The 72,089-nt window shown below is 34.6% G+C and overlaps 1 protein-coding gene and 2 non-coding genes across 4 annotated transcripts; 2 read left to right on the plus strand and 1 right to left on the minus strand.

Annotated features, from left to right (window-relative positions):
- The first annotated feature begins 6,769 nt into the window (after nt 1–6,769).
- LOC130963844 (small nucleolar RNA R71) lies at nt 6,770–6,877 on the plus strand. Its single transcript, XR_009079962.1, has one exon. It is a non-coding gene; the product is annotated as a small nucleolar RNA R71 (small nucleolar RNA).
- Nucleotides 6,878–20,307: 13,430 nt separating this feature from the next.
- Nucleotides 20,308–46,480, plus strand: LOC130960597 (phosphate transporter PHO1-like). Of its 2 annotated transcripts, XM_057886039.1 has the most exons (14): nt 20,308–20,712; nt 24,874–25,183; nt 26,764–27,118; nt 28,822–28,870; nt 29,932–30,003; nt 30,636–30,765; nt 31,549–31,669; nt 33,121–33,370; nt 34,198–34,302; nt 42,496–42,540; nt 42,694–42,846; nt 43,850–44,128; nt 45,003–45,139; nt 46,179–46,480. In XM_057886039.1, exons 1-14 carry the CDS (start codon nt 20,461–20,463, stop codon nt 46,267–46,269), a joined length of 2,349 nt encoding a protein of 782 aa, XP_057742022.1. In that variant the 5' UTR covers nt 20,308–20,460; the 3' UTR covers nt 46,270–46,480. The 2 variants fall into 2 exon arrangements, with proteins under 2 accessions (XP_057742022.1, XP_057742023.1); XM_057886040.1 differs by lacking the exons at nt 42,496–42,540; nt 42,694–42,846; nt 43,850–44,128; nt 45,003–45,139; nt 46,179–46,480 and adding exons at nt 39,510–39,741; nt 39,985–40,257.
- A 13,848-nt stretch (nt 46,481–60,328) lies between these two features.
- On the minus strand, nt 60,329–60,432 carry LOC130964205 (small nucleolar RNA R71). The gene has a single exon (XR_009080308.1). It is a non-coding gene; the product is annotated as a small nucleolar RNA R71 (small nucleolar RNA).
- Nucleotides 60,433–72,089: the final 11,657 nt, after the last annotated feature.

Here is a 72,089-nt window from a genome sequence, read left to right on the forward strand (position 1 = left end):
TTTCTCTTTGGCTTGTCTGTTTTTCTGAGCCTTTTTGTTTAAGGGCTTTTTTGACAGCCTTTAATCTCTTTTTTGTTATCCCTTATACTCAACTTGTTTTATTGAGTTCTTATGACTTAGGTTATTTTTGCGATTCGTTTTCTTTTGTACTCGGTTTTTTCCTTTCGACTTATGAGTCGGGATGTTTCCGAGTTTTTACGATCAACTTCTATAACCTCATTACACCGACTTGTACCACGTCGTTTTATCCTGATGACCATCTTAGGTCGGTTCATGGGATTTTCACGTTTTGTCGAGCTTAAGTCGGCGCGTTTCGTAGAAAGACTTAAAATAGAAAGGAGTTTATAAGAGATATGAAAAAAAGATCTTTATTGATTGGGGAGGTACCTTCTTGCTACTAAGGGTTTTTAATAGCCTTTTTTCCCTTGGCCTCTACTATGATGCCTCGTTAAAAACTGGTGCACGAAATTGTGATCAATACTTTTCACAACTCAAATAATCCCCGGTAATGAATCCAAAAACTTGGTGTTCAATACCATGGCATAAACACAACTTCGCACAACTAACCAGCAAGTGCACTGGGTCGTCCAAGTAATAAACCTTACGCGAGTAAGGGTCGATCCCACGGAGATTGTTGGTATGAAGCAAGCTATGGTCACCTTGTAAATCTTAGTCAGGCAGACTCAAATGGGTATAGTGATATACGAATAAAACATAAAGATAAAGATAGAGGTACTTATGTAATTCATTGGTAGGAATTTCAGATAAGCGTATGAAGATGCTTGGTCCCTTCCGTCTCTCTGCTTTCCTACTGTCTTCATCCAATCCTTCTTCCTCCTTTCCATGGCAAGCTTATGCAAGGGTTTCACCGTTGTTAGTGGCTACCTCCCATCCTCTCAGTGGAAATGTTCAACGCACCCTGTCACGGCACGGCTATCCATCTGTCGGTTCTCGATCAGGCCGGAATAGAATCCAGTGATTCTTTTGCGTCTGTCACTAACGCCCCGCCCTCAGGAGTTTGAAGCACGTCACAGTCATTCAATCATTGAATCCTACTCAGAATACCACAGACAAGGTTAGACCTTCCGGATTCTCTTGAATGCCGCCATCAGTTCTTGCCTATACCACGAAGACTCTGATCTCACGGAATGGCTGGCTCGTTTGTCAGGCGAGCACTCGGTTGTCAGGCGATCAACCATGCATCGTGTATCAGGAATCCAAGAGATATTCACCCAATCTAAGGTAGAACGGAGGTGGTTGTCAGTCACACGTTCATAGGTGAGAATGATGATGAGTGTCACGAATCATCACATTCATCAAGTTGAAAAACAAGTGATATCTTGGACAAAGAACAAGCGGAATTGAATAGAAGAACAATAGTAATTGCATTAATACTCGAGGTACAGCAGAGCTCCACACCTTAATCTATGGTGTGTAGAAACTCCACCGTTGAAAATACATAAGAACAAGGTCTAGGCATGGCCGAATGGCCAGCCTCCCAAAGTGATCAAAAGATCTAAAGAACAAAAGATTCCAAAGATCAGAAGATGAAAATACAATAGTAAAAGGTCCTACTTATAGAAAACTAGTAGCCTAAGGGTTACAAAGATGAGTAAATGACATAAAAATCCACTTCCAGGACCACTTGGTGTGTGCTTGGGCTGAGCAATGAAGCATTTTTGTGTAGAGACTCTTCTTGGAGTTAAACGCCAGCTTTTATGCCAGTTTGGGCGTTTAACTCCCATTTTGGTGCCAGTTCCGGCGTTTAACGCTGGGAAATCTGAAGGTGACTTTGAAGGCCGGTTTGGGCCATCAAATCTTGGGCAAAGTATGGACTATCATATATTGCTGAAAAGCCCAGGATGTCTACTTTCCAACGCTGTTGAGAGCGCGCCAATTGGGCTTCTGTAGCTCCAGAAAATCCACTTTGAGTGCAGGGAGGTCAGAATCCAACAGCATCTGCAGTCCTTTTCAGTCTCTGAATCAGATTTTTGCTCAGGTCCCTCAATTTCAGCCAGAAAATACCTGAAATCACAGAAAAATACACAAACTCATAGTAAAGTCCAGAAAAGTGAATTTTAACTAAAAACTAATAAAAATATACTAAAAACTAAACCAAGTATACTAAAAACATACTAAAAACAATGCCAAAAAGCGTACAAATTATCCGCTCATCACAACACCAAACTTAAATTGTTGCTTGTCCCCAAGCAACTGAAAATCAAATAAGATAAAAAGAAGAGAATATGCAATGAACTCCAAAAACATCTATGAAGATCAGTATTAATTAGATGAGCGGGGCTTTTAGCTTTTTGCCTCTGAACAGTTTTGGCATCTCACTTTATCCTTTGAAATTCAGAATGATTGGCTTCTTTAGGAACTCAGAATCCAGATAGTGTTATTGATTCTCCAAGTTAAGTATGATGATTCTTGAACACAGCTACTTATTGAGTCTTGGCCGTAGCCCAAAGCACTCTGTCTTCCAGTATTACCACCGGATACATACATGCCACAGACATATAATTGGGTGAACCTTTTCAGATTGTGACTCAGCTTTGCTAGAGTCCCCAATTAGAGGTGTCCAGGGTTCTTAAGCACACTCTTTTTGCCTTGGATCACAACTTTATTTCTCTTTTTTTTCGTTTTCTCTTTCTCTTTTTTTCGTTTTTTTTTTTTTTTGTATTCACTGCTTTTTCTTGCTTCAAGAATCATTTTTAATGATTTTTTAGATCCTCAGTAACATGTCTCCTTTTTCATCATTCTTTCAAGAGCCAACATTCATGCACCACAAATTCAAAAGACATATGCACTGTTTAAGCATACATTCAGAAAACAAAAATATTGCCACCACATCAAAATAATCAAACTGTTATAAAATTCAAAATTCATGCAATTCTTTCTTTTTTCCAATTAAGAACATTTTTTATTCAAGAGAGGTGATGGATTCATAGGACATTCATAACTTTAAGGCATAGACACTAAGACACTAATGATCATAAGACACAAACATGGATAAACATAAGCATGAAAATTCGAAAAACAAGAAAATAAAGAACAAGGAGATTAAAAAACGGGTCCACCTTAGTGATGGCGGCTTGTTCTTCCTCTTGAAGATCTTATGGAGTGCTTGAGCTCCTCAATGTCTCTCCCTTGTCTTTGTTGCTCCTCTCTCATGATTCTTTGATCTTCTCTAATTTCATGGAGGAGGATGGAATGTTCTTGGTGCTCCACCCTTAGTTGTCCCATGTTGGAACTCAATTCTCCTAGGGAGGTGTTCAGTTGCTCCCAATAGTCTTGTGGAGGAAAGTGCATCCCTTGAGGCATCTCAGGGATCTCATGATGAGAGGGGTCTCTTGTTTTCTCCATCCTTTTCTTAGTGATGGGCTTATCCTCATCAATGGGGGTGTCTCCCTCTATGTCAACTCCAACTGAATAACAGAGGTGACAAATGAGATGAGGAAAGGCTAACCTTGCCAAGGTAGAGGACTTGTCCGCCACCTTATAGAGTTCTTGGGCTATAACCTCATGAACTTCCACTTCTTCTCCAATCATGATGCTATGAATCATGATGGCCCGGTCTAGAGTAACTTCGGACCGGTTGCTAGTGGGAATGATTGAGCGTTGGATAAACTCCAACCATCCTCTAGCCACGGGCTTGAGGTCATGCCTTCTTAGTTGAACCGGCTTCCCTCTTGAATCTCTCTTTCATTGGGCGCCCTCTTCACAAATGTCAGTGAGGACTTGGTCCAACCTTTGATCAAAGTTGACCCTTCTTGTGTAAGGATGTTCATCTCCTTGCATCATGGGCAAGTTGAATGATAACCTCACATTTTCCGGACTAAAATCCAAGTATTTCCCCCGAACCATTGTAAGCCAATTCTTTGGATCCGGGTTCACACTTTGATCATGGTTCTTGGTGATCCATGCATTGGCATAGAACTCTTGAACCATTAAGATTCCGACTTGTTGAATGGGGTTGGTAAGAACTTCCCAACCTCTTCTTCGGATCTCATGTCGGATCTCCGGATATTCACCCTTTTTGAGTGAAAAAGGGACCTCGGGGATCACCTTCTTCAAGGCCACAACTTCATAGAAGTGGTCTTGATGCACCCTTGAGATGAATCTCTCCATCTCCCATGACTCGGAGATGGAAGATTTTGTCTTCCCTTTCCACTTTCTAGAGGTTTCTCCGGCCTTGGATGCCATAAATGGTTATGGAAAAACGAAAATGCAACGCTTTTACCACACTAAACTTAAAAGGTTTGCTCGTCCTCGAGCAAAAGAAGAAAGAAAAGAGTAGAAGAAGAAGAAATGAGGAAGAAGGGAATGGCTTTGTGTTCGGCCAAAGAGGGGGAGAAGTGGTGTTTAGGTTGTGTGAAAATGAAGGGGTGAAGAAGGGTTTATATAGGACAGGAGGGCTCATGGTTCGGTCATGTATGGGTGGGTTTGGGAGGGAAAGTGGTTTGAATTTGTAGGGTGAGGTAGGTGGGGTTTTGTGAAGGATGGATGTGAGTGGTGAAGAGAATATGGGATTTGATAGGTGAAGGGTTTTTGGGGAAGAGGTATTGAGGTGATTGGTGAATGGGGAAGAAGAGAGAGAGTGGTGGGGTTGGTGGGGATCCTGTGGGGTCCACAGATCCTGAGGTGTCAAGGAAAAGTCATCCCTGCACCAAATGGCATGCAAAATCACGTTTTGAGCCAATTCTGGCGTTAAACGCCGGGCTGGTGCCCATTTCTGGCGTTTAACGCCAGGTTCTTGCCCTTTCCTGGCGTTTAACGCCAGTCTGGTGCCCCTTTCTGGCGTTAAACGCCCAGAATGGTGCCAGACTGGGCGTTAAACGCCCATCTGCTAACCTTACTGGCGTTTAAACGCCAGTGGGTTCTTCCTCCAGGGTGTGCTGTTTTTCTTCCTGTTTTTCATTCTGTTTTTGCTTCTTCAATTAATTTTGTGACTTCTCATGATCATCAACCTACAAAATAAAATAGAATAACAAAGAAAAATATAAAATATAACATTGGGTTGCCTCCCAACAAGCGCTTCTTTAATGTCATTAGCTTGACAGATGGCTCTCATGGAGCCTCACATTTTCTCAGAGCAATGTTGGAACCTCCCAACACCAAACTTAGAGTTTGAATGTGGGGGTTCAACACCAAACTTAGAGTTTGGTTGTGGCCTCCCAACACCAAACTTAGAGTTTGACTGTGGGGGCTCTGCTTGACTCTGATTTGAGAGAAGCTCTTCATGCTTCCTCTCCATGGTGACAGAGGGATATCCTTGAGCCTTAAACACAAAGGATTCTTCATTCACTTGAATGATCAGTTCACCTCTATCAACATCAATCACAGCCTTTGCTGTGGCTAGGAAGGGTCTGCCAAGGATGATGGATTCATCCATGCACTTCCCAGTCTCTAGGACTATGAAATCAGCAGGGATGTAGTGGTCTTCAATCTTCACCAAAACATCCTCTACAAGTCCATGAGCTTGTTTTCTTGAGTTGTCTGCCATCTCTAGTGAGATTCTTGCAGCTTGCACCTCAAAGATCCCTAGTTTCTCCATTACAAAGAGAGGCATGAGGTTTACACTTGATCCTAAGTCACACAGAGCCTTGTTGAAGGTCATGGTGCCTATGGTACAAGGTATGGAAAACTTCCCAGGGTCCTGCCTCTTTTGAGGTAATTTCTGCCTAGACAAGTCATCCAATTCTTTGGTGAGCAAAGGAGGTTCATCCTCCCAAGTCTCATTTCCAAATAACTTGTCATTTAGCTTCATGATTGCTCTAAGGTATTTAGCAACTTGCTCTTCAGTGACATACTCGTCCTCTTCAGAGGAAGAATACTCATCAGAGCTCATGAAAGGCAGAAGTAAGTCCAATGGAATCTCTATGGTCTCATTTTGAGCCTCAGATTCCCATGGTTCCTTATTGGGGAACTCAGTGGAGGCTAGTGCACGCCCATTGAGGTCTCCCACAGTGGCGTTCACTTCCTCTTCCTCCTCTCCAAATTCGGCCATATTGATGGCCTTGCACTCTCCTTTTGGATTTTCTTCTGTATTGCTTGGAAGAGTACTAGGAGGGAGTTCAGTAACTTTCTTGCTCAGCTGTCCCACTTGTGCCTCCAAATTCCTAATGGAGGACCTTGTTTCAGTTATGAAACTTTGAGTGGTTTTGATTAGATCAGAGACCATAGTTGCTAAGTCAGAGGGGTTCTGCTTAGAATTCTCTGTCTGTTGCTGAGAAGATGATGGAAAAGGCTTGCCATTGCTAAACCTGTTTCTTCCACCATTATTGTTGTTGAAACCTTGTTGAGGTCTCTGTTGATCTTTCCATGAGAAATTTGGATGATTCCTCCATGAAGAATTATAGGTGTTTCCATAGGGTTCTCCTAGGTAATTCACCTCTTCCATTGAAGGGTTCTCAGGATCATACGCTTCTTCTTCAGATGAAGCATCCTTAGTACTGCTTGGTACATTTTGCATTCCAGACAGACTTTGAGAAATCATATTGACTTGTTGAGTCAATATTTTATTCTGAGCCAATATGGCATTCAGAGTATCAATCTCAAGAACTCCTTTCTTCTGATTTGTCCCATTGTTCACAGGATTCCTTTCAGAAGTGTACATGAATTGGTTATTTGCAACCATTTCAATCAGCTCTTGAGCTTCTGTAGGCGTCTTCTTCAGATGAAGAGATTCTCCAGCAGAGCTATCCAAAGACATCTTGGATAGTTCAGAGAGACCATCATAGAAAATACCTATGATGCTCCATTCAGAAAGCATGTCAGAAGGACATTTTCTGATCAATTGTTTGTATCTTTCCCAAGCTTCATAGAGGGATTCTCCATCCTTCTATCTGAAGGTTTGGACCTCCACTCTAAGCTTACTCAATTTTTGAGGTGGAAAGAACTTTGCCAAGAAGGCATTGACTAGCTTTTCCCATGAGTCCAGGCTTTCTTTAGGTTGTGAGTCCAACCATGTCCTAGCTCTGTCTCTTACAGCAAAAGGGAATAGCATAAGTCTGTAGACCTCAGGGTCAACCCCATTAGTCTTGACAGTGTCACAGATTTGCAAGAACTCAGCCAAAAACTGATGAGGATCTTCCAATGGAAGTCCATGGAACTTGCAATTCTGTTGCATTAGAGAAACTAATTGAGGCTTAAGCTCAAAGTTGTTTGCTCCAATGGCAGGGATAGAGATGCTTCTCCCATAGAAATCGGGAGTAGGTGCAGTAAAGTCACCCAGCACCTTCCTTGCATTGTTTGCATTGTTGTTGTTTTCGGCTGCCATGTCTTCTTCTTTGAAGATTTCTGTTAGGTCCTCTACAGAGAGTTGTGCCTTAGCTTCTCTTAGCTTTCGCTTCAAGGTCCTTTCAGGTTCAGGGTCAGCTTCAACAAGAATGCCTTTGTCTTTGTTCCTGCTCATATGAAAGAGAAGAGAACAAGAAAATGTGGAATCCTCTATGTCACAGTATAGAGATTCCTTGAGGTGTCAGAGGAACAGAATAATAGAAGAAAGAGGTAGAAGAATTCGAACTTAGTGAGGTAGAGTTCGAATTGTGCATTGAGAAGGAGTGGTACTCCATAAATAGAAGGATGTGAGAAGAGAGGAAGAAATTTTCAAAAATTAATTAAAAAGATTTTAAAAACATTTTGAAAAACTTTAATTTGATTTTCGAAAACCAAGAGTGGGAAAGAAATCAAGTAATTTTTGAAAAAAAGATTTTGAAATTAGAGTTTAAAAAGATATGATTGAAAACTTCTTTGAAAAAGATGTGATTAAAAAGATATGATTGAAAAGTTATGGTTTTAAAAAAAGATATGATTGAAATGATATGATTTGAAAACAATTTTAAAAAGATTTGATTTTAAAAATTAATGACTTGCCTAACAAGAAAAGATATGATTCAAACATTAAACCTTTCTCAACAGAAAAGGCAACATACTTGAGATGTTCAATCAAATCATTAATTGATAGCAAGTATCTTTGAAAAAGGAAAGAAATTGATTTTGAAAACATTTGATTGAAAAGATTTGATTTGAAAAAGATTTGATTTTGAAAAACTTTGAAAACTTGAAAAAAAATTGATTTGAAAACAAAATTCTTCCCTCTTGTGCCATCCTGGCGTTAAACGCCCAGAATGGTGCACATTCTGGCGTTTAACGCCCAATGCACTACCCTTTTGGGCGTTAAACGCCCAGCCAGGCACCCTGGCTGGCGTTTAAACGCCAGTCTGTCCTTCTTCACTGGGCGTTTTGAACGCCCAGCTTTTTCTGTATAATTCCTCTGCTGCATGTACTGAATCTTCAATTCTCTGTATTATTGACTTGAAAAGACACAAATTAAAAATATTTTTGGATTTTTTAATAATGAGGAATAATCAAAATGCAACTAAAATCAAATAACAATGCATGCAAGACACCAAACTTAGCAGTTTGTATACTACTGACAGTAACAAAATGAGAATGCATATGAGAAACAACAAAACACTCAAGTCAAGAGAATTTAAAGATCAGAGCAAGGAAATAATCAAGAACAACTTGAAGATTAATGAATAAACATGAATGAATGCAAGAAGAATAGAAACATGCAATTGACACCAAACTTAACATGAGACACTAGACTCAAACATACAATATTTTTGGTTTTTATGATTTTGTAATTTTTTTGGATTTTTTCGAAAATTATATGGAAATAGAAAGATAAAGGTTTCAGAATTCTCAATTTGGATTCCAGGAATCATTGCAATGCTAGTCTAAGACTCCGGTCCAGGAATTAGACATGGCTTCACAGCCAGCCAAGCCTTTAAAGAAAGCTTCGGTCCAAAACACTAGACATGGCCAATGGCCAGCTAAGCCTTAGCAGATCATTGCTCCAATAGCAAGATTGATAGAGATCAACAAGCTCTTGTGATGATCAGTTGAAACCTCGGTCCAATGAGATTAGACATGGCTTCTCAGCCAGCCAGATTTCAACAGATCATCATGAAACTCTAGAACTCATTCTTAAGAATTCTGAAAAATACCTAATCTAAGCAACAAGATGAACCGTCAGTTGTCCATACATGAAACAATCCCCGGCAACGGCGCCAAAAACTTGGTGCACGAAATTGTGATCAATACTTTTCACAACTCAAATAATCCCCGGTAATGAATCCAAAAACTTGGTGTTCAATACCATGGCATAAACACAACTTCGCACAACTAACCAGCAAGTGCACTGGGTCGTCCAAGTAATAAACCTTACGCGAGTAAGGGTCGATCCCACGGAGATTGTTGGTATGAAGCAAGCTATGGTCACCTTGTAAATCTTAGTCAGGCAGACTCAAATGGGTATAGTGATATACGAATAAAACATAAAGATAAAGATAGAGGTACTTATGTAATTCATTGGTAGGAATTTCAGATAAGCGTATGAAGATGCTTGGTCCCTTCTGTCTCTCTGCTTTCCTACTGTCTTCATCCAATCCTTCTTCCTCCTTTCCATGGCAAGCTTATGCAAGGGTTTCACCGTTGTCAGTGGCTACCTCCCATCCTCTCAGTGGAAATGTTCAACGCACCCTGTCACGGCACGGCTATCCATCTGTCGGTTCTCGATCAGGCCGGAATAGAATCCAGTGATTCTTTTGCGTCTATCACTAACGCCCCGCCCTTAGGAGTTTGAAGCACGTCACAGTCATTCAATCATTGAATCCTACTCAGAATACCACAGACAAGGTTAGACCTTCCGGATTCTCTTGAATGCCGCCATCAGTTCTTGCCTATACCACGAAGACTCTGATCTCACGGAATGGCTGGCTCGTTTGTCAGGCGAGCACTCGGTTGTCAGGCGATCAACCATGCATCGTGTATCAGAAATCCAAGAGATATTCACCCAATCTAAGGTAGAACGGAGGTGGTTGTCAGTCACACGTTCATAGGTGAGAATGATGATGAGTGTCACGGATCATCACATTCATCAAGTTGAAGAACAAGTGATATCTTGGACAAAGAACAAGCGGAATTGAATAGAAGAACAATAGTAATTGCATTAATACTCGAGGTACAGCAGAGCTCCACACCTTAATCTATGGTGTGTAGAAACTCCACCGTTGAAAATACATAAGAACAAGGTCTAGGCATGGCCGAATGGCCAGCCTCCCAAAGTGATCAAAAGATCTAAAGAACAAAAGATTCCAAAGATCAGAAGATGAAAATACAATAGTAAAAGGTCCTACTTATAGAAAACTAGTAGCCTAAGGGTTACAAAGATGAGTAAATGACATAAAAATTCACTTCCGGGCCCACTTGGTGTGTGCTTGGGCTGAGCAATGAAGCATTTTCGTGTAGAGACTCTTCTTGGAGTTAAACGCCAGTTTTTATGCCAGTTTGGGCGTTTAACTCCCATTTTGGTGCCAGTTCCGGCGTTTAACGCTGGGAAATCTGAAGGTGACTTTGAACGCCGGTTTGGGCCATCAAATCTTGGGCAAAGTATGGACTATCATATATTGCTGGAAAGCCCAGGATGTCTACTTTCCAACGCCGTTGAGAACGCGCCAATTGGGCTTCTGTAGCTCCAGAAAATCCACTTTGAGTGCAGGGAGGTCAGAATCCAACAGCATCTGCAGTCCTTTTCAGTCTCTGAATCAGATTTTTGCTCAGGTCCCTCAATTTCAGCCAGAAAATACCTGAAATCACAGAAAAATACACAAACTCATAGTAAAGTCTAGAAAAGTGAATTTTAACTAAAAACTAATAAAAATATACTAAAAACTAAACCAAGTATACTAAAAACATACTAAAAACAATGCCAAAAAGCGTACAAATTATCCGCTCATCAAAAACCCTTCTCCAGAAAAAACCCTTTGATTTTGGGAAAAATCATGAAGTTGGGAAAAGAGTACACCAGGGAGTAGAGTTTGCTTTTAACTGTAGTACCTTTTCATATTACAAGCATGCCACGACCTTGGGAACTCAGTGTCGTTCAGGTCGGTTACTTTATAATAACCTTTTCTTAAAACTTCATTGACTTTGTATGGTCCCTTCCAATTAGCAGCAAGTTTTCCTTCCCCTGATTTGTTGACTCCAATGTCGTTTCTGATTAAGACCAAGTCATTCGGGGCAAATGTTCTTCGAATGACTTTTTTGTTGTACCTTGTAGTCATCCTTTGCTTCAATGTTGCTTCTCTTATCGGGCATCTTCTCGGACTTCGGGGAGCAAGTCGAGCTCCTCTTTGTGCCCCTGTATGTTTCCGATCTCGTCATGGAGAATTACCCTTGGGCTTTGTTCATTGATTTCTATTGGTATTATTGCTTCTACGCCACAGACTAGTCGGAAGGGCGTTTCTCCAGTGGCAGATTGGGGCGTTGTCCTGTAAGCCCATAGCACTTGGGGGAGCTCTTCAGCCCAAGCTCCTTTTGCTTCTTGTAATCTTTTCTTTAGCCCTGCCAGTATGACTTTGTTGGCTGCCTCGGCTTGCCCATTGGCTTGCGGGTGCTCCACCGATGTGAACTGGTGTTTGATTTTCATACTGGCTACTAAGCTTCTGAAGGTAGAATCGGTGAATTGGGTTCCATTATCTGTAGTAATGGAATAGGGTATCCCATATCTTGTGATGATATTTTTGTAGAGGAACCTCCGACTTCTTTGAGCGGTGATGGTGGCCAATAGTTCTGCTTCTATCCACTTTGTGAAGTAATCTATTCCCACGATCAGGTATTTGACTTGTCCTGGCGCTTGGGGAAAAGGACCTAACAAATCCATTCCCCATTTTGCAAAGGGCCATGGAGAAGTGATACTGATGAGTTCTTCTGGTGGAAGTTTGCATGCATCTGACATGGCTGACACTTTTTCACAAATTCTGTGGCATCTTTCTGCAAGGTCGGCCAGTAAAATCCAGCTCGGATTATTTTCCTGGCTAGTGACCTTGCTCCGAGATGGTTTTCGCAGATCCCACTATGCACTTCCTCCAATACCTCGGCAGTTCTTGAGGTCGGTACACACTTTAATAATGGTGTTGATATCCCCCTTCTGTAGAGAATATTTCTTACCAAGGTGTAGTGTTGTGCTTCCCTTCGGATCTTTTTAGCCTCTTTCTCTTCTTTAGGGAGGATGTCGAATTTCATGTATTCGACCAAGGGGTTCATCCATCCGAGGTTTAAACTGATTACCTCAAGTACTTCTTGTTTGTCTTCTGTTTTTACTACCGAGGGTTCTTGGAGGGTTTCTTGGATCAGGCTTCTGTTGTTCCCTCCTGGCTTGGTACTTGCTAACTTGGATAGGGCGTCCGCTCTGCTGTTCAGATCCCGAGTTATATGTTTAATCTCGGTTTCTGCAAAGCGCCCAAGGTGCTCCAGAGTTTTCTCCAAGTACCTCTTCATATTTGGGTCTTTTGCCTAATACTCTCCGCTTATCTGGGAGGTCACTACTTGTGAGTCGTTGTATATCATCACCTTTGTTGCACCGACTTCTTCTGCCAGCTTTAATCCAGCGATCAAGGCTTCATATTCTGCCTGGTTGTTTGAAGCTGGAAATTCAAATTTCAGGGAAACCTCTATCTGGGTTCCTCTTTCATCTACCAATATTATGCCTGCGCCGCTTCCTGTTTTGTTGGAGGATCCGTCTACATAGAGTTCCCATGTAGTTGGTTTTTCCTCCTGATCCCCTGCGTACTCTGCAACGAAGTCGGCGAGGCATTGGGCTTTGATCGCCGTCCGAGTTTCATATCTTAAGTCGAACTCGGAGAGCTCTATTGCCCATTGAACCATTTTCCCTGCAACATCCGTCTTTTGGAGGATTTGCTTCATGGGTTGGTTCGTACGGACTCTTATTGCGTGAGCCTGAAAGTAAGGTCGTAGCCTTCGTGAGGCTATTACTAAGGAGTAGGCAAACTTCTCTAGTTTGTGGTATCTTAGCTCAGGGCCTTGTAGAACTTTACTAATGAAATAAACTGGATGTTGTCCGACCTCATCTTCTTTTATCAGGGCTGATGAGACAGCCTTGTCTGCTACGGATAAGTACAGGACGAGGTCTTTCCCAGGTACTGGTCGGGTCAGAATAGGAGGTTGGCTTAAAAACTTTTTGAACTCCTGGAACGCCTCCTCGCATTCAGGAGTCCATTCGAACTGGCATCCCTTTCTTAATGAGGAGAACAGTGGAAGGGATTTTAGTGCCGATCCTGCCAAAAATCTGGATAGGGCTGCAAGTTGGCCATTCAGCTGCTGGACTTCTCTCAAACAAGTTGGGCTTTTCATTTCTAGGATGGCTCTACACTTATCGGGATTGGCTTCGATCCCTCTTTGTGTTAGCATAAATCCTAGAAATTTCCCTGCCTCCACCACAAAGGCGCACTTTGCAGGATTTAGTCTCATCCCGTGCAGCCTTATGGTGTCAAAGACTTGTGAGAGGTCTGACAGGAGGTCGACTTCTTTCTTGGTCTTTACTAGCATGTCGTCGACGTATACTTCCATTAGACTCCCCAGGTGAGGGGAAAACACTTTATTCATCAACCTTTGATATGTGGCTCCTGCATTCTTCAATCCGAATGGCATGACCACGTAGCAGAAATTAGCTCTGGGTGTGATGAATGATGTTTTCTCCTGGTCTGGCTCATACATTGGGATTTGATTATATCCCGAGTAGACGTCCATAAATGATAAGTATTGGTACCCCGAGCTGGAGTCCACTAGGGTATCAATACTTGGCAGTGGATAAGGGTCCTTGGGACATGCCTTATTTAAGTCGGTATAGTCGACACACATTCTCCATTTGCCATTCTGTTTTTTGACTAGCACTACATTGGCTAGCCATGTTGGGTACTTGACTTCTCTGATGAAGCCAGCTTCCAGGAGCGCCTGCACTTGTTCTTCTACTATTAGGGCTCATTCTGGGCCGAGCTTGCGTCTTCTTTGTTGTACAGGTCGGGATCCCGGATAAACCGAGAGCTTGTGGGACATGAGCTCGGGGTCTATCCCAGGCATGTCAGAGGCCTTCCAGGCGAAGAGGTCGGAGTTATCTCTTAGGAGCTTAGTCAATTCTTGTTTTAGGGTTTCCCCTAGGTTGGCTCCTATATGAGTATTTTTCCCTTCCTCTTTGCCGACCTGTATCTCCTCGGTTTTTCCTCCCGGTTGTGGTCGCAGCTCTTCTCTGGCCCTTGCACCGCCGAGCTCTATTGTGTGAACTTCTCTGCCCTTTTCTCTCAGATTTAGGCTTTCATTGTAGCATTTCCTTGCCAACTTTTGATCCCCTCTTACCGTTGCTATCCCCGTTGAAGTCGGAAATTTCATGCAAAGGTGGGGAGTGGATACCACTGCTCCGAGTCGATTAAGGGTAGCTCTGCCGATTAAGGCGTTATATGCTGACCCCACATCAATGACTATGAAATCTATACTCAGAGTCTTTGATTTTTCCCCTTTTCCAAAGGTGGTGTGGAGGGGCAAAAATCTCAGTGGTTTTATTGGCGTGTCACCTAATCCATACAAGGTGTCGGGGTAGGCTCTTAATTCTTTCTCATCCAACCCTAGTTTGTCAAAAGCGGGCTTAAAAAGGATGTCCGCTGAGCTTCCTTGGTCTACTAGGGTTCTGTGGAGATGGGCATTCGCCAGGATCATAGTTATTACTGTTGGATCATTGTGTCCAGGGATTATTCCTTGCCCATCTTCTTTCGTGAATGAAATGGTAGGGAGGTCGGATGACTCTTCTCCGACCTGGTAGACTCTTTTAAGATGTCTTTTGCGAGAGGATTTGGTGAGTCCCCCTCCTGCGAACCCTCCTGAGATCATATGGATATGTCTCTCTGGAGTCTGCGGCGGTGGGTCTCTTCTATCCATATCGTCTCGCTTTCTCTTTCCATGACCGTCCGACCTTTCTATGAGATATCTATCAAGCCGACCTTCTTTAGCCAGCTTTTCTATCACATTTTTAAGGTCGTAACAGTCGTTTGTGGAGTGACCATATATTTTATGGTACTCACAGTAATCGCTGCGGCTCCCCCCTTTTTTATTTTTAATGGGTCTAGGGGGTGGCAGTCTTTCAGTGTTACAAATCTCTCTGTATACATCCACTATAGAAACTTTCAGGGGAGTATAAGAGTGATATTTTCTTGGTCTCTCGAGACCGAGTTCTTCCTTTTTCTTGGTTTCCCTTTCCCTCTCTTTTGTTGAGGGAGGGGGCCCAGGTCGCCAACTCAGGTCTCTCAACTTAGCGTTTTCCTCCATATTGATGTACTTTTCAGCTCTTTCCTGTACATCACTTAGAGAAACGGGGTGTCTTTTAGATATGGATTGTGAGAAGGGACCTTCTCTGAGTCCATTGACTAACCCCATTATGACTGCCTCTGTGGGCAGGTCTTGAATCTCTAAACATGCTTTATTGAACCTTTCCATATAGGCTCGTAAAGATTCTCCGACCTCCTGTTTTATTCCCAGGAGGCTCGGTGCATGTTTCACTTTGTCTTTCTGGATAGAGAACCTCATCAAAAACTTCCTTGAGAGGTCTTCAAAGCTAGTAACCGACCTCGGGGGGAGGCTGTCGAACCACTTCATCGCTGCTTTCGATACAGTGGTCGGGAAGGCTTTGCATTGCATAGCGTCGGAAGCATCAACTAGGTACATCCGACTTTTGAAGTTGCTCAGGTGATGCTTTAGATCCGTGGTTCCGTCATAGAGGTCCATATCAGGGCTTTTGAAGTTCCTCAGAACTTTTGCCCTCATTATGTCCTCGCTGAAAGGATCCTCCCCACCTAAGGGCGGCTCTTCTTGTTCGTCACGGGAGTTACGACCTTTGAGGGAGGATTCTAACTTTAAGAGTTTTCTTTCTAACTCTTTTCGTCGTTCCATCTCCTCTTTTAGGTTCTTTTCAGTTTCCTTTTGTCGCTCCCGTTCTTGTTCTAACTGTTCCAGGCGACTGTGGACTAATCCCATGAGTTCAGTTACATGGGATGGTCCCTCTTTCTCTGATTCGTGCCCTTCTGAAGAATTTACCTTCGGGTTTTTTACTCCGGAGGTACCTTCCCTGTGTTGATTATCAATTTCCTGGTGGAGTGCGAAGTCCGCATCGTTATTGCCTGTGTCCAGATTCTCTTGCTCAGAATCTGTCTCCACATGACCCTCTTCATGGGATCTGTCTGCCATCAGTGGTTGATCTCTCGGGTCCCCGGCAACGGCGCCAATGTTACGGTGGGTAACCGGAGATTGATGGGCTGGATGGAGTTGGTTGGCCCCAATGTGTGGAGGAGGAGGATTCCGAAAGGATCTGCAACTCGGGAGGCTCCGTCCGACTTGTTTGTGCGAGGAGATGGGGGTGGTACCTGCAAAGACACTCCGATGCCTAAGTCAGCAAGGGCATAAGCAGGTCTAGAGAGTATTGGGCTTAGAGATACCTGAGGAGTGTCAGTGTATTTATAGTGGTGAACCAATAACCACCGTTGGAGTAGTGCCATATTTTTAGGGTGTTAACCATCCCATTATCTTAGGGAGGTTAAGATATGGCTCGTGGAAGTGGTTAGAGAGATTTTAGGGGTAGTTACTCATTTAAATGAGTGTTTATCTGCCAGCTAATCTCGTGCCCGACTTCTTTAGAACAGGTCGTGGTAAATACCGACTTCGTAGGATGAAGATTGGTACTGGTGAGACCCAACCCTTTGGATTAGGTCCTTTGCTTGATCCTGTGCCTTTATTATTGGGCCAGGGTATGAACAATTATATATGTATAGATGTGTATATAATACAAAATATAGAGCTCAACTTCAAGCTCAAACATAGCTCATAACTTGCATATACATCACTTTTAAAAAGGTTAAACTACTAGAAGAATGAATTAGTGATGTTAGCCTCTCATAACTTGCTGGCAAATTCATCAACCGTGATTCCCTCTATTCGATAGGAAGCAGATTTTGAGGCAAGTTTCCTCAGCTGTGATACGCTTCTTCCCAATTTCATTGCCACCTTCATTTCAAGGAGCTCCCCGTTTTCTCTTTTCTCCAGATCACTTTCTTCCAAAGTTGATTCAATGGAGGTTTCTAACTGCTAGAAGAGGCCAGCAGAGTTTTTATACATTTCAAATACCATACCAACTTGGTCTTCATGCTCGAAGGTGTTGATTGCAGCATCCAAAGAACCAGCCATGAGAGGCACCATTGACCATTGTAGCATACCTAGTCGTTCTTGTCAGATTCTTATTCTCTCTACAGAGCAAACAAGCAAGTCAAATTCATAGAAACCACACAAGAATGTTGACAGCAAACAGCCACAAGTTTATTTATAGATTTATGTGCTACTCTTTTACCATAAATCTCAACAATTAAATAGTCAGTCTATCACGAGCAGCAATATCTTAACATTTCAGATGTCGATTTTTCCATAGTAAAAGATCATTCTAGAATTCCAAAAATCCAAAATAATTTCATGTTGAACCTTCTAACCATGGTACATAAAATCAAATAAAATAAATAAAAAGTAAGAATGATTGTAAAAAAAGGAGACCTGTAAAGAATATGCTGATGTGTAGAAATGTCCCTGTATTTCTTAGCAATACCAAAGTCAATGATATACACCTACAGAGGGTGCTTGGTTTTGATTCATACAGCAACTGAGGGTACTTGGTTTTGACATTTTTCTGAATAAGAAAGAAAACCAAGCCAATAGCATGCTCGATCAGACACACATGACTTGCCCTTCAATAATTTAATTTTGCCACTGAAATATGCAGAAACCTTAAATTGTCATGCCCTATAGCATCCCATAGCTCTAATATATCTCTCTTAAGGAAAAAAAAGAACTAGTTTTGCATATTCATTTCTTGGAAAGTCACTAAAACATTACAATTCTCCTAATTTCAGCAGCTCTTGGAATTTTATTTAAAGTTGCATAATTATACATCATTCTTTATGCAGTAATAGTTGGCTTTTTCAAGGTCAACTAAATAGCATATTCTTGCTTTCCAACAGGATACACCATGTGCAAATGCCTATTTATATTAAAAAAATCCCTTCCATATGGTAAAAGTATTCTCGTTCTCTTTTTCTTTTCTTGCTTTTTGGTGAAATATGGTAAAAGTCTTCAATTATAAACTGAACTCACTGGAATTAAACTATAAATCAAAGAAACAATAATGAAAGAAATCAAAGGGACACAATCAATTGAGAAGAAAAATGACCAAGTTATTTAGAGAGATTGAACCATATTGCTATAAAGGAATACAAAAGGCATATAAAACCATATTGGATTCAATATCGCAGTAAAGAAAAACATATTACAAGTTTACAACAGATAATCACAAAAAAAATTTGGAAATTAAATTATGGAAGGCGGTGGTATTTTCAATGTATTATTGCTCATAAGGCCACTCAAATTCAAGATACCCCGTGAGGGATTTGAAACATATGCAAATTAACCATACACAACCAGCTGTTTAATGCCTTTTTAATCAGAATAAACAACCAATAATAGTGCATGGATGAAATGCACATAAAATCATATGAAAATACCTATTTACAGAGGTCTTCAAGGAACTCAGAGTATGTAATGGGTTTCATGTCATTGAATTTAGCAATGAATGAATGCTTGATGACATCAATTATCATTTCGCATACATATTCCCATAATTCTCACTCACTAACAATGTACCTCCTAATTACCCATAATACCCTTATCATATTCATATCATATTTCCTTAAAAGATCAAAACGCATACATAAAATATTTATTAGTCTTTAACCAATGCAACCCATTAAGTCCTAACAAAATTAGAATTTAAATCAAAGAGATGCACTAATCATGGACTTCAACACCATATCTAACTTTTATTTTGTTTAAAAAGTGACTTTTATTCATCATATTGTAAAAGGGTTTGCATAATTTTCTATTTAGCATAGGAACTAATCATCAATATACCAAATAAGCAGAAATCAAAGGAAAATAAACTCTAGTAAGCACAATAACTTACCAAAGTAAACCAAACTGTATACATTGTCCCTACTGTATCGCTTAAATACATTGCTTTTTATCTGAGCAAAATTATTTGACACCAACAAAGCAATCAATGCATTGTTGTGAGCAACTATACAGGTTGATAGAGTGATTGCCTGAGCTAATAAAATAAAAGAATGAACAAGTAAGACTAGTCAAGGAACCAACCTCTGTTTCTTACTCTTGCTTACAAAGAATAACATAGTTAACAAAACATATATGATATGATTTTTCTCTTTTCTTTGGTGCTTTTTTTTTGGGACACCTAAAAATCTGAGAAAATGAAAGTAATTCCAACGAGGAAGGATACTTGAAGCAGCAATAGCTAAAGATTTATCGCCAATAAATCTCCATATCCAGAATCTCGTACTTGCTGGTGGATAACTTGCAAGTCCTCCAAAAAAAACCAATGAGAACAAAGCATTTACGTCATCTGAATTGAAATCTATAAAAGAATTTGTACCCCAAAAATACAAAGGAATTATGCTTATAGTCTATCCTTCCATGTACCGATCTTGATAATAATAATATTGGGTGAGAGGGAAGGATACCGTGAGGAAGGCGGCGCTGCTTGTGACGACGGCGACGGCGATGCTTTCGAGCACGGAGATGGCACGACAAACGGAGAGAATGGGGCACCCAATGAGGTGGTTATGCTCGGATGGCGACGACGGTGCCAGAACGAGGAGGCCAATGACGCAGTTATGCTCGGGTGGCGATGACGGTGCCGGAACGAGGAGGCCAATGACGCGGTTATGCTCGGGTGGCGATGACGGTACTGGAACGGGAGAGGAGATACAAACTATTTTAGTAAATTATATAATTACCCATTTTGGGTTATAATTTAATTACCAATAGTTTAATCATAATTAACATAACAACCAATTAAAAAAAGGTACTATACATGTTATTATAGAAAAGATAGAATAGAATTTACCATATATATATAATTAAATATGAGCAATGCTAGGGGTCAGCAATTTTTGTGATTGTTAGCCATCAACTAGTCATTAATGATGATTTGATGGTGTGAGATTGGTGTAAAATTTCATCCAATGGCTCACCTTCCTTTGCTGGTTACATGCTGACCAAAATTCAATAAAACTGCTGGCCTTCTAGACTTTTCCATTAAATATTTACCGTATACGATGACATGGTTATTGAAATGTTCATTTATTGACGATCTCTCTTGTAGGAAATCAGTAAAATTAAACCAAAAAAAAAAAAGAGGGAGAATATTAGAAAGCAATATTAATTATCATCTCTCAACGTTAATGTTATCCACACGGCTCCATTTCTCTATAGTTCTTCTCTTTATAAAACCCATTCGTACACATTCTCAATCTCACCCCCCCCCCCCCCCCCCAACTTTATTTTAGAAAGAAAAAAATAAACAAAAATAACACAAACTCTCTTCTTCTTTTCTTCTTTTTCTTCAGTGCTCCTTTGTTCCTTCACACCACTACTAGCTACAAATACATATACATATATATTATATTACAAAAAATAATTATTAATCTAAAAATGGTGAAGTTCTCAAAGGAGCTTGAAGCACAACTAATACCAGAATGGAAAGAAGCCTTTGTCAACTATAAGCAGCTGAAGAAACACATAAAGAGGATCAAACTGTCACGAATTCAAAAGCATCAACAACCGCCGCCATGTGGTGGCGGTAGTAGTGCTGCTGACTTTGGTCGCTCTATTTTCGATTCGTTTCGCTTTGTCGCCAACAAGTTCTGCTTCACTTCAGATAACAATAAGCAAGACCTCATTCAGGTATATATTTTTAATAATATCAGCCTACACAGTAACTGCAACCGCAATATATATATTACATATTTACATGTCAAAGTCTCTATCTCCGCACATAATTACATAAAGGACAATACGTTCTAATACGTAAACAAGTGCACAGCATGTGTGATATAAGATATTCAATCATATTAGCTACATATAAATACATATAAATACATCAAGATTGATTTTGATAATTAATTTTAGTACACAATATGCTAATTCATGTAATAGGGCTCCACATCGTAGCAATGCACGATACTCATGTGACCGCGTGCAACCTCTTTCTACCTTATTCTATTAGAACCGTGCTTTTTATTTTTTTGAAAATTAGGAGTGGGATTTGAAGCTAAGATTTCTAGATGAGGATGAGAAAACTATATTATTTGAGTTATAATTTGTTACCATTAGAACCATGTTTATTACCAGAAAAGAAGAAAGATATATTATCTAATAACATTTTTGGTAAAGTTGGCGTATCTTATCTTATAATTAAGATTAAGATCACCTAACTTTGTATACAAATAGTTAACCGGGTCTATTTTGTTTGTTACTTTTTTCGGTGAATTTCAGCTCATTTTTTTTCGGTGTTTTCAGGTATAGTATAAGCAGATTTATGATTGCGTGTGATTATGATTTTCTTTTTTCCTTTTCTTCTCGGTTTTCTGCTTTTTTATTTGTAGTGTTTTAGTCTCTTCGGGCATATAACATCGAAGAAAAAAGTAAAGTGATATCATTTCGAACACACAATGATGTGCTCGTTTATTTGATTATTACAGATTTGTGTCTTGTTCTGCTCAAAAATTCAGAAAACATACATATCAATGCCCTCTTTCATTTTGATGTTTTCATCACCAAATATTCAAATTACGCTTAATAGTAACCGTGTGAAACCGCGAATTCGTGGTGCCATTGGAATGTTTCTTCTGTTGTTCTTGAAAACATTATTATTATTATTATTATTATTATTATTATTATTATTATTATTATTATTATTATTATTGTTGTTGTTGTTGTTGTTAACTGACTGAAATATAATATTTTTGTGTTTAATTTCGATTTTATATGTCTATGAAATATTTTGAAAGATATATATTTGAAATTCATCATGTGGTGAATGTTTAAGTTTTCATATTTAACCTATATATACAAATTAGGCATTAGATATTAAACTTTTTATTTCTAAGCGCGGACTTATAATATTGAGTTAATAATGGTTAAAGACTAATTAAAATTAAATAATGGTTCTTTGATCTGATTCATAATTTCAAAATTATCCTTCTTACTTTATATGGCAGTATACTCATCTTTATTCAAAATTATTTTTTCTTTTTTATAATTTATCATGAAACGATTTTTCTAAAAATTTAAGTTGTGAATTTTTGTATAATTTTTTTATCATATATTAAAATTCTTTTTAAATAATGATAGAATTGTAAATTTTTAAGTTATAAAAATTCTAATATATTTTAAAATCATTTTTTTCAAATTAATAAGTTGATAAAAAAATATACATAAATTATTATATGTCTAAAATTATCTTTTGAGAAATAGAAAGCTAAACGCACGTAATAGTATTTAATAAGTCTAAAAGATAGAAAGCACGAGAATACACAAAAAAAAAATGTGAAGAGAATGAGAAGGGCATTAATAATAGAAAAAGTATAGATAGATAATGAAAATATTAAACAATGTGAATAATAGATATATTAGATGTTTATTTTACTAAGTGTATGAATAATTATTCTAATATTAAAATTTAAATAGATAATTTAAAAATGTAATGTATTTTTATTTAATTAGTAGTTATTTATATTATTTAAAAAAGTCATTGATTCCTCTAAAGTTGGCTCAGTGGCATATTTTCGGAACCATTTTCTGCTTCCTTTTCCCTTTAATTTTGGGAGTTTCTCATTCTCTCACGAAAGAGCAAAGAGGAAATTAAAGGGTACGGACGTTAGTGGGATATATGCATATTATTGTTCATATACATATATCATATCATGAAACTATTGTGCACCTTACATAGTAGAGTATTGCACCATCATTTAACCAGATATTTATACAATTTTTGAAATAACTAGTAAGTGAAATACATGCATGTTTATTGATTACTTGATTAGTGATATATAGAATGTTTTACACTAATGGTGTACGTAAATTAAATTCATTTAAAATTTGAAGGGTAAAATATTATTTTAGTTTTTAATATTTAAATTAAATTTTAATTTAATTTTTAATGTTTTAAATATTTTATTTTAAGTTTAAAAAATTTTAAATATCTTATTTCAGTACAAAAATGTTTCAAATAGATTAAATATTATCACACTATTAAATTTAACACGAATAATTAATATATTAAAGAGTTAGTAATATTTAATTTTTATACGTAAATAAAATTAATTCATCAACAATCGTTAATTTAAAAATTTTTATTTTGATTTTAAATTGTTGATGATTGATTGATAAAATTTTAAAAATTTTTCTACTATATGAAGAAGATCAAGAAGAAGAAGTATTATAATATAAGAAAATTTTGCTTATATTTCTCTAACACAAGAAAAAAGATATAACTTAACAATAATGTTGTTAATGTCTATATTATTACACTCGTTTCGTTAATTATTTATGTCAAATTTAATGGTATACAATAACAATCTATTTAAAAATTTTTGGGACAAAAATAAGATGTTCAAAACATTAGAGACCAAATTAAACTATAACCCAAACATTAAGAATCAAAACAGTATTTATCCAAATTTTAATATCAAAATTGTATAGATATGAAATTTTTTATATAATTAGAAGAGTAAGCATCTATCATATATTACTAATTTTACAACTAAAATGTGTCACATGTCACTCTTTAATTGTAATTGAAATCAAATCTTTTCCTCTAAAATTAAAGAGCTCTCTACTCTTCGTTCTTTTCTCTATCTCTCTTATTCCTTCACTCGCTCTATCTCTCTTATATATCATTATCAATGACTAATTATAAATTTGACAATCAAAATAGACAACATGACATTCTCTAATTGTATTTAAATTAAATTAAAATTAAAATATTCAAATTTGATAACTAAAATGTGACACATGACACTCTCTTATTAAAATTTTGAAAAAAATATTTTCTTTTAAAATTAGTAAATATCCTTCTTATATTATCTTATCTACCTCTCTCTTTTTTTCTATTTCTCTCTCCTTTCCACTCTATATATAATTATAATCCATATTTTATATTAGTAATTTAATAAATCAAAATATGTCACTAGATATTTTTTCATTATAATTAAAATAAAATTTTTTTTTACTTTTAAAATTAACAAACTCTCTCTTATTCTTCTTCTTTATCCTTCTCCCTGTTTTCTTTTATTCTCTATTTTCTCTACTTTTCTGTTCTACAAAACATAAAATTAACAACATAATATAATTTAAATAAAAAATATTATTATATGCATATTTTTTATTTAGTTTTAAATTTATACTACTTATTTTTCTAATTTATATTTTTACTTTTTTTCAAATATTTATTATATATAATTTAAAAAAATACTAGTGTCGTGATTAAAAGTTAAAATCAAGATTCAATTATTTAAAAAAATTGAGTTAATTTTATAATTATCAATATAATTTTTTTATGCTAATATCTAATTATATATACATATATATTATTTTTAAATATCAAGCATAAAAATTAATTATTTTTATTTGTGCAACAAAATTAACACCTAATCAAATAAAAAAATATGTATGTTAAATTCTTTTAAATTTTAGATAACGAATGTTAAAATTAATTATTATTAAAAAATTAAATTCTTTCGTATAAAAATAATAACTAAAAAAACTTGTTATTCAATTTTATTTTTACTTACAGAGATCTTGGTCTTTTTAGTCGATGGATACTTTTATTCCTTACGATCATTTTGTAAATGTAGTTTAATACTATAAATTTTTTGTGTTATAATTTATAATATCAGGATAAATTTTAAAAGATTTATATTTTCGTAATAGTATTACGAGTAGAAATACTAGTTTTTATCCCAAAAAAATAAAAGAAGAAGAGAGAATTACAATGATTTCTTATAATCATGAATAGTAGTTATTAATGTAGTTTTGTGAATTGTGATGCATGCATATATATAGGTGAGGAGAAAAACCATGGAAGATGGGGAGGAAGAAGTGTATGAAACGGAACTTGCTCAATTGTTTTCAGAAGAAGATGAGGTGCATGTGTTCTTTGCAAGCCTTGATGAGGAGCTTAACAAGGTGAACCAATTTTACAAGAAGCAAGAGATTGAGTTTCTTGAGAGGGGGGAGATGCTCAACAAGCAGCTTCAAATCATGCTTCACCTCAACCAACTTCTCATCGAAAAACGTTGCAAAAATCCATCACCCAAGGCTTTCAACGCTGGAATTTTCCCTCATTCTCCTACCCGGAACTCATATTTTTCCAGTTAGTTTTCGAATCTTGTTCCTTTGATATTATTTTTTAATACATTGGTTTCGTTGGTATTGAGATTTTATCTTATAAATTTTCACAAATAACCTAAATTATTCTCTATTTATTTTTTAAATTTTATGTGTTAATTAAGATTTTTTTTTTGTAGCTAACTTAAAAGAATTTTTTATTTAATTAGTATTGATCAATTTATAATAACAAGTTTCATATAAAAACTATTAATCTAACCAAATTAATTTTTATTAAATTTACGTTTTGGAAATTTCTAAATCTAACTAGAAATAATTTTTAAAATGTAAAAATATCAATTTTTATATTTATCTGTTTATTATCTAATAAATGTTATTCCTTTTTTTTTTCCTTAGAAATAAAATGTAAATTTCTTTGGAAAGATATCTTTAATCTAAAATATAGTATTAAAATACAAAATAAAAATTCCTTTGGATGAAATTAAATATCCCTGTTATTTTCGATTTTTAATTTGCTTATTTTCTTTAACTTTAATTTGTCTGGGTTTAACTAATGGTGATGTTGATATATAAAAATAATAACTGATAAGTGAATATATATTATATTAAATAATTTAATCAAATAATATTAAATTATCTAATGATTTTAATTACAATGTTCTATATAAAAACATTTTTCACATGGCAGCTACCATATTTCATAAGAAAAGCATTAGCATGCACATGAAACTGTCCTTAATATTGAATTATATAGTTAACATGCATGCTCAATCGTTTCTTCTGGCGTCAGACTTGGATTCGACTCTGTGGTCCCACAACTGTCCTTATAAGTTAATATTGAAGTACATATTTAATAAATAATATAATATATCACATAAAATATGTTTTTTCGTGAGTGTTTGTAGCTATGCAAAATTGTATCTTCTCCATGCGCACAAGAAAAATTCTTGCTGTCCAACTCGTCTGTCTTTCTCTTTAATTGCCTCTCTCAATTTTGGTGTAGTCTAATGATTAGAGTCTAATTATGGAAAAAAGTATTTATCAGTTAATATTGGAAAAAAGTATTTATCAGTCTAATGAAAAAATTGTATTTTGATAGAAAATCTATCTAACCTATATTTTTAAAATTAATACATATAGGTTTTATATTATATTTATTAATAGATTTAGATCCTTTAAATTTTAAATTTTACTTTAAAAAATAAAATATAATTTATCATCATTTATTTCATAAATGAAACAAAAAAAAATATGAAAAAAAATATTCAATAATAAAAAATTTTACTTTATCCTCTAAAATAAAAATCTAAAATTTAGATGAAAGATACAAATTCTTTATTAATAGTTGAGTAATTAATTCGCTTGTTTACTTAAATAATCATTAAGAGTTCAAATACCCTCTTATTTATGTATGTTGTAATTTATTAATCACTAAATAAAATTTAAAATTCATGACAAATAATTGCGGGATTTAATTGTAGTCACAATATATAGTATGATTGCAAGGTTTATTACTGGGATAAATATCATAACCCTAATTGCGACCATTCTGTGTAGGAAATGATCTTCTCATGGCATGATATATTATTAAAATTTGTTGTGCAGAAAGTGTAGGAGAATCAGATAATGAAAGCAATTCAGAGATTTCACAAACGGAGGAAGTGATGACAACATTGGAAAGAAATGGAGTGAATTTTGTGAAGTCAGCAACAAGGATGAAGACAAAGAAAGGAAAAGCTAAGATGGCAATAAGAATTGATATTCCGGCCACCACGCCAAGCCGTAGCATCACGGCGGTTACTTCCATGTTATGGGAGGATTTAGTGAACAGTCCCATAAAAGAAGGGTCCGGTGGTGGTGGAGAGTTCATTAACAAAAGGAAAGTTCAATATGCTGAGAAAATGATTAGGAGTGCATTTGTAGAGCTCTATAAAGGTCTTGGCCTTCTCAAAACCTACAGGTTAGTTTCTAATTAATTAACTACATCATCATCATCATTATTATTATTAATTTATTATTACAACTACCACCACTTTGCCATTTCCAAAAAGCCGCACCTTTTGTTCATTAATTTTTAAACGTATAAATAATAACACAAAATAATTATTTATAATTCAATGGTTAAAAATTGTTTTTGAATTATGTATAGGTATGGATTATTATTATTATTATTAGCAGCAGCAGCTGCTTGATTAGCACTACGCTAGTTGCGTTTCTAGTTTTTTAATATTATTGTAAGTTTAAAATAATAGAAATATCCATTTTTTCATAAATTTTAAAGTAGGAATTCCTTTTGTTTAGATAAGAAAAGGAAGAGTTATCTTTCAAGGTGCAATATTTTTATAATCATTAGCTAGAACATATATATATATATATATATATATATATATATATATATATATATATATATATATATATATATATATATATATATATATATATATATATATATATATAATATGGAAATATAAAAAATTACATATGAAACCTAATTCTTTAATTTTATTCAGAAAAATATTAAGAAAATTAAAATTTTTTTCTTAATATATGGACTAATACTAGTAAATTTTTGTTTTCACTAAAAATATTGGTTTCCAAATACTCTCCTTATATAACTAATTTTATTATTGTTTGGGCTATTAGTATAATGTATATTATGTTGTGGTGTGAAAAATATTAATAGTAGTAGTGTTGTAGAGGAAAGAGTGAGACGTTAATTTGGGGAGGTGTGTGAGCCTTGAATTGGATTAAGGGATAGATAAGGATTTAAGTAAGGCTATATGTGAATGTAACGAAGTTTATTTGCATTGCATGGAGGTTTATAGTGCCACGTAATATATAAGATTTGTTTTTGGTAGATGTAGGAAATGATAGTTGGGTTATATAGGCCAAGACGTTTCTATTAAAGAAGAAGGATATCTGAATTATCTAATAATGTGAACTGCCACCCCCTAACAAATACAATCACGACAAATATGGTCACCAAATCCAAATTGCTCACACCAAAGCTATAAAAGATTGAAATAATGATTAGATAAATAAAAATAAAAAATACACCATCTTGTATTATATGAATTGTGATCATTAAGAAATTGCACTAAAATGATGTGACATTGATAAAATTCACAATTTATATCAACTAGTTATAAACCTATAATATATATAATCATAATATTCATATAATAAACACTTTTATACAACTCATCAAACCTACACTTTAATGTTATACTTTTATCGAGCACATACATACTTTTGGGAGGGAAGTGGGAATTTGTGGCAAACATTTTGCTATTAAGGAAAAAAGGAAAAGAATTGAAATTTAGAAAAGGAAGGTGCAAATAAAAATCGTTGCCTTTGTGATGTACTAATTGAACAAGTAGGCGCATAATAAATGCTGGGATTATATAATTAAAATGTGAAACTTTAAATTCCTTTCTGAAACAATTTTACGTATTATTTCCAAATAGCTTCATTTAATTTCTTTGGTCACACATAGGTGTGCTATATATTGCTACAATTTCTTTTACCACTTTTTTTTCTTTTATTTGATTCCTTTACTTAATTATATAATATGAAGTTTTAATTAATTAGTACACGTACTTTCTAAAAGCACCTTTTATGAGATAGCTATTTTCTAACAACATTATTCTCTTATTTTGGCAGCTCACTAAATATGGTGGCGTTTTCGAAGATATTGAAAAAATTTGACAAGGTGTGCCTTCAAATTAAATACTTTTAGCTATATATATATATAGTGGACTGTGGACACACATTTCAGTGTGATTTTTGCATTCTGTCTCTTTAGGGATAATACTAGGATGAAGCTTCTATGGTAATAGCATCACTTATTTAAAAATATCTATTTCTCTTTTTTCTTTTCCTTTTCTTTTCAATTTTATTTTTGCTTGACAAAACATCTTTAACTTTTGGAAAATTAAAGTTTTATAAAACAATAATCACCCATGCTAAGTTAGCTAGTTCAATCAGTCTTCTAGATATTTAATGTCATGTTTTATCAGTTTATTATCTGCTTCAATTCTTCTAAATAAACATTAGCATTATGTATATGGCTAAACAATAATGTCATGTACTCTGACTTCACAAATAAAATAAATACATCTAAAATAATTTAACATTTATTATTTTAAATTGATTTGTAATATATTTATTCATTCATATCATACAATAATTTTGCTTATTATTGTATTGACTAATAATGATGAGCATGTGTAAATATTACTTTTCGGTGATATATGTGTATATAAGATGGGAAAGTATGAGGAGCCAATGAGATATTTATACAATGTGTACAATGGAGGTTTATAGATTATTAGTGTTATATTTTTCTATTAGCTGAAACTTTTGGGATGAGTGGTATCATGACATGGTATAAGATAGACTAAAGATATAATAATTAACTTACATGTTTGGAGTCATATCATTAAAATTAATTAACAACTTAATTTAATGCATAATAATTAATCAAAATATCAAAGTCACCATCATAATTGAAATTGATAGCATTTTAGCCTCTGCTCTCAGTATTATTGACTGTACCCATCTTTGTAGTGGATATACTCACGCACTATGATCGAGTGATACATAATGAATAAGAATATAATTATACAGAATAATGGGACATAAACTATTTAACTCACATCCGAACAATTATGCATACAGAGTTCAATTTATATTTATGCTAATTAACTCTTTATTAAGGTATATTTTCATGATATGATATGAATTATATAACCAATTTATTTTCCCATTCAGGTTTCTTGCCAACAGACCTCCACAAATTATTTGAAAGAAGTGAAGAGGTCCCATTTCGTTAGTTCTGATAAGGTATCTGTCCTTTTTTTCCCCTTACAATCACGTTAATTATGTTAGAACGAAGCAATATTGTAAAAATAAGGGTAATTATTCTGTTAATTTTTATAATTTTATCAAATTTTAAGTTAAATCTTTATAATTTAAAAATTTATAATTGAATTTTTATACTAAATTAAAATTTTTAATTAGGTCATTTCTTTTTTTTTTTGTTAGAAAAGAAGTTTTAAATATTTGTTTATGTGTTTGACTTATAATGAATTATAGAATATTTTAAAAGTAAATATTTGAGGATTATATATATTGTATTTTTTTAAGAAAAAAAAAGATAACAACAAATAAAAATTTAACTACAAGATTTTATCTAATATAAAAATTTAATTATAAATTTTTTAATTATAAAAATTTTATTAAAAATATGGTAAAACCATAGATACTAATAGAATAATTAAACCCAAAAATAAACAAACAACTTATCAACATTTTTATCGTATCATGTTTAATTTGTTTGGATCTTATGATAACATTTCTACTTTTATATATATATATATGAATTAGGAGAATGGGTTATATTATTGCGTAGCTATAATTTGACTAATGGTGATTATTTGTATTATTATAATAATCTTAGTTGAAATTAATTAAAGGTTGTTAGACTAATGGACGAAGTGGAATCCATATTCACAAAGCACTTTGCCAACAATGATAGAAAAAAAGCAATGAAGTTTCTAAGGCCCCAACAACAAAAAGCTTCTCACATGGTGACATTCCTTGTTGGTAATACACTGCCTCTCTCTCCTAAAGTCCTAATTGGTCCAAACCAACCCTAAAAAACTACTAATATATTTGTGGTTATTTAAAAAATAATAAAGCGAGTCCCATTATTATTTCCCGATAATGCTATTAAAATATTTTAAAATTTCGTTAAGATATATAATAACTTTAGGAATTTTTATTGGTTCGTACATATTGTTTGAAATTAAAATCTCAATGTTCTTTATAGAATTCAAACTATAATGCAATATTTCATGTGTTAGCACTAAAGCCCAATAGAATTTTCATCCATTGCAATTTAACCGGTGGCCACTAACTCACTAAGAGAATGTGGTGAGCCAATTCATTTTATGCTTAATTATAGCTAGGTCAAATTTTAAATTCATCTTAATTGACAATAATGTCACTCCTTTATTATATGTATTTTTTTTAAATTATAGTTAAAGCATATGATTTTTTGTTAGTGATATTATTATTTATGTGTTTTTTCTTATTAATTTAAATATTAAAAAAATTATGTCGTGATATAATATTAGAGTTTTTATGATCTAAAAAATTAAAATTAATTTTTGTTGACCCAAAAAAAATTCAATATAAGTTGAATAAAAAAAATATACAAAGATTCACACAAATCTAAAAAATACTCCTGCGTGAAAATGACATATAATAATGAGATTAATTTATAAAATCACATAATAATAATAATAATTCGGAAATAACAATATCACTACCCTTTTGATGAATAATATGTGATCACTTTATTAATGGTTCTATATTTTATTGTAGGGTTATGCACAGGTTCTTTTGTATCGTTGTTCTGTATATATGCAATATTGGCCCATTTGTGTGGAATATTCTCTCCAAGTACAGACACAACTTATATGGATAGTGTCTACCCTGTTTTCAGGTCATCATCATGCTTCTTATTTTGTCTTACTTCACACATGTTCTTTAATTTTGATATCTCAGTGATCCACAAAGTGTGAACCAACTTGTTTAATATTGCATATCCTAATCCTTTCTATAAATTCCTTAAAATCTATTCATACATTTAATTTATGTTAATCTATTATATTTTATGATTATAAAAGCAATTAGTATTATAACTATTTATTTGAATATTATAAGATTATATAATTAAATTTTGAAAAAGGAAATTTACTGTTATGGAATATTAAAATCTATGATGCACGGACACTGACACGGACACAGGACACGACACGACACGGGACACGCGGACACACGAATTTTAAAATTTTATAAGACATGGGGACACGGCATATATATAGAATATAAAATATTTTTTAGATAAATTACAATGAATTTTTGATATTTTATTGCTGTTAAAATATAAAATAATTTTTTAACTATTTTTAATATGTTTTTTAACTATATAAAAGTATCTAAAATATTTTTTATTTTAATAAATAATAATATATATTATTTCTAAACTCATTTCAACGATATATGTTAAGAATAAGGTTAGATATGCGGGCACTTGATGGTATTTAGGTGTGTCTAAGTGTGTTCGGAGAAGATATTTTTATTTTTTATCAAGACACGTTTGGACATGCATGTCGAACGAGTGTCAATAAGTGTCGATAAGTGTCGTGTCCGAAATGTGTCCGACACGCAGACACAACAATTCAACGAAGTGTCTGTGCTTATAGATTAAAATTAGTGGTTGATAAAAATAATAATTATTAGGTGTTTAATTTAAAACATAAATAGCATATTTTGTCACTCAACTAAAGGCTCAGCTATAGCACTGCCAGTAAAAACAAATATTCAACATAAATGCGTTTGGATTCACATTTCTGTACCATGTTTTTTTTTTTTTGTGGGTGTGTTCTGTACCATGCTTTTATTTTCTTTTGATGCAATCTATCTCTTTTGAACTGTTTTTTTTTTTGTCATGCTTTTGAACTGTTTCGTTTCTGAAATATTTTTTGGTTGGTATATTTTTGATGGCGTGTATTGTTTATGGGCTACCTTGTCAGTGTGGTCTCATTCTCATATGTTTAGTTTAAGGGCTTTCTACAAGGCCCAAATCAGTTAGAAAAACCAATATATACGCATTCATGTTTGTATTCTGTCCAAGAAAAAAAAAAGGAAAATATTATTCTCTGCATTTGGTACTATATTATACATTGATGATAATTATATTTTTAGATAGAACATAGATATGGGTAAAAATGACAGTTTTCTGCATTTTATTTTATAAAAAAGGACAGGGAAAATCCTAACAAATTTAGGTTAAGTCAAACATAGTTTTTCTAATAACTCAGCTTTGCAATTATAAGGAACCATAATGTGATGATAACTTTCACTAATAGTTACAATAATTTTTTTGTGCAGTGTGTTTGCCTTGTTTAGTCTACACTTGTTTATGTATGGATGCAACTTGTACATGTGGAAGGGAACAAGAATCAACCATAATTTCATATTTGAATTCTCACAAAGCACAGCATTAAAGCATAGAGATGCATTTCTAATGTGCACCATTTTTATGACAACTGTGGTTGGAGCAATGGTCATACATCTTGTTCTAAGGGCTGCTGCATTTTCTCCTAACCAAGTTGATGCAATTCCTGGAATCCTTCTTCTGGTTAGTCTACAACTACCACATGCTTGTTTTTCAACTAAATTTTTATTGCTACCCTTTCTAGAATTCATTAACAAACTTTTTACATTTTTTAGAATTTATTTTCGATTTTTTTATATTATTATTGTTATTTATGAATATGCAACAGTTCAATATGGGATAATTTTTTTTATTAATGTTATATAACTAATATTTTTTTTGTTTTTTTGTTAACACTTGACAAACAAATATTTTTATATTAAATTATAAATTTTAAATCTTAAGAATATAAAAAAAAGTATTGGCTAATATTGATAATAAAAAAATTGGTCCCTAACATTCTTTTTATTAATATTAATCAATACTTTGGACCAATACTTTTTTATTTTATTAGAGTTTAGAATTTAGAATTTAGAATTTAATATATAAAAATATTTTTATTGGTCAAGTATATATTAAAAAAATAATAAAATTTTTTATTGCTATAATATTATTTTTATTTTATTTTGTCACAATTAACATGGAGACATGTTATTTTTAACATCTCGTGATCTTGGCATCATCACTAAAAAATTAATATATAATGTTTTGTGAGGAAAACATAACACATTGATTAATAATTTAAAAAATATGATAACTTGGTTCGTGATTTATAAAACAATGAATGAAAATTGGAGATTTTATCCCCTTATATTATTTTTTATTAATTAATTCGTTAGTGTTTTAATTTTTTTTGGACTACATTTGTGTTTAATTTCAAATTCATATACACACTTGGCTTTAGAAAAGTGATTTCTAATATAGCACAAGTATAGTATTGAAGTTAATTCTAACAAAATCTTATTTTGCAGTCTTTCATAGCTTTGCTCATTTGTCCATTCGACTTCTTTTATCGCCCAACTCGATTTTGCTTCCTCCGTGTTCTTCGTAACATTGCCTGCTCTCCATTTTATAAGGTAAGCTGCTTCACTTAATCACTTACAATATTTTAATAATAATTCATCAAAAAATGTTGTTCTCACAATTAATTTAGATAAGAATAAATCAGAATGGTATTCAAAAGATTACATTGTTGATAAAATAAATTTCAAAAGATGTTAACAATAAATAAATTTTTAAAAGATTTATAAATACGACAAAAAGAATTAGATATTAAATATATATTCTAAAAAATAATTTTAGAAATTAAATTTTGATATAACTTTTTAGAATCATTATTAAAAAAATAAAATCTGTTCATCCTTAAAATTTGATAATTTTTCTGACGAGCGAATCTTTTAAAAAAGAAAATATATTGTCAATAACCGTATTTTTTTAAAAAATAAAAAAAAATCTAGAGATTAAATTTTATTTCGAATGTTTTTTTATCTACTTAATAAGTCATTTGTTAAATATAAAATTTTTTTATTACTTATAAAAAATATAATATTTATTTATTTTCTTTTGTTATATTTTTAAATTATTCAGGAACTGTCTTATCAATAATATTTCTTAAGAATTTTTTTATTAGCAGCTAAATTTTTCGTATACCAAATTAATAATTAACTCGGTTAAATAATTAACATTAACAACTATTAAAAAGAAAAGAGAAATGTGAGTTTTTTTTTTAAATAACGTACCAGGCTGTTGTAAAATAAAGGATATATAAAATAGAAGACTCTATTATTAATATAATTAGCTCAATAATTTTTATATATATAATAATATTATATGTTGTATTGTATATATATATACAAAGATAAGAAAAAGTATTAAAAATAAAGAGAGAGAAATTTGCATTTGACACTATCTCAATATAATAAAGATGGTTAATATTGCTATTAATATTATATGTAAAGAGTAATAGAAAATAGAATTTAAAATACTTATAAAATAAAAGAAGAGAAAGAATTGTAATAGTAATATAAGAAGAAGGGTATTTGGTTGCAACATAAAAGAGAGAAATATTAGTAAGAAGAGAGAGAGAGAGTATATTAGCTTTCTTTTATTGCTGTGTGTGTAAAAGCATACGGGGATGCTTGCTATTTATACATGAAGAATGATACCACTTTCAACTTTCATTTATTTCCATTTGTCTTGTAAATGGATTCATTTAGTCTTGAGAATGAAATCCAGCTAAGCCTTGCGTGGTTATCCATGGTCATCCACTTTTATCACAACACTCCCCCTTGGATGACCATTTAGGATTATTGCCTCGTTAAAACCTTACTAAAGAAAAACCCAGTGGGAAAAAAAACTTTAGTGAAGGAAAAAGAGTACAATATCCTTTAGTGATAGGGACTGCCTCATTAAAAACCTTGTCAAGAAAAACCCAATGGGAAAAAAAACCTGACCAAGGAAAAAAGAGTACAGTCTCCCCCTCTTGTCGACATCATTTAATGTCTTGAAATCGACGCATCCCAATCTCATGTGCCAATCTTTCAAAGAAGGATTTTGGGAGTGACTTTGTAAATAAATCTGCCAGATTGTCGCTTGAGCGGATCTGTTGGACATCAATCGTCCCTTGATTTTGAAGATCATGAGTGAAGAAGAATTTAGGAGAAATATGCTTTGTTCTATCACCTTTGATGTATCCACCCTTAAGTTGAGCAATGCATGCTGTATTATCTTCAAACAGGACGGTTGGAGCTATCTTATGATCAATCAGTCCACATGATGATAGAATATATTGAATCAGACTCCTCAGCCAAAAACACTCGCGACTAGCTTCATGAATCGCCAATATTTCAGCATGATTAGAGGATGTTGCAGCAATCGTCTGTTTTGTGGACCTCCAAGATATAGCTGTACCACCATATGTGAACAGGTATCCTGTTTGAGATCTCCCTTTATGTGGATCAGACAAGTATCCGGCATCTGCATAGCCAACTAGTTGTGATTTGGATCCATAGGGATAAAACAATCCCATATCAACCGTTCCATGAAGATATCGAAAAATTTGTTTGATTCCACTCCAATGTCTTCTGGTTGGAGAGGAACTATATCTTGCTAGTAAATTTACAGCAAATGATATGTCAGGTCGCGTATTATTAGCAAGATACATTAGTGCTCCAATGGCACTAAGATATGGCACTTCAGGACCAAGGATATCTTCATTTTCTTCTTTAGGACGGAATTGATCCTTTTTCACATCCAAAGATCTTACGATCATTGGGGTACTTAATGGATGTGACTTATCCATATAAAATCTCTTCAAGATCTTTTCTGTGTATGTTGTTTGATGAATAAAGATCCCGTCTTTTATATGCTCGATCTGCAGGCCGAGACAAAATTTAGTCTTTCCAAGATCTTTCATCTCAAACTCTTCTTTTAGAGTTTTTATAATTGTTGGAATCTCTTCAGGAGTCCCAATGATATTTAAATCATCAACGTACACAGCAATTATAACGAATCCAGATGCAGATTTCTTTATGAAAACACATGGGCAGATATCATCATTCTTGAATCCGTTTTTGGTCAGATACTCAGTAAAACGATTATACCACATTCGTCCAGATTGCTTTAGACCATATAAAGATCTTTGCAATTTGACTGAGTATAACCCTTGCAAATATTCATTGGATGGTTTAGATATCTTTAATCCTTCAGGGACTTTCATATAGATATCCCGATCTAATGAGCCGTATAAATAGGCTGTTACCACATCCATTAAATGCATATGCAGTTTATGATATGCAGATAAGCTGACCAAATAACGCAAAGTTATCGCATCCACTACAGGGGAATACGTTTCTTCATAATCTATACCGGGCCTTTGTGAAAAACCTTGTGCCACAAGTCGGGCTTTGTAGCGCACGACTTCATTTTTCTCATTTCGTTTTCTCACAAATACCCACTTATATCCAACAGGTTTTACATCTTCAGGTGTACGGACTATAGGTCCAAAGACTTCACGTTTTGCAAGTGAGTCTAATTCAGCCTTCATGGCTGCTTCCCATTTTGGCCAATCATTTCTTTGTCGACATTCTTCGACTGATCTTGGCTCAAGATCCTTACTTTCATGCATGATATCTGATGCCACATTATATGCAAATATTTCATTGACAATTGTCTTATTTCGGTCCCATTTCTCTCCTGTAAAGACATAATTTATTGAGATATCATCATTTTCACAATTTTCAGGTACCTGAACGTCTTCTGGCGTTATATCAGAATTTTGGACAACTGCTGGTGTCTTTACTATGTCTTTTTCAACAGGAATCGAATTTACCTCTTTTCTCTTTCGAGGATTTTTATCTTTGGAACCGACAGGCCTGCCACGCTTCTGGCGTGTATTTGCTTCCGTGGCTATTTGTCCTACTGGGACATCAATTCGAATTGGGGCATTTTCCGCTGGTATGTAAGATTTGGTTATCCTCTTTGTATCGGAAAATGCATCTGGCAATTCATTTGCTATTCTTTGCAAATGTATAATCTTTTGAACTTCTAGTTCACATTGCCCTGATCGAGGATCTAAATGCATCAACGATGATGCATTCCAATTAAGTTCCTTTTCAGGAAGCTTATTCTCTCCCCCTAATGTTGGAAATTTTGATTCATCAAAATGACAATCCGCAAACCGGGCTTTAAACACATCACCAGTTTGTATCTCAAGATACCTCACTATAGAGGGAGAATCATATCCAACATATATCCCCAATTTTCTTTGGGGTCCCATTTTGGTGCGATTAGGTGGTGCAATGGGAACATATATTGCACACCCAAATATTCTTAAATGGGAAACATTTGGCTGCTGGCCAAAAGCTAATTGCATAGGAGAGAATTGATGATAACTTGTTGGCCTCAAACGAATAAGTGCTGCGGCATGTAAAATAGCATGCCCCCAAACCGAGGTTGGGAGATTTGTTCTCATAAGCAAGGGTCTAGCAATTAATTGGAGGCGCTTAATAAGTGATTCTGCTAACCCATTTTGTGTGTGAACATAAGCTACTGGATGTTCAACACTTATTCCATTAGCCATACAATAAGCATCAAAAGCTTGGGAAGTAAATTCACCAGCATTATCAAGACGAATTGCTTTAATTGGATTTTCTGGAAATTGTGCTTTTAATCGAATAATTTGAGCCAATAATCTCGCAAACGCCAGGTTGCGAGAAGATAATAAGCACACATGTGACCATCTCGAAGATGCGTCTATTAGGACCATAAAATATCTAAAAGATCCACATGGTGGATGAATAGGTCCACATATATCACCTTGAATCCTTTCTAGGAATTCAGGAGACTCAAATCCAATCTTTACTGGTGATGGCTTTAAAATTAGCTTTCCTTGAGAACATGCAGCACAACAAAATTCACTAGTTTTAAGAATCTTCTGGTTCTTTAGTGAATGTCCATGAGAGTTTTCAATAATTCTCCTCATCATGGTTGTTCCCGGATGACCCAAACGGTCGTGCCAAGTTATGAATTCATTTGGGCTAGTAAACTTCTGGTTTACAGTGGCATGTGATTCAATTGCACTAATCTTGGTATAATACAACCCAGATGAAAGAGAGGGTAATTTTTCTAATATAACTTTCTTATTTGAATCATGAGTTGTGATACATAAATACTCATGATTTCCCTCATTCATCGTCTCAACATGACATCCATTTCGGCGAATATCTTTGAAACTCAACAAGTTTCTCAGAGACTTGGTAGATAATAGTGCATTATTTATTATAAATTTTGTTCCTCCAGGAAACAAAATTACAGCTCTTCCGGAGCCTTCTATCACATTGCCTGAGCCAATAATAGTATTAACATATTCCTCTTTTGGCACAAGATGGGTAAAATATATATCACTTTTGAGAATAGTGTGCGAACTTGCACTATCCGCAAGGCATACATCTTCATTACATATCCTTGCCATTCTTCAAAAACAAATAATAAAATGAGTAATATGCACAGTTAAATTGAATACTTGATCAGAATTATTTTTTTAAGAAACACTGTACATAAAATAATGTCATATACTAAAATTTTATTTTAAAATTTGACACATTTAATAATTTCAAAATTCATATTAATATTTCATTATTTATGTACATCACATTTGAAACTTAAATACATAGAAAATAAAACTTAACAATAAGTTCTTTACATTATTTATTTACATATATACTTCACAATCCCACATATTAAACTATTCCATCATTGATCAAATGACCAATATTTCCTTCAGGGTCCTCAAAGAAATCAGATACATCATAATGAGTGGTGGAGTTCTCAGCATCATTTGAAACAAAATTTGTTTCCTTTCCTTTGTCGTTCTTTTTCAAAGATGCCTGGTAAAGATCGACTAGGTGCCTTGGGGTACGACAGGTACGTGACCAATGGCCCTTTCCACCACAGCGGAAACACTTCTCCTCGGTTAATTTATTCTGCCCGATATTCCTTTCTTTGTCCCACTTCTGGTGAGATCCTCTCTTTTGAACATAATTCTTTTTCCTTCCATAATTTTTCTTGTTATTAAAAGCTTGCCATTTACCTCTTCTGGGGTAATGATTTGCCGCATTTACTTCAGGAAATGGGGCGGCGCCAGCTGGGCGCGCTTCATGATTTTTTAATAACAACTCGTTGTTGCGTTCGGCAACAAGAAGGCAAGAAATTAACTCAGAATATTTTTTAAACCCTTTCTCTCGATGCTGCTGCTGCAGGAGCACATTCGAGGCATGGAAGGTTGAGAAAGTTTTCTCCAACATATCATGATCAGTTATTTTTTCCCCACACAATTTCATTCGTGAGGTGATTCGAAACATTGCAGAATTATATTCATTTATAGATTTAAAATCTTGTAAACGCAAATGCGTCCATTCATACCGGGCTTGAGGAAGTATCACCGTTTTCTGATGATTGTACCTTTCTTCAAGGTCTTTCCAAAGATTTGCAGGATCTTTTAATGTAAGATATTCATTTTTCAATCCTTCGTCAAGATGACGACGGAGAAAAATCATGGCTTTAGCTTTATCCTTCTGGGATGCATTATTCTCAGCTTTAATGGTATCTCCAAGATCCATTGAATCAAGATGGATTTCAGCATCTAATATCCATGATAAATAATTGTTTCCAGATATATCAAGAGCATTGAATTCAAGATGAGAGAGCTTCGACATAATGAAAATATTACCTGAGTCTTCCTAAAGATTTGATCAGAGCATCGTGCTGATAACGTGTTGTAAAATAAAGGATATATAAAATAGAAGACTCTATTATTAATATAATTAGCTCAATAATTTTTATATATATAATAATATTATATGTTGTATTGTATATATATATACAAAGATAAGAAAAAGTATTAAAAATAAAGAGAGAGAAATTTGCATTTGACACTATCTCAATATAATAAAGATGGTTAATATTGCTATTAATATTATATGTAAAGAGTAATAGAAAATAGAATTTAAAATACTTATAAAATAAAAGAAGAGAAAGAATTGTAATAGTAATATAAGAAGAAGGGTATTTGGTTGCAACATAAAAGAGAGAAATATTAGTAAGAAGAGAAAGAGAGTATATTAGCTTTCTTTTATTGCTGTGTGTGTAAAAGCATACGAGGATGCTTGCTATTTATACATGAAGAATGATACCACTTTCAACTTTCATTTATTTCCATTTGTCTTGTAAATGGATTCATTTAGTCTTGAGAATGAAATCCAGCTAAGCCTTGCGTGGTTATCCATGGTCATCCACTTTTATCACAACACAGGCCACTCTTTTTTATTACCGTGACACCTCATTTTTTTCACGTGCTATTTGAGAGGCATCTAAGTGATCTAACCAAGAAGGGTCTTCCATATAGAAAACGCTAATCTAAAATGCGTATTTAGATGGAAAACGCTTAAGGGTGTGTTTGAGAAACCCGTTTGAAGGAAAGAAGTACGTTTAAATTTCTTGAAAGCTTCAATTTTTGGTTTGGCAAATTTTTTTCTCATGAACGCAGAAGTGATTTTGCTGTCAAAATCACGTTTACAAGAAGCAACTATTTGTAGCTTCTGCGTTTTTTTAACTGGCTTTTAGCCATAGATACTAATAATTTATTTACCTTTTACCAACTTTATCTTTTATACATGTTATTGTATTATTCATAAAATTCTTGTTATTTCTATTTATATGAGTTCTATTTTCTATTATTTATTATTTTTATTTTTTTCAACTATTTGTTTGACATTATATACTTTTATAATTGTGATTTTTGTGTATTATGGTTGTTATTATCTTTTTATAATATAATTTATTAATTATATTAGGCAAAGTAAATTAAACAAAAAATTAACTGTAAATAATAATAATAGTAAAAAATTATAACATACTAAAAAACGAGTACAAAAAATACTAAAAATATATTATATAAAAGATCATTAAGAACTTTTAGATTTGTTTCAATCAATATAAAGTAAATATTTAATTTTTTTATTATTTTCAGTATTCTCTTTTATAATTGTAATTCTCGTATACTATGTTTTAGTATAATTTTTTATAATATAGATTATGATTCCATTAAAAAAGATAAATTAAATAAAAAATTAATCATAAATAATAATAAAATCATAAACGTTGGATTCCAAATTAATATTAAGAATAAGATTATTGAGAATACTAGAATAAGAGTATGATGCAAAAAATACTAAAATAACATTTAATACTTAGAAAATATAACATATTTGATTAAATATTCTTTTATATATATAATTTAAATTTTTATTTTTATTTAAAAATATATTTTATCTATTTTTATATGTTATTTTTATTTTAGTAAGTAAATATTAATTTTATTATAAAATTAACTAATAAGATATATTTAAATATCTAAATTAAAATAATAGGATAATATAAAAAAAAAATTTAAGTTGATGTCTATTTTAGTAATTTTTTATCTAAAAGTGATTTTAAATGATATAAGCCAAACAGGATTTATTTTACTATAATCCATTTTGATACAAAAATTACCAAACATAAATCACTTTAACACAAACTTACTTTTGATCAAAATCAAGTTTGCAAAATCAATTTTATGTAAACTCCCATTTGCAAACTGTAATCCAAACACACACTAAGCGTGTAGACGTGTAGTGCTTCCATATAGTACCAAACGTGAAATTTTTTTTTTCTTTTCTTCTTTTAAATTTCATTGAGTAATATTTGTTGATTTGCAATGTTTTCTACAGGTTCTGCTGGTAGACTTTTTTATGGCCGACCAGCTAACTAGTCAGGTAATAATATTTTATACTATATATTATTGCAGCCTAGAACGAATTTGATTATAACTTGTCCTTAAATTTGTTATCCTAATCAATCTAAACTTGTAATTATGCAATATAATTAAATTATAAACATTGAAATTATTGTCTTATATATGGTTACAGATTCCGTTGCTAAGGCATTTGGAAACAACAAGTTGCCACATTTTTGCTAGAACTTTCAGAACACACCGTCCTGAGTCATGCCATTCTGGAAGATTATACGTTGAATTAACTTATATCATCTCTTTTATGCCATATTATTGGCGCGCATTGCAGGTAATTAGTAATATGGTTTGATTGTGCACTAAAATAGTATATCACACTTAGAATACCTGGCCTTAATGTTGAAAAGCTTTTACATGACCTCGCACGTGTATTAGATTGAATTTAGTTTTGAGAATAAAACAAAATAAAATATTAAAAATATGACACAAAAAATATAAAAATATTATTTGTACATTAAAATTCGTCACTAAAATCAGTAATTAATGTATTTGTGTATAAATACATGTGTGGTTTAATTTATTTTTAATGTGTATTTATATTTCAACATATATTTTTATATTAGTAACTGACTTTGGTGGCTGATTTTAATATACATGTAACATTACTTCAAAAAATATAAATATAAAAATTAATGTTTTGTATTTATTTTATGATGAACTAAATATGAGATAAAATAAATTATAAAAAATCTATTTTATCATTGTTTTATTCCTCGTCCAAATTTTAAGGAAAAAGATATAATAATAAACCATATAATTATAAAAATTTATAGGAAAGAAAAATACAAAATACAATAATTGTCTAATTCAATATCTTATAACACACTAATATTTGTGTTAATGTCTTATCTGTCACATATGATTTTATGTATTTTTGTCCTTTTTTCAATGTATCGTGCTTGTAAACAAAAATAATCTTAATATTTTTTTTTTTAATTTGTTCAATTAAGGAAAGACAAAAATGTCTTTTACCAAAAAGCTAAAAATAAAAATCAGAGCTATTTATTTTATTTTATTGCTATTCTGTTTTTGTACATACTCCATCATTCATGTATGTAAAATTCAAAAGGTAAAAATGATTTTTCAATTTAGCGGTACAATAGAATGAATATAATGCAAGGGGAGTGAGTGGTAGCTAGTATGTGTAACTTTGATACACCTTAAAGAGTACAAGTGTAATTTAATTATATATATTATTGCTACTATATTTGCAAATACTAATTGATGTTTGGTACTAAATTTGTGTAATCAATTAACACCACATTCTGTACTAGTGTACAAGGCGATGGTTTGATGATGGCGATGTAAACCATTTACTTAACATGGGGAAGTATGTTTCAGCAATGGTTGCAGCAGGGGCAAGAGTGACATATAGCAGGCAAGATAACCATTTATGGTTTGCTATGGTCTTAGTCACTTCTGTGGTGGCCACACTTTATCAACTCTATTGGGATTTTGTCAAGGATTGGGGCCTTCTTAATCCTAACTCTAAGAATCCATGGCTCAGAGATGATCTCATTCTCAAGAATAAAACCATATACTACATCTCTATGGTAACTTCTCTACCAATTATCTAAGTATCATAAAAAGCATATGCACTATGCGTTTGTATTTTGTCTTTCAAACAAAAAAATAAGTACAAAGCAAACTTTTCAAAATCGTACTAGTGATCGAACCCATAAAACTAAAGCTAAAAAATTTAAAAATTTAATTTAGGTTTAATTGAAGTTGAATCGAATATATAAAATAATATATTTATATATAGTATATATAATGTTTTAAACAATAATTTTTTATTTTATTATTTTAAATGCTAAAAAATCAGACCAGTTTAATCAATTAATTTGGTGACTGATATCTTTAATTAACCTGACTAGTTTTCAGTTTTCGATCAGGCTTTTAAAATAATGGTACAATAATATAATTTTTTTTTTGCTCAAAAATAAAAAATTCTTATATTTTCTATACTTATTAAAAATGGAGATAAAATATGTATTTGTTGCTTTGTTTTTGTAATTCTGTTTAGAGATAGTAACTTAAACAAAGCCTATATCTATATAGAGTTTTGGATATGAAATGTCATTTTGATTATTAAAATATTAGGCTGCATTTGATTTGTATTTGTATTTTTTGTTTTTAATATTTTGTGAAAAAAATAAAAAATAAAAACAGAAACAAAATTTTATTTTTTATTATTTTCTCTTTTTTATTTATAACATTCTAAAAATAAAAATTATTAAAAGTAAAAGCGTAGATCAAATCACTCTTTGCTTGATAAATCAGTATTCGCTTTGAGTGAATTTTTGAGGAGAACTAATGTTGATACAATGTAATCATTTCAATACTTGATGATGGAGTTTCGTCATTAAAATTGTAATGTTTTAATTTTGTAATTAATAAGAAGTGATTATTGGATTTGGATTTCAGGCATTGAATGTTGTCCTAAGAGTGGCTTGGGTGGAAACCATCATGCATCTGAGAGTGGGGCCTATTCAAACAAGGCTACTAGATTTTTTGTTGGCTTCATTGGAAGTTATCCGAAGAGGACATTGGAATTTCTACAGGTGCAATATTCTCACGCATTTTAGAATTTCTACTACACTTTTTCCTTTTACATTTTATTATTTTTACAATTAATAAGAATTTCTTTTTCAATCCGTTGATTTCATTTAATTAGGGCTATAAGATGCCCAGCTCCGATGCCACAACTAACTAAAGTGATATAATATGAAAGTATTTGTGAATAACAAAGAGAAAGCTTATGGCTACAAATACTATGACTAGAATGCAAACAATTTAACATATGTTCTCTTTTTTACAAAATATTTTTTAAACTAAGCATTGCTTCTTAAAATCTACTAACCTTAGCTTATTGTTTCCTATCAAACGAATATTCAAGGGTAACCTCTAAACTAAAACAAAATTAATAAACTATTGATAAGTTTTTTACTATTTTCTTAACCAAAAAAAAAAAAAAAAACCAACATCATTTAGCTAACAAAAATTAACCTAACAAATAAGTCCAATAAAAAAATTACAATTTTTCGTTTGAAATTATTCTTTCATTCTCTTTTACTTCTTCTCATTTTTTCTAATACCATAATTCTATCCACCCGCTACTAGTAATTAATCAACCGTCACTATGCTAGTCACCATTAGTCACCATTGTTGACTACTACCTTCAGACACCTGTCATCTAATATTTTAAATTTTAAATTATAAATCCTAAATTTTAAACCTTAAATTATATATTTTAAGAACTAAATTATAAATTTTAAATTCTAATCTCTAAATTTTAAGCCTTAATCTTAAATTATAAATTTTATCTCTAAATTAATTTTACTTTATTTTATTTCTAATTTTTTTATTTAAGTTTTAGATGTTTTTATTATTTTTATTTGAGAGGACATGAACACTTTTTTTTTTCGAGGAACTAATAAATTGTTGTATCATAATTTTTTAAACTAAATTAGTAGTTTAGCCATTTATATACACTCAATAAAGTTAAGGCTTTTAATGTAATTTTATTCCTCTTGACCGTATTTATTTACAAAGTAGTGAAATGTTGAACAAAATCATATTAAAATTACTTATGTGGAACAGGTTGGAAAATGAGCATCTAAACAATGTTGGGCATTTTCGGGCAGTAAAAGCGGTTCCACTACCATTTCGCGAACTAGATTCAGATAGTTAAAGTGATGATTTTCTCGTGATGACATGTATTTATGTGTGGAAAACATTGTTGCTGAGGTGGCAAAACTGAGTAAGCATAGGCTCAAAGGAAATTAATAAAATAATATTTTGAAGGTGTGAAATCTCTCACTCACCATTCATCTTATTATAACAGTTAAATTACTTCAGTATGTTGTTATAATTTTAATAAATTTATAATTAAATTTTTATAATTTTAAATTTTTAATTAGATTTTTATATTATTTTAAATTTTGTAACCAAATCATTAATGTAATAAAAATGTTGAATTTCACCGAATATTCTAAAAAAAAAGATATTCAAATTTAGAAGTTTAATCCTTAAATATGAGTAACTTTAATTTAAAAAAAAATATTTTATTAATTCTAATATTTTTTTAACAATAAAAATTTAATTACAAAATTTTAAACAATATATAAATCAAATTAGATGCTTTAAAAATTAAAGGAAGTTAATTACAAATGTTATGAAACTATAACGACTTACAGACAAATTTAACATGTTATAACAACTGAAGTGTGAATAGAAACCTATATTATGACAAAAAAAAAAAGGTGCATCATAGATGAGTAGATGACTGTTTGTCTTGTAAATTGCATATCTCAACTTGCATTCAAGTTCATGTCAATCTTGATTGAAAAAGAAAAATAACCGATCTATTTATTTTCTTCTTTTTTCATCTAGTTTTATGAATTGGTTTTGATAATCAATTAAAAGGTTGTTAATCTTAGTTGTAGTTTAACAGTTTGATGATATGACAATAACAACTTTTCAAGAAACTATATAAAAAAAATAGCACAAAAAAAGAGAAAAAAATAGTGTTCGTTACCTCTAAAGAACTGGTTGATGATTGATGAATGTTTGGACCGATAGTTCCAATGCTCGATGGCAATTTTGTGAATGGGGGTGGTACCTATAATGAATTAATGATACTCTAAATATTCAAAAAAGTAGGATAAAATTAAGATTGAATTCATACCTTGGGACGAGCCGAGAGCTCCCTATTTTGGAAACCTTTGAAGTTTGTTGGCCTGATTTGAGATATTGTGGTGATTCGCCCCGTTTCAATTTGTGAAGAGCCATTATTATGGTATTAATTCGAATTTTGAATTGTCGTGGGCCTTCCTTTGGGATCAATGGGTGCAGTGATGAGTTGGATTCGAAGACCCTCGAATGTGGCCGAAACCTGGTAACAAATATCATCTTCATAGTAGAAATGAATAAATTTTATACATTAACCTTTTTTAAAAAAGATATTTTAAAATAGAGAAAATATTTACAATATAGTCTCTTTTTTTTCTTGCATAATCATGCAGTCAAGATGACAATAATTTTAAGAATTTCATTTAAATCCGATGAACACTAAATTTTGTCCACACATATAAGTAAATAATAATAATTTTTTCATTTAAATTCTATTATTAAATTGTTTCAACTAAATTAAAATAAAAACAAAAAATCAGATGTAACTCTTGAAAACAAAATGAAATATAGAACAAATTTTGTATTTAAATAAAAAATTAAATTTAATTATTATTTTTTTTTTTAAATTTGAAGGTTCTCTATGGTCTAGAGAAAAATGATTGAATCTATGACTTCTTTTAAAATTTGAGCTCTTTTACTTTAATTGAATTAATTTCAATGTTGTTGTTGAGTCTGCAATGTTGATTATGCAGGAGACAATTTTGTTTTATCTCTTAACGATTAAACAGGAACAGAGCAAACACGTTACTTGTGAGTATACTGAGATGTTGTGATTTTTGCTGGATTGATCATGCATGAGACAATTTCATTTTGTCTCTCAATGAATAAAACCAGAAACAACATAGAGAAGAGAAAATGACACAGCCATATATCTTGGTTCAACCACCATGTGCAATGTGGCTTACATCTAGTCTCCACCACAACTGTGGTAGATTTTTCACTGTCTTTTACAAAGATTACAATCACCAATTTTCCTAGAATTTTACCCAATCCTATATGGGACAAACCAAACTTCTACCCAAACTTGATTTGGCTAGGTTCACTTCCTAGACTTTCAACCACTAAGTGCTCACCCAACATAATAAGAAAATTCCCTCACGATCATGAATACAAAACAAAAATACGAACAAAAGAGTTTCAAATAGTTCTATGACTTTTTTCCAAGATAACTCTCTTTGTCTTTTCTCTCAATGACTTTTTCTAATACCTCATATGATGCCTTTTTCCATTGATAAGAAACAAAGAAAGATAAAATCTAAATAACAGAATATTCTGGCTCACTCTCCTTGCTTCATTTTCTGGCCGTTTATCCTTTTAAAGAAGAGTAAAGCTTCCAAAACTTGAGCTTCGTTGAATACCTTTGACTTGTTCTTCTTTTCCAAAATCCAGATCAAAGATGCAGAGAAGAGATGGGATAGTAGCAGTGATTAAAGTTGGCATGCATCCTTACCTTACTGCTTCTCTTTCTTCCTTTTTCTTTTGGCTTCAAAGATCTGAGCCATTCATTCATTCTTTATCTCCAAGTTTTATTTTTGACTTTTGATTTATAGCAGTGATTTATAACCTCCATTTTTTTCATCTTACCCAAATGGTGCATGCAGAAGGAAGGCAGCTTTAACAAGCTCTAATGAAAGCACAAAGATGAAAATATTTTTCTAATTTTCTTGTGATTTAACCTTTGATTTGATCTTTGTTTTTGTGTTCTAGCCTCTAATGATTTTTCTTCTTCTTTCTTCATTGTTGCTTGGCTTTGGTAATCACCTTTTTCTTTTTTATTTGAATCCTAATCTGAGCTTCCCTTTTTGCTTGAGAAAGTTTTCTTTCTTCCACAACTTAGGGATTAATCACGTGGGTTGCAGAGTTGATGAGAGAAAGAAGAGTTTAATTTCTTGGTTATGGGCCAAAAGAGAGAGTGTTGCTTTCCTTCTTGGTTTGTGATTAGCTCTAATTATTATGGGCCACAAGAGAATAAATTGAATGCTTTTGGTTTTAGGCTTGTTATACTATTAGATTTGTTTTGAGCAATACATTTTTCTACACAATGAACACACATATCACAAACATTTTTGGACTTTCAACCCAAGACTATAATGTTAGTCATCATCAAATTATTGTTTTTGTTTTCTCAAAATCAACAATCTCCTCTTTGATAACAAACATTATAGATTAAAACAAATTGGAATTAAAAAAAGTAAGAAGAATTTTATGATACTTTCCTTTGATGTTTCAATCTTCAAGTTGATCTCCCATTTTCTTTCCTTCGGTTGGCTCCTCTGAATGAATGCTTTCCCAACCTGAAATTACTTTTGGAATAGCATTCTATGTACAGAACTATAACTAATGGTTATCTTCAATTAAACCAGAAAACTTCAATCAAATCAAAACCAGCATTTTAAAAGTAATTTATTAACAACCAGTATAATGCTAAATAACAGCACCAATCACCAATAAGATACCTAATTCAATCAAATAGCATTCAATCAATTCATTATTGCATATTCATTCTCCCTTTTATTATCAAGGAAGTGAGATATGTCCTGCACAAAAGTTGTTAGGCCCAAAAAATACAGCAATTAAAAGTTGAAATTCAATCAGTCAAATTACAGTCATCCGGATTAAAACAAAAGTATCAAAAGAATATAACATATGCAGTAGAGGCATTTTTATGCATCGGCGGTAGGGACTAAGGATTATACATCAGATTCCTCATCTTCGGTTTTCAAAATCTCTTCGTCTTCTTGATCAGATTACATCGGTTCATCTTTCAAGGAGTCAATGTACTTAAGAAGTACTTCAATTTGACTTTGAGACTTTCTCAAGGAATTTCATTTTGAATAGCTAATTTTCTTGCTTGCTTTCTCAAGAGAGAGGCGTATTTGAGCTTAAAGGAGTTGATACCATCTTGGCTCAAAACAAGATTATGCATCAGCAACTTCAACAACAAACAGAGATAATGTCAAAAAGGATGGATGGACTGCAACTTGCAGCAGTGAGCACAACCAACCAACCACCAGTTGTGTGGGAACAAAATGAAGAAAGCTATGAAGAGCAGCAGTCTGAACAAGTTCAGTATATGCACAACCAAGGTGTTGGACCAAATGATTTCCATGGGGACACTTACAACTCCTCTTGGAGGAACCACCCCAATTTAAAGTGGGGAGAGAACCAGAACTCATGGCAAAGAAATTCCAACCAAAGCAACTCTCGCAACACAAACCACCAAAATCATCAAACCACTAACCAAAACTCATACAGAAAACCATAAAATAATCATCCCACATCCACTTACTATCCACCAAATAATCCCTCAACTAACCAAAATAACTTCCATCCACCATCTACATCCCACGTCCAACCACAACCACCACAAGAATCCCAAAGAATCTTCAACTTGGAGATGATGATGGAAAATTGATAAAGCATCAAGAACTGGCCAACAAGAATCATGAGGCGTCAATGAGGAATTTGGAGTGGCAAATTGGACAATTGTCCAAGAAACCAGCTGAAAGACCAGCTAATGCATTCCCAAGTGACACCATTCCCAACCCCAAAGAAGAATGCAAGGCAATTCAACTAAGGAGTGGAAGGACACTGGAAAATGACAAAGCTGACAACAACAAACAAGTAGAAGTTGAGAAGAATGACAAAGAAAATCCCAAGAAGAAGGAAGAGCCACAAGCTTCAAAGAAGGGGAAGCAAGTCAGGGGAGAGCAACCACAAGAGCAGAAAAAGGTGGTGAAGCCTTACATCCCTTCTCTGCCATGCCCTCAGAGGCTGCAAAAAGATCTCAAAGACCAGTAATTTTCCAAGTTCCTAGAGATTTTTAAGAAGCTGGAAATCAATCTCCCACTTGCTAAAGTATTGGAGCAAATGCCATTATATGCAAAATTTCTCAAGGAACTCATCAATAAGAAGAGAAGCTGGAATGAAAAGGAGACCGTGATCTTGACCCAAGAGTGTAGTGCAGTCATTCAAAGAGGCATTCCACCAAAACTCAAGGATCCAGGGAGCTTCATCATATCACACACCATAGGCAACATGACATTAGAAAGAGCCCTCTGTGATTTGGGTGTCAGCATTAACTTGATGCCTCTTTCAATTATGAAAAAGCTTGCAATAGAGGAAGTTAACCCACCAGAATGTCACTTCAAATGGCTGATAGATCACTCAAAATACCTAATGGAGTTGTAGAGAACTTGTTGGTGAAGGTTGGAGAATTCATCTTCCCCGCTGATTTTGTCATTTTAGACATAGAAGAGGAGGGAAACAACTCAATTATCTTGGGGTGACCTTTCTTAGCCACAGCAAGAGCTATCATTGATGTAGAGAAAGGTAAAATAATCCTCAGGATGCATGATGAGCAAATGATCATCAATGTCTTTAAAGCAATGCAATATCCCACTGAGAATAAAAGCATATGAGAGTGAAAATGATAGAAGACTTGGTGGAAGAAGTGCTTGAAACCAATGGTCAGGAGGAACAAGAAGAAGAAATAGAAGCGGATCAAGATGTCATAGAAGAACAAGTAACGGAAATCTCTTTTGGAGGCAAGACAAAGGAGGTGCCAAAACAAGAATTGAAGCCCCTCCCTCCTCATCTCAAGTATGCATTTCTTGGAGGAAAGGAGACCCTGCTAGTAATCATCAATTCTTCCTTAAGCATGGAAGATGAAGCAAAACTGATTGAAGTATTGAAGATTCACAAAACGGCTTTGGGATGGACAATTGATGACATCAAGGGTATAAGCCCTGCTATTTGCATGCATAAGATACTGCTAGAAGAGGACTCAAGACCGGTGGTGCAACCTCAAAGAAACCTTAACCCAACCTTGAAGGAAGTGGTTCAAAAGGAGGTGATTGATAAACCCCGATTTCGTGGTTTATTTTGTGCTTATTTTGAGGGATTTATTCACCTTTTCCCACATTTATTCAATGAAATAGCATGGTTTTGTAATTCTCCTTTGAATTGTGCTTGAATGTAAAAACATGCTTTTTAGGCCTTAAATCGGTAATTTTAATTCCATTCGATGCCTTGATGTGTTTGTTAAGTAATTTCAGGTCCATAAGGCAAGTATTGGATGGAAGAAATGAAGAGAAAAGCATGCTAAGAGGAGAATGCATGAAGAAACAAAGATTTGGAATGCACCAATGGACGCGCACGCGTACAAGGCGCGCACGCGCAAAAGTGGTTTTCCACAAGGACGCGCACGCGTACATACCGCTTCCGCGCGGATGAGGATTTGCCAATCGACGCGCACGCGCACATGGCGCGCGCGCGCCAATACTCTTACTTGGCCCACTTAAAGGCAAAATGCTGGGGGCAATTTCTGAGCAGCCCAGGCCCAATTCCAACTTGTTTCTGAGTGTATTTCATGCAGAATTGAAGTCCAAGCAAGGGGGAGCAATTAGTTTTAGCCAACATGAGCCTTTAGTTAGTTTTCAAGAGAGAGAAGCTCCCTCTTCTCTCTAGAATTAGGTTAGGTTAATTTCAATCTTAGATCTAGGTTTAATTCATGCTTTGATTTACTTTTCTTTTATAATTCCTTGTTCCTCTACTCTTTCTCTCTTTAATTTGTATCTCATTCTTGTAATTGCTTACTTTGTTGTTGATGCACTTTTTGTTCTTCTATTTTCAATTCAATGCAATTTATGATTCATGTTTCTTTATTGTTCATTTGATTTGTTGTTGTTTAATTCCTTGCAATTGAGTAGTGTAGCTGTACATTCCTTGCAATTTTACTATGCTTTCCTTGTATGCCTTCCAAGTGTTTGATAAAATGCTTGGAAGGATGTTAGAGTAGATTTTGAGCATTCTTGGCTTGGAAAGAGTGATTGGGCAATCTTGAGTCATGAAAACCCAACTCATGTTGGTAATCTAGAGTTGTTAGCTAGTATTGTTTCCATTGACGCTAATCTTTTGCTAATTTAATTAGTGAGTTGATTAGGACTTATGGATTGAGATTAGCTAGTCTCATTAGACTTTCTCCCTATTTGTTAGAGTTGACGTAATGAGATAAATTCTTGTTTATAATTGTGACATGATTAATTAGTCTTGTTTGACATTCTCCCGATGTGTGAGTTAACTAAATAAGATGAATTAATCATGCATGACTAGGATTGAAAGCCTATGATCGCAATTCATTGCCATGAATGTCTCTCTTTATTAATTGCTCTCTTTACTTTTCTTGTCATTAATTTTCTTGCCCAATTATCAACCAAACCCCCTTGCTCTTCATAGCCAATAATTAAACACTTCATTGCAATTCCTTGTGAGACGACCCGGAGTCTTAATACTTCGGTTAATTCATATTTGGGGTTTGTTACTTGTGACAACCAATATTTTTGATGTAAGGATTGTTGATTAGTTTGGAAACTATACTTCACAACAAGACTCCATTGGATAAATTCTAAACCGTCAAAAGTTCGTTCATCAGTGATGAAGCTGTGGAATGCTGGAATCATATACCCAATTTCTGATAGCCCTTGGGTGAGTCCAGTCCAAGTGGTACCAAAGACTGTCATCTTCACTGAGAAGAATGAATTAATCGCTACAAGCACAGTGACGGGGTGGAACATGTGTATTGATTATAGAAGACTGAATGAGGCTACAAGAAAAGATCAGTTCCCTCTCCCTTTCATTGACCAAATGTTAGAAATATTGGCTAGCCATGCCTACTACTGCTTCTTGGATGGATACTCTGGATACAATCAGATAGTGGTGGGCCCCAAAGGATGCCCTTTGGGCTATGCAATGCTCCAGCAACCTTCCAAAGGTGTATGCTCTCCATATTCTCTAACATGGTAGAAAAATTTTAGAGGTATTTATGGATGATTTTTCTGTCTTTGATAACTCTTTTGATACTCGTCTACAACATCTAACCCTTTTCTTGAAAAGATGCTAAGAAACAAATTTAGTTTTAAATTGGGGAAAGTGTCATTTCATGGTACCAGGGGGTAATGTTCTTGGGCATAAGGTTTCAAGCAAGGGTATAGAGGTTGACAAAGCCAAAATAGAGATCATAGAAAAACTTCCTATACCAATCAATGTAAAAGTAATGAGAAGTTTTATTGGATATGCTGGTTATTACAGAAGATTCATCAAAGATTTTTCAAAAATAGCTAAACCACTAAGCAACCTCTTAGTGGTTGACAACCCTTTTGTCTTTGATGATAATTGTAAGCATGCTTTTGAAACCTTGAAAACCAAACTCACTACAGCACCAATCATCACACCCCCGGAATGGGGACTTCCTTTTGAACTCATGTGTGATGCAAGTGATGTTACAATTGGTGTTGTATTGGGACAAAAGAAGGATAAGTTGCATCATGTCATATACTATGCAAGCAAAGTGTTAAATGAAGCACAAAAAAATTGGGTAGAGGCCATAGCAACAACTACATGTGATGCACCAATTGTTCTTCAATTTCTTAAGAGACACATCTTTACTAGATATGGGGTGTCTAAAGGCCTTATTAGTGATGGTGGCAGCCACTTTTGTAACAGACAAATGGAAAAACTGCTCCACAAATATAGAGTGATTCATAAAGTGACCACACCTACCACCCTCAAACTAATGGCCAGGCTGAATTGGCAAATAGGGAGTTAAAAAGAATTCTAGAAAAGACGGTTGGGGTCACAAGAAAATACTGGGCAAGAAAATTTGATGACGTTTTATGGGCATATAGAACCACATTCAAAACCCCAATTGGGAAATCACCCTTCCAGCTAATCTATAGCAAATCCTGTCACCTTCCTGTGGAGCTCGAACACAAAGCTTTCTGGGCCACTAAGCTCCTTGGTGCGGTATTTCACAACCCACACTACTTACCGGCAAGTGCACCGGGTCGTACCAAGTAACACCTTACGTGAGTAAGGGTCGATCCCACGAGGATTGATGGATCAAGCAACAATGATTGATTGATTGGCTTAGTTAGGCAAGCAAAAATTGGTTTTGATATTGAGATGTTTAAAAGGTTAAGTTGAAAATATCATAAGGCAGGTACGCAAGTAATTAAGTTAAAAATAAAATATGGGAAAATAGTTAAGGCTTCAGAGTTATCTATTTTTTCGGATTAACTTTTCTTACTAACTATTTTAATTATGCAGGATTTAATTTATGGCAAACTATATGTGACTAGACCCTAATTCCTTAGACCTTCCTAGTCTCCTCTAAAATTCATTAACTGCCAATTCCTTGGTCAATTAATTCCAATTAAAGGGTACATGATCAAATTCCAGTTTGCATGCCACAAAAACTCTAATTACCCAAAGAATAAAATGATTATATGTCACGTATCCCGTTAAATCCAGATAATTAGAATTTAGGAGAATATGTTTTCAAACTGTTGTTCAAGTATAGAGCTTTTCCAAGTTATACAAGAATTCAAATAGAAAGAGGGTCATACTTCCGTTCCACCCAAATTCATAAGATAAAGAACAAAAACAATTCTTAAATATAAATCCAAAGCATAAATTAAAATAGAAAAAGTAATAAAATCAATCCATACAAATAGACAGAGCTCCTAACCTTAACAGTGGAGGTTTAGTTGCTCATGGAATATAGAATGTAAAATTGTATAGAATTCCCTAATGGAATCCCTCTAATGTAATGTACCTAATAGAAGAGAAGTCTTCCCTTTTTATAACTAATCCTAATTAATTTAAAATCAAATATTTTAAATTAAGATAATATCTTTTCCTATTTTAAAATCAAATTTGAATTTAAATCAGAATTAACTTGGCTTCACTGGATCTGCACCTAACTTGGGTGCTAAAATGGGGCCCAAAAATCACCCCCAGCGGTTGCTACATTTTCTGCACGTGGCGCATGTCACGCGTACGCGTCAGTCACGCATACGCGTCGATAGTCTCTTCCGCAAGTCACGCGGACGCGTCGGTCATGCGTCCGCATCGCTGAGCAAATCTTCAAATCACGCGTACGCGTCAGTCACGCGTACGCGTCGCCATGGAAACTCCAAATCACGCGTACGCATCAGTCACGCGTACGCGTCGCTCCTCGCTGAAATCTCTTTTGATTCTTGAGCTGCAGAAACTCCATCAAATCCAGTCGAATGCTACCTAAAATAAACAAAATTACAAAAGACTCAAAGTAGCATCCATATTGGCTAAAAGATAATTAATAATTTATTAAACTCAATAATTTAGATGTAAATTCACTAGGAAAAGATAGGAAAGATGCTCACGCATCACTCCTCAATCTTGACTCTCAAGCAGCAGGAGAGAAAAGACTATTGCAACTTAATGAGCTGGATGAATTCAGATTGGAAGCTTATGAGAATGCTAAGATATACAAGGAGAGAGCCAAAAGATGGCATGACAAGAAAATCTTAAGAAGAGAATTTGAACCAGGTCAATGATGAGCGGATAATTTATACGCTTTTTGGCATTGTTTTTAGTATGTTTTAGTTAATTTTTATTATATTTTTATTAGTTTTTATTTAAAATTCACTTTTCTGGACTTTACTATGAGTTTGTGTGTTTTTTTGTGATTTCAAGCATTTTCTGGCTGAAATTGAGGGACCTGAGCAAAAATCTGATTCAGAGGCTGAAAAAGGACTGCAGATGCTGTTGGATTCTGACCTCCCTGTACTCAAAGTAGATTTTCTGGAGCTACAGAAATTTAATTGGCGCGATCTTAATTGCGTTGGAAAGTAGACATCCTGGGCTTTCCAGAAATATATAATAGTCCATACTTTACCCGAGATTTGATGACCCAAACCGGCATTCCAAATCAGCTCAAGAATGCCCGGCGTTTAACGCCGGAACTGGCACAAGAATGGGAGTTAAACGCCCAAACTGTCACAAAAGCTGGCGTTTAACTTCAAGAAAAGTCTCTACACATGAAAGCTTCAATGCTCAGCCCAAGCACACACCAAGTGGGCCCGGAAGTGGATTTTTACGTCATTTACTCATTTTTGTAAACCCTAAGCTACTAGTTCTCTATAAATAGGACCTTTTGCTATTGTATTTTCATCTTTGGACGTCTAGTTCTTAGATCATGGGGGCTGGCCTCTTGGCCATGCCTAGACCTTGTTCTTATGTATTTTCAACGGTGGAGTTTCTACACACCATAGATTAAGGTGTGGAGCTCTGCTGTACCTCGAGTATCAATGCAATTACTACTATTTTCCATTCAATTCAGCTTATTCTTGTTCTAAGATATTCATTCGCACCCAAGAATTTGATGAATGTGATGATTATGTGACACTCATCATCATTCTCACTTATGAACGTGTGCCTGACAACCACTTCCGTTCTTCATGCAAACAAGGCTTGAGTGGATATCTCTTGGATTCCTTAATCAGAATCTTCGTGGTATAAGCTAGAATCCATTGGCGGCCATCCTTGAGAATCCGGAAGGTCTAAACCTTGTCTGTGGTATTCTGAGTAGGATTCAGGGATTGAATGAGTGTGACGAGCTTCAAACTCGCGATTGTGGGGCGTTAGTGACAGACGCAAAAGAATCACTGGATTCTATTCCGACATGATCGAGAACCGACAGATGAATAGCCATGCTGTACAGAGCGCATTGAACATTTTCACTGAGAGGACGGGACTGTAGCCATTAACAATGGTGATGCCCAACATATAGCTTACCATGGAAAGGAGTAAGAAGGATTGGATGAAGACAGTAAGAAAGCAGAGAGACGGAAGGGACAAAGCATCTCCATACGCTTATCTGAAATTCTCACCAATGAATTACATATGTATATCTATCTTTATTTTATGTTTTATTCATCTTTTAATTATCAATCCTCCATAACCATTTGAATCCGCCTGACTGAGATTTACAAGATGACCATAGCTTGCTTCATACCAATAATCTCCGTGGGATCGACCCTTACTCGCGTAAGGTTTATTACTTGGACGACCCAGTGCACTTGATGGTTAGTTGTGCGAAGTTGTAATAAAGAGTTGAGATTGCAATTGAGCGTACCATGTTGATGGCGCCATTGATGATCACAATTTCATACACCAAGTTTTTGGTGCCGTTGCCGGGGATTGTTCGAGTTTGGACAACTGACGGTTCATCTTGTTGCTTAGATTAGGTATCTTTTCTTCAGAATTTTTAAGAATAAATTCTAGAGTTTCAAGGTGATGTTCTTATCATCACAAAAGCTGATTGATTCTCATCAATTTAGCTATTGAATGTAATGTCCTGCTGAAGCTTGGCCAGACATGTCTAATCCTTTTTAGACTAAAGCTTTAGACTAACATTGCATGATTCCTGGAATTCTTATTAAAAGATTTTATCCTCTTTATTTTATTTTCCATATAATTTTCGAAAAATCCAAAAAAAATTATAAAATCTTAAAATCAAAATTTTTTTTGTTTCTTGTTTGAGTCTAGTGTCTAATTTTATGTTTGGTGTCAATTGCATGTCTTTATTCTTCTAATTTTCGAAAAATTACATGCATTATGTTCTTCATTGATCTTCAAGTTGTTCTTGATGATTTCCTTACTCTGATCTTTAAATTCTCTTGTCTTGAGTGTTTTTTTGTTTTTCATATGCATTCTCAATTTGTTAGTGTCAATAGTATACAAACTTCAAAGTTTGGTGTCTTGCATGCATTGTTTATTTGATTTTAGTTGCATTTTGATTATTCCTCATCATTAAAAATTCAAAAATTTTTTTATTAGTGTCTTTTCAAGTCAATAATACAGAGAATTGAAGATTCAGAACATACAGCAGAGGAATTACACAGAAAAAGCTGGGCGTTCAAAACGCCCAGTGAAGAAGGAAAACTGGCGTTTCAATGCCAGCCAGGGTACCTGGCTGGACGTTTAACGCCCAAAAGGGTAGAGTTTTGGGCGTTAAACGCCAGAATGGTATAACGCCCGAATGGATACCATTCTGGGCGTTTAACGCCAGAATGGCACAAGAGGGAAGATTTTGTTTTTAATTCAGATTTTCTTCAAGTTTCCATAATTTTTCAAAATCAAATCTTTTTCAAATCATATCTTTTCAATCATATATTTTCAAAATCAATTTCTTTCCATTTTCAAAAATACTTGCTAACAATTAATGATTTGATTCAAAAATTTCAAGTATGTTGCTTATTCTGTTGAGAAGGGTTTAATGTCTGAATCATATCTTTTAAATTTCTTGTTAGCCAAGTCATTAATTTTAAAAATCAAATCTTTTTAAATTGTTTTTCAATCATATCTTTTTGATTTCTAATTTCAAAATCTTTTTCAAAATCACTTTATTTCTTTCCCAACTTTAATTTTCGAAAATCATCAATCAAATTTTCAAAATTTCTTTTAATTATTTTAAAATCTTTTACTTTAATTTCAAAAATTCTTCCCCTCTTCTCACATCCTTCTATTTATGGACTAACACTCCTCCTCAATGCACAATTCGAACTCTATCCCTCTTGATAAGTTCGAACTCTTCTACCTCCTCCTTCTATTCTTCTTTTCCTCTGACACCTCAAGGAATCTCTATCCTGTGACATAGAGGATTTCATACTTTTTTGTTCTCTTCTCTTTCATATGAGCAGGAGCAAAGACAAAAGCAGTCTTGTTGAGGCTGACCCTGAACCTGAAAAGACCTTAAAGCGAAAGCTAAGAGAAGCTAAAGCACTACTCTCTGTAGAGGACCTAACAGAAATCTTCAAACAAGAAGAAGACATGGCAGCCGAAAACAATAACAATGCCAACAATGCAAGGAAGGTGCTGGGTGACTTTACTGCACCTACTCCCGACTTCTATGGGAGAAGCATCTCTATCCGTGCATTGGAGCAAACAACTTTGAGCTTAAGCCTCAATTAGTTTCACTAATGCAACAGAATTGCAAGTTCCATGGACTTCCATTGGAAGATCCTCATCAGTTTTTAGCTGAATTCTTGCAAATCTGTGACACTGTCAAGACCAATGGGGTTGACCCTGAGGTCTACAGACTTATGCTATTCCCTTTTGCTGTAAGAGACAGAGGTAGGATATGGTTGGACTCACAACCTAAAAAAAGCTTGAACTCTTGGGAAAAGCTAGTCAATGCCTTCTTGGCAAAGTTCTTTTCACCTCAAAAATTGAGTAAGCTTAAAGTGGAAGTCCAAACCTTCAGACAGAAGGAAGGTGAATCCCTCTATGAAGCTTGGGAAAGATACAAACAATTGATCAGAAAATGTCCTTCTAACATACTTTCTGAATGGAGCATCATAGGTATCTTCTATGATGGTCTGTCTGAACTGTCCAAGATGTCATTGGACAGCTCTGTTGGAGGATCTCTTCATCTGAAGAAGACGCCTGCAGAAGCTCAAGAACTCATTGAAATGGTTGCAAATAACCAATTCATGTACACTTCTGAAAGGAATCCTGTGAACAATGGGACGAATCAGAAGAAAGGAGTTCTTGAGATTGATACTCTGAATGCCATATTGGCTCAGAACAAAATATTGACTCAGCAAGTCAATATGATTTCTCAAAGTCTGTCTGGAATGCAAGCTGCACCAGGCAGTACTAAGGACACTTCATCTGAAGAAGAAGCTTATGATCCTGAGAACCCATCAATGGAAGAGGTGAATTACATGGGAGAACCCTATGGAAACACCTATAATCCTTCATGGAGAAATCATCCAAATCTCTCATGGAAGGTGATGAACGGATTTTTGACGATTTAGAATTTCACAAATGAAATCTCGTTGAAGTATAGTCTCTAAACCTACAATAATCCTTTCATGCAAAAATTTGTTTGTCACAAGTACAAACCCCTAAAATTTATAAACCGAAGTATTTAAACCTCGGGTCGTTCTCCCTAGGATTTACAATAAAGTGTCTTGTTATTGGTTAGAAATGTGTTTTGGGGTTTTGGATAAGAAGCATGAAAAGTAAATGGCAATGAAAATAAACTGACAACTATAAAAGGCTCTTGGCAAGGTATGAAAATTAGAAGTCCTATCCTAGTTATCCTTCTCAATTGTGATGAGAATTGTTCATTGCTACCACTTAGTTAACCCTTACTAAATAAAGGAAAGTCAAGTGGATGAATTGACTTGAGCCACAAGTCCTAGCCAACTCCCAAGGAAAGACTAGCTTTAGTGCACTCCAAACCAATTAGCAATCTCTCCAATTACCAATCAACAAAGGAATTAGATAACTCAAGTGTCACTAATTACTCTACCTAGGCCAAGAGGAACAAAATCTATACTATATCTAGAAGAGGCATTTCAACAAACACATAAAAGGCAATAAAAGTAAACAACATAAATTGCAAGAATTAAAGAGAGATCTAACTACAAAGGCAAGAGATCAACAATAGAAAAGCAAATAAGAACAATTATTATGAATTACCTCTTATTGAATTGAAAGAAAATGGAAGGAACAATAGTAGATCTACAACAAAGCATGAGAACAACATAAAGGAAATTACAACAAAAGAATAGAGGAAGATGAATGTAACAACAAAGAATTGAAAGGTAGAAGTAGAAGAAAGCAAATATTGAAACCTAGATCTACGAACTAATCCTAATCCTAATCCTAGAGAGAAGTGAGAGCTTCTCTCTCTAGAAACTAACTCTAACTACTAAAATATGACTAATGATTAAAGTATGAAAAGTATGTTGATTCCCCTTCAATCCTTGGCTTAAATAGCATCAGAAATGAGTTGGATTGGGCCCACAAGGCTTCTAAAATCGCTGGCCACGTGTTGCATTAAGTGGGTCATGTGCCACCATCGGCGCGTGCGCGTACCATGCGCGTGCGCGCCTCTATGCGCGATGCAACTATGGCAAATCTTATATAGTTTCGAAGCCCCGAATGTTAGCTTTCCAACACAACTGGAACCGCATTATTTGGACCTCTGTAGCTCAGGTTATAGTTGTTTAAGTGCGAAGAGGTCGGCTTGACAGCTTTCCGGTTCTTTCATTTCTTCATGAATTCTCCAACTTTTCATGCTTTCTTTCTTCATTCCCTTGATCCAATCTTTGCCTCCTAAACCTTAAATCACTTAACAAACATATCAAGGCATCTAATGGAATCAAGGTGAATTAAATTTATTTATTTTAAGACCTAAAAACATGTTTTCACTCTTAAGCACAATTAAAGGAGAATATACAAAATAATGCTAATTCATTGGGTAAATGTGGATAAAAGGTGATAAAATCCCCTAAAATCAATACAAGATAAACCCTACAAATGGGGTTTATCAACCTCCCCACAATTAAACCAAGCATGTCCTCATGCTAAACCAAGAATGAAATAAGGGGTATGACACTTATTCAAAGCAAAGAAACTATATGCATGCAACTAAATGCAAAATGATTCTACCTACTTGGTTAAAAAAAAATAAATCAATCTCCAAGACATGCACAAGTAGGGCTTAAGATCATATAACGATTCATGAGTCCTACCAATTGAAGTATAAACATGAAGTTCACATAGACTTGCAAGAAGAAAGCTTATGAAAGCCGGGAATCAAGAAATTGAGCATCGAACCCTCACCGGATGTGTTTGCACTCTAGTCGCTCGGTGTTTGGGGTTGATTCACTCAATTCTCCCTTAATCATGCTTTCCAAGATTTGTTTTTCATCTAACAATCAACAATTATTCAATGCACGCATACAATTATCATGAGGTCTTTTCTTTAGGTTGTAATGGGACTAGGGTTAAGGTAGGATGCATATTTGGTCAAGTGAGCTTGAAGTTTGAATCTTTGATAGGATTAGACTTCCCACCTAACCTATGACATCCTATACAATTAAGTTCTAACCTAACTACCCATTCTTCACTTTTTCACATACTCATGCATTCTCTTTTCATTTCACAACACATATGCATTGACTTTTATTTGAGCTTTACTTTGGGGCATTTTGTCCCCTTTTTATTGTTTTTCTTTTTCTTTCTTTTTGTTTCTTTTTTTTTTCTATATTTTTTCTTTTCCATATTGTTTTTTTTTCTTTTTCTTTTCTTTTCTCATTTTTTTTATAAGAGCATCAATGCATAAGGTTTTACATTCGATCAATACATGAGTGTGTACCCAATTTCCAATATTTACACTAATAATACAAAACTACCCTTTTATTCACCCAATGTCCCAAGGTTCCCACACTTGAATGATACTCACATACACTAGCCTAAGCTAATCAAAGATCCAAATTAAGGACATTTATTGTTTTTCGCTTTAAGATTTGTAATGTGCTAAATTAAGAACAAAGTGGGTTAATCGTAGGCTCAAATTTGGCTAGCAAAGGAAGATAAAAGGTAAGGCCATTTGGGTAAGTGAGCTAATGAAATGATGGCCTCAATCATATAAACGCATGAATACACAAAATAATGGACATAAAGAATCAAATAAATCAAAGATTACAATCATAGAAAGAGAATAATGCACACAAGAAGGAAAAATAAGTGGTTATAAGATGTAACCACACCATTAGGCTCGAATCTCACTTGCTTCTGTTCTTAGCTCAAAATCCATGTTCCAAAGTACATTCTTTCAAGCAAGTTCAACAAAAAAATTTTTCAAACTGGTAGGTTGCTCTAAAACGGTTTCTTGGGAAAGAAATCATCATCCTGACCAAGTAGTCCTAATAAGAAAGAAAGTGGTAAAAATATGTACAAATTCTAACTAACATGCAACCTATCATGCAATGCAATAGCTAATCTAACAAAGAAAATAAAAAATTTGGTGTTGAAAAGGAAATTTTTATCCATGGAGATCGGTCGAACGACCTCCCCACACTTGAAGATTGCACCGTCCTCGGTGCACACAAAGGAGAGCAAGGTGGACGGGTTGCTACAATTGATGAGCTCCTCAAATGGTTGCGCGAATGACTTGTTTGTTGCCCCATTTAACAGCTTTTTCTTTCTCCCTTCTTGGTGGCCAACCTAAAAGGAAAGAAAAAGAAAGAAAGTTAAGCCTATAACAAAGATATCAAAGCAAATAGAATATAGGCGGGGGCTAATGCCAAATAAAGGTATGGTTCTCTACTACATGGTAACTACAACATGTAGAGGAGGAAACAATAAGAGAAAACGGCATATCAACTAACACTTGATGCAAGAGTAAAGTTAAAGCATGAAAAACATATTGAGCATCAAGATCAATTAAGAATTGACACAAACAAGATTAGTGATAAGCATGAGGGCATTTGGTCCCAACCTAACTCAATGATGATGAAGCACAGAAACAAAGGATAATGAGTTAGGAAGGACTAAAGCACTACCTTGTGTGTGGAACAAAACATTTCAATTAATGTTAAACAGGTCACAAAGCACCAAGATAAAGCAAGAGAGTCTCAATAATTGAGTATAAGAATTCAACACCATTATTGAAATGACACTTAGAAAAAAAACTGAAAACATGCTATAGAAACAAAATGAAAATGGAAAGAGTAGAAGTATGCAAATGTAATGAACAAAAGAAAATGGAAGATGGGAAAAAAACTCTTTTTTTTTACCGACGTGTGCGTGTCATGCACGTTTACACGTCAATGGGCATATTGGTTGAAGGACGCGTACTGCCAGGTGTGCGCACGCGTGCGTCGAGTTAGTGATGAGTGGATAATTTATACGCTTTTTGGCATTGTTTTTAGTGTGTTTTTAGTATGATTTAGTTAGTTTTTAGTATATTTTTATTAGTTTTTAATTAAAATTCACTTTTCTGGACTTTAATATGAGTTTGTGTGTTTTTCTGTGATTTCAGGTATTTTCTGGCTGAAATTGAGGGACCTGAGCAAAAATCTGATTCAGAGACTGAAAAGGACTGCAGATGTTGTTGGATTCTGACCTCCTTGCACTCGAAGTGGATTTTCTGGAGCTACAGAAGCCCAATTGGCGCGCTCTTAACGGCGTTGGAAAGTAGACATCCTGGGCTTTCCAGCAATATATAATAGTTTATACCTTGCCCGAGATTTGATGGCCCAAACCGGCGTTCCAAATCAGCTCAAGAATGCCCGGCGTTTAACGCCGGAACTGGCACAAGAATGGGAGTTAAACGCCCAAACTGGCACAAAAGCTGGCGTTTAACTCCAAGAAGAGTCTCTACACGAAAATGCTTCAATGCTCAGCCCAAGCACACACCAAGTGGGCCCGGAAGTGGATTTTTATGTCATTTACTCATCTTTGTAATTCTTAAGCTACTAGTTCCCTATAAGTAGGACCTTTTGCTATTGTATTTGATATCTTGGTAGCTATCTTTGAGTAGTTTTATGCTATCTTAGATCATTGGGAGGCTAGCCATTCGGTCATGCCTAGACCTTGTTCTTATGTATTTTCAACGGTGGAGTTTCTACACACCATAGATTAAGGTGTGGAGCTCTGCTGTACCTCGAGTATTAATGCAATTACTATTGTTCTTCTATTCAATTCAGCTTGTTCTTATTCCAAGATATTCATTCGCACTCAAGAACTTGATGAATGTGATGATTATGTGACGCTCATCATCATTCTCACTTATGAACGCGTGCCTGACAACCACTCCCGTTCTACAAGCAAACAAGGCTTGAATGTTTATCTCTTGGATTCCTTAATCGGAATCTTCGTGGTATAAGCTAGAATTGATGGCGGCATTCAAGAGAATCCGGAAGGTCTAAACCTTGTCTGTGGTATTCTGAGTAGGATTCAATGATTGAATGACTGTGACGAGCTTCAAACTCGCGATTGTGGGGCGTTAGTGACAGACGCAAAAGAATCACTGGATTCTATTCCAACATGATCGAGAACCGACAGCTGAATAGCCGTGCCGTGACAGGGTGCGTTGAACATTTTCACTGAGAGGACGGGACTGTAGCCACTGACAACGGTGATGCCCAACATACAGCTTGCCATGGAAAGGAGTAAGAAGGATTGGATGAAGACAGTAGGAAAGCAGAGAGACGGAAGGGACAAAGCATCTCCATTCGCTTATCTGAAGTTCTCACCAATGAATTACATAAGTATCTCTATCTTTATCTTTATGTTTTATTCATATATCATCCATAACCATTTGAGTCTGCCTGACTGAGATTTACAAGGTGACCATAGCTTGCTTCATACCAACAATCTCCGTGGGATCGACCCTTACTCGCGTAAGGTTTATTACTTGGACGACCCAGTGCACTTGCTGGTTAGTTGTGCGAAGTTGTGTTTATGCCATGGTATTGAGCACCAAGTCTTTGGGGCCATTACTAGGGATTATTTAAGTTGTGAAAAGTAGTGATCACAATTTCGTGCACCAAGTTTTTGGCACCGTTGCCGGGGATTGTTTCGAGTATGGACAACTGACGGTTCATCTTGTTGCTTAGATTAGGTATTTTTCAGAGTTCTTAAGAATGAATTCTAGTGTTTCAAGGTGATGATCTTATCATCACCAAAGCTGATTGATTCTCATCAATTTAGCTCTTGAATGCAATGTCCTGCTGAAGCTTGGCTATCCATGTCTAATTCTTTTAGACTGAAGCTTTAGACTAAGATTGCATGATTCCTGGAATTCTCATTAAGAATTTTGATACCTTTATTTTCTTTTCCACTTAATTTTCGAAAAATCCAAAAAAAAATTACAAAATCATAAAAACCAAAAATATTTTATGTTTTTTGTTGAGTCTAGTGTCTCATTTTAAGTTTGGTGTCTTGCATGCATTGTTTATTTGATCTTGGTTCTATTTTCAAGTCAATAATACAGGGAACTGAAGATTTAGTACATGCAGCAGAGGAATTATACAGAAAAAGCTGGGCGTTCAAAACGCCCAGTGAAGAAGGAAAAACTGGCGTTTAAACGCCAGCCAGGATACCTGGCTGGGCGTTTAACGCCCAAAAGGGTAGTGCTTTGGGCGTTAAACGCCAAAATGTGCACCATTCTGGGCGTTTAACGCCAGGATGGCACAAGAAGGAAGATTTTGTTTTTAATGCAAATTTTTTTCAAGTTTTCAAAGTTTTTCAAAATATAATCTTTTTCAAATCATATCTTTTCAATCAAATCTTTTTCAAATCAATTTCTTTCCTTTTTCAAAGATACTTGCTATCAATTAATGATTTGATTTAACATTTCAAGTATGTTGCCTTTTCTGTTGAGAAAGGTTTAATGTTTGAATCATATCTTTTCTTGTTAGCCAAGTCATTAATTTTTAAAATCAAATCTTTTTAAATTATTTTTCAAATCATATCTTCTCAATCACATCTTTTTGAAACCATAACTTTTAAATCACATCTTTTTCAAAAAAGTTTTCAATCATATCTTCTTCAAAATCTTTTTCAAAATGATTTTAAAATCTTTTTAATTAATTTTCGAAAAATCTCTTCCCCTCTTCTCACATCCTTCTATTTATGGAGTACCACTCCTCCTCAATGCACAATTCGAACTCTATCTCACTAAGTTCGAATTCTTCTACCTCTTTCTTCTATTTTTCTGTTCCTCTGACACCTCAAGGAATCTCTATACTGTGACATAGAGGATTCCATATTTTCTTGTTCTCTTCTCTTTCATATGAGCAGGAGCAAAGACAAAAGCATTCTTGTTGAGGCTGACCCTGAACCTGAAAGGACCTTGAAGCGAAAGCTAAGAGAAACTAAGGCACAACTTTCTGTAGAGGACCTAACAGAAATCTTCAAAGAAGAAAAACCCATGGCAGCCGAAAACAACAACAATGCCAACAATGCAAGGAAGGTGCTGGGTGACTTTACTGCACCTACTCCCGACTTCTATGGGAGAAGCATCTCTATCCCTGCCATTAGAGCAAACAACTTTGAGCTTAAGCCTTAATTAGTTTCTCTAATGCAACAGAATTGCAAGTTCCATGGACTTCCATTGGAAGATCCTCATCAGTTTTTGGCTGAATTCTTGCAAATCTGTGACACTGTCAAGACTAATGGGGTTGACCCTGAGGTCTACAGACTTATTCTATTCCCTTTTGCTGTAAGAGACAGAGCTAGAATATGGTTGGACTCACAACCTAAAGAAAGCCTGAACTCTTGGGAAAAGCTAGTCAATGCCTTCTTGGCAAAGTTCTTTCCACCTCAAAAATTGAGTAAGCTTAGAGTGGAAGTCCAAACCTTCAGACAGAAGGAAGGAGAATCCCTCTATGAAGCTTGGGAAAGATACAAACAATTAATCAGAAAGTGTCCCTCTGACTTGCTTTCTGAATGGAGCATCATAGGTATTTTCTATGATGGTCTCTCTGAACTGTCCAAGATGTCTTTGGATAGCTCTACTGAAGGATCTCTTCATCTGAAAAAGACGCCTACAGAAGCTCAAGAACTAATTGAAATGGTTGCAAATAACCAATTCATGTACACTTCTGAAAGGAATCCTGTGAACAATGGGACAAATCAAAAGAAAGGAGTTCTTGAGATTGATACTCTGAATGCCATATTGGCTCAGAATAAAATATTGACTCAGCAAGTCAATTTGATTTCTCAAAGTCTGTCTGGAATACAAGCTGCACCAGGCAGTACTAAGGACGCTTCATCTGAAGAAGAAGCTTATGATCCTGAGAACCCTTCAATGGAAGAGGTGAATTACATGGGAGAACCCTATGGAAACACCTATAATTCTTCATGGAGAAATCATCCAAATCTCTCATGGAAGGATCAACAGAGACCCCAACAAGGTTTCAACAACAATAATGGTGGAAGAAACAAGTTTAGCAATGGCAAGCCTTTTCCATCTTCTTCTCAGCAACAGACAGAGAATTCTAAGCAGAGCCACTCTGACTTAGCAACCATGGTCTCTGATCTAATCAAAGCCACTCAAAGTTTCATGACTGAAACAAGGTCCTCCATTAGAAACTTGGAGGCACAAGTGGGTCAGCTGAGTAAGAAAATTACTGAACTCCCTCCTAGTACTCTTCCAAGCAATACAGAAGAAAATCCAAAAGGAGAGTGCAAGGTCATCAACATGGCCGAATTTGGAGAGGAGGAAGAGGCAGTGAACGCCACTGAGGAAGACCTCAATGGACGTCCACTAGCCTCCAATGAGTTCCCTAATGAGGAACCATGGGAATCTAAGGCTCAAAATGAGACCATAGAGATTCCATTGGATTTACTTCTGCCATTCATGAGCTCTGATGAGTATTCTTCCTCTGAAGAGGACGAAGATGTCACTGAAGAGCAAGTTGCTAAATACCTTGGAGCAATCATGAAGCTAAATGACAAGTTATTTGGTAATGAGACTTGGGAGGATGAACCCCCTTTGCTCACCAAAGAACTGGATGGCTTGTCTAGGCAGAAATTACCTCAAAAGAGACAGGATCTTGGAAAGTTTTCAATACCTTGCGCCATAGGCACCATGACCTTCAAGAAGGCTCTGTGTGACTTAGGGTCAAGTGTAAACCTCATGCCTCTCTCTGTAATGGAGAAGCTAGGGATCTTTGAGGTACAAGCTGCAAGAATCTCACTAGAGATGGCAGACAATTCAAGAAAACAAGCTTATGGACTTGTAGAGGATGTTTTGGTGAAGATTGAAGACCATTACATCCCTACTGATTTTATAGTCCTAGAGACTGGGAAGTGCATGGATGAATCCATCATCCTTGGCAGACCCTTCCTAGCCACAGCAAAGGCTGTGATTGATGTTGACAGAGGAGAATTGATCATTCAAGTGAATGAAGAATTCTTTGTGTTTAAGGCTCAAGGATATCCCTCTGTCACCATGGAGAGGAAGCATGAAGAGCTTCTCTCAAAACAGAGTCAAACAGAGCCCCCACAGTCAAACTCTAAGTTTGGTGTTGGTAGGCCACAACCAACTTCTAAGTTTGGTGTTGAACCCCCACATTCAAACTCTAAGTTTGGTGTTGGGAGGTTCCAACATTGCTCTGAGTATCTGTGAGGCTCCATGAGAGCCCTCTGTCAAGCTACTGACATTAAAGAAGCGCTTGTTGGGAGGCAACCCAATGTTATATTTAATCTATTTTCTTTTGTTATTTTATGTTTTCTGAAGGTTGATGATCATGAGAAGTCACAAAATCAATTGAAAAAGCAAAAATAGAATGAAAAATAGAAAGAAAAACAGCACACCTTGGAGGAGAATTTGCTGGCGTTTAAACGCCAGTGAAGCCAGCAAATGGGCGTTTAACGCCCAGTCTGGCACCATTCTGGGCGTTTAACGCCAGAAAAGGGCACCAGACTGGCGTTAAACGCCAGAAAAGGGCAAGCACCTGGCGTTAAACGCCAGAAATGGGCACCAACCCGGCGTTTAACGCCAGAATTGGCAAAGGGTGCATTTTTTGCACGCCACTTGGTGCAGGGTTGAATTTTCCTTGACACCTCAGGATCTGTGGACCCCACAGGATCCCCACCTACCCCTCTCTTCACCCCTATATAAACCCATCTTCACTCTTTCATTTTCACACACCCTAAACACTACTTCTCCCCCCTTTGGCCGAACCACAAAGCCACCTCCATCTCCTCTATTTCTTCTTCTTCTACTCTCTTCTTTCTTCTTTTGCTCGAGGACGAGCAAACCTTTTAAGTTTGGTGTGGTAAAAGCATTGCTTTTTGTTTTTCCATAACCATTTATGGCATCCAAGGCAGGAGAAACCTCTAGAAAGAGGAAAGGGAAGACAAAAGCTTTCACCTCCGAGTCATGGGAGATGGAGAGATTCATCTCAAGGGTGCATCAAGACCACTTCTATGAAGTTGTGGCCTTGAAGAAGGTGATCCCCGAGGTCCCTTTCAAACTCAAAAAGAGTGAATATCCGGAGATCCGACATGAGATTAGAAGAAGAGGTTGGGAAGTTCTTACCAACCCCATTCAACAAGTCGGAATCTTGATGGTTCAAGAGTTCTATGCCAATGCATGGATCACCAAGAACCATGATCAAAGTGTAAACCCGGACCCTAAGAATTGGCTTACAATGGTTCGGGAGAAATACTTAGATTTTAGTCCGGAAAATGAAAGGTTGGCATTCAACTTGCCCATGATGCAAGGAGATGAACACCCTTACACTAGAAGGGTCAACTTTGATCAAAGGTTGGACCAAGTTCTCATAGACATCTGTGAAGAGGGCGCCCAATGGAAGAGAAATTCAAGAGGGAAGCCGGTTCAATTGAGAAGGCATGACCTCAAGCCTGTAGCTAGGGGATGGTTGGAGTTTATCCAACGCTCAATCATTCCCACTAGTAACCGGTCTGAAGTTACTCTAGACCGGGCCATCATGATTCATAGCATCATGATTGGAGAAGAAGTAGAAGTTCATGAGGTTATAGCCCAAGAACTCTATAAGGATCTTCAAGAGGAAGAACAAGCCGCCATCACTAAGGTGGACCCGTTCTTTAATCTCCTTGTTCTTTATTTTCCTGTTTTTCGAAAATCATGCTTATGTTTATCCATGTTTGTGTCTTATGATCATCAGTATCTTAGCGTCTATGCCTTAAAGTTATGAACGTCCTATGAATCCATCACCTTTCTTAAATGAAAAATGTTCTTAATTGAAAAAGAGAAGAATTGCATGAATTTTGAATTTTATAACAGATTAATTATTTTGATGTGGTGGCAATACTTTTGTTTTCTGAATGTATGCTTAAACAGTGCATATGTCTTGAATTTGTTGTTCATGAATGGTTTGCTCTTGAAAGAATGATGAAAAAGGAGACATGTTACTAAGGATCTGAAAAATCATAAAAATGATTCTTGAAGCAAGAAAAAGCAGTGAATACAAAAAAAAAAAACGAAAAAAAAGGGAGAAAGAGAAAAAGAAAGAAAAAGAAAGAAATAAAGTTGTGATCCAAGGCAAAAAGAGTGTGCTTAAGAACCCTGGACACCTCCAATTAGGGACTCTAGCAAAGCTGAGTCACAATCTGAAAAGGTTCACCCAATTATGTGTCTGTGGCATGTATGTATCCGGTGGTAATACTGGAAGACAAAGTGCTTTAGGCCACGGCCAA

Source organism: Arachis stenosperma, chromosome 2, assembly GCF_014773155.1.
Source record: "Arachis stenosperma cultivar V10309 chromosome 2, arast.V10309.gnm1.PFL2, whole genome shotgun sequence".
Taxonomy (NCBI): domain Eukaryota; kingdom Viridiplantae; phylum Streptophyta; class Magnoliopsida; order Fabales; family Fabaceae; genus Arachis; species Arachis stenosperma.

Bases quoted from the DNA above. Each gene is read 5' to 3' on its own strand.
- LOC130960597 (XM_057886039.1), top strand. From the start codon at position 20,461: ATGGTGAAGTTCTCAAAGGAGCTTGAAGCACAACTAATACCAGAATGG. The intron at 33,371-34,197 runs GTTAGTCTACAA...CTTATTTTGCAG, and splicing joins TTCCTGGAATCCTTCTTCTG to TCTTTCATAGCTTTGCTCAT. The intron at 34,303-42,495 runs GTAAGCTGCTTC...TGTTTTCTACAG, and splicing joins CCTGCTCTCCATTTTATAAG to GTTCTGCTGGTAGACTTTTT.